The sequence below is a fragment of the Lathyrus oleraceus genome, chromosome 7 (assembly GCF_024323335.1).
Source record: "Lathyrus oleraceus cultivar Zhongwan6 chromosome 7, CAAS_Psat_ZW6_1.0, whole genome shotgun sequence".
NCBI classification, from domain to species: domain Eukaryota; kingdom Viridiplantae; phylum Streptophyta; class Magnoliopsida; order Fabales; family Fabaceae; genus Lathyrus; species Lathyrus oleraceus.
In genome coordinates this window covers 181,533,488-181,605,576 of record NC_066585.1, presented here as the reverse complement: position 1 = coordinate 181,605,576, position 72,089 = coordinate 181,533,488, and the positions used below count along the sequence as shown (strand labels likewise).

The 72,089-nt window shown below is 37.1% G+C and overlaps 1 protein-coding gene across 2 annotated transcripts; it reads left to right on the top strand.

Annotated features, from left to right (window-relative positions):
* Positions 1-31,692: 31,692 nt before the first annotated feature.
* LOC127100670 ((3S,6E)-nerolidol synthase 1) lies at positions 31,693-55,654 on the top strand. Of its 2 annotated transcripts, none has more exons than XM_051037922.1 (7): positions 31,693-32,167; positions 32,250-32,300; positions 53,994-54,318; positions 54,422-54,640; positions 54,726-54,867; positions 54,960-55,208; positions 55,296-55,654. In XM_051037922.1, exons 1-7 carry the CDS (start codon positions 31,810-31,812, stop codon positions 55,584-55,586), a joined length of 1,635 nt encoding a protein of 544 aa, XP_050893879.1. In that variant the 5' UTR covers positions 31,693-31,809; the 3' UTR covers positions 55,587-55,654. The 2 variants fall into 2 exon arrangements, with proteins under 2 accessions (XP_050893879.1, XP_050893877.1); XM_051037920.1 differs by lacking the exon at positions 32,250-32,300 and adding an exon at positions 53,671-53,860 and having other exon boundaries at positions 31,696-31,980; positions 53,943-54,318.
* The last annotated feature ends 16,435 nt before the right edge of the window (positions 55,655-72,089 follow it).

Here is a 72,089-nt window from a genome sequence, read left to right as displayed (position 1 = left end):
CTGAGGAATATGAACTTGCAAATGGAACCGATCATCAGCTCAACTTTACTGGGGATGAAAAGTTACTCGGGGAGAAACTTATCAACAAGTTAGGGATGAATGATGAACCATTGGTGAAAAGTTACCAAACCAAACTGCTTGGGGAAGACCAATAACGCTTCGCACTTCAAGACTTACCTGTTCTCATACTGATGTTGATATTCCTTGCTGAAATCGATTATTCTTAAAGTGATTGTTTTTATTATTTTTTAAGAAAAATAAATTTTATTCATTAATTTATTTCAAAATTATCATCATAAAAATTCAATTTTATTTAGCATAAGTAAATAAGAGTAGAAATAATTGGATAAAAAACTCGACTTTATTTAATAGAATGATAGTCTGTAAATGACAAGACTCCATAGATCTTTACAAAAGTTGGAAATGGTAATTTATATGGAAAAGGGCTACATTGAATACAATGATCACTATTCTCCCTACCAATTTTGATATCCACTGTGCTTTCGTCTTCAGTTGAGAATGATGAATCAAACTCAAACGACTTGCTTAAAACTGCCTTCATGATTAGGACCAACCGAATGCAGTTACTTGCCATAATACATAATTTTTGCCTAGATTTCCCTAAGGTGGGGTACTCAATCTACCGGGATAAATTTTCTGTTTCATTTCTCTAATTTTTGCCTAGATCTCTCTTTCGGGTTTTCAATCCACCGAGACACTCATTTTTTGCCTAAGTTTCACTTTTAGGTTTTCAACTTAGTGAGTTGTTATTTTCTTTTTTAGACGAATTATTTTTCGACTGCTGTAGCGGTAAATTCATGATCATTAAGCCATGGATAAACTTAACATTAATAAAACCAGAGTCGCCACCGCGCTTTTATTGTTTCCAAAGGAAAATGGAAAAGTACGAACAAAACCCAAAGATAAGAAGTTTTCAAATCAAAACTAATAAAATGCCTGAGATTACAAGTAAGGGGGTTGGTTACACAGAGGGAAAGTGTTAGCACCCAAGGTGTCCTAGGTACTCCTAGGGAGCCCTTTTTTATGTGTGTATGTGTTTTTGGTATAAAATGATATTTGATATAAATAGAGTATGGGGATGAGAAAAGAATTCATTAATTATATTTTTTTTACAAGACCTTTGGACTTGTGCCTACGTACCAACATAAAACTAAGGGATCAAAACCTCGTACTTCGTGGTATCAATTTCAATGTGGGTGAGTTGATTTTAACAAAAGTTTAAATTTAAAAGAGGCACAAAAGGCCTAAAAGGGTTTGAATGAGTGTTAGTTCTTTTTATCTTTTGAAATTTTAAGTCAATATGGTTAGATTCACTTACAAGTTTGATTTACGAAAAGAGTTTGAAAATGCAATGTCATAAGGTCAAAGTTTCTATTTTGCAATAAAAGTCTAAGTTCAGAAATCACAAGAAAAGAAGATTTTAAAAAGTGGGATAGATTTGAAATTTAAGAAATGGGAGGAGATGAAGAGACTAATCCTAAGAAAAAATTTAAAAGTTGAGAGTTGAAAAGATCTGACCGATGGGATGTAATCCAATAGACAAAAATGTCATATAGAAACCCACTTTTCCCTTTGGAATTTAAATCAAGCAATATCAATAAACAAGTAGCAAGATGAAAGAGCAAGGCATCAAATAAAGATAGCCACATCCAAGCTAGCAACTTCATAGTCTTAAATCTTCCCATGTATCAGATGACATACTCCTTGAATGACTCAAAATAAGGCATCAGACACAGGTTCAAAGTAACACTTGCATCAAGACCATGTAGCAGATGAACTCATGTGGATCTCAATACTTGCATCAGATGAAAGATCAATTCATAATGACTTGATTTCAGAAATGTTGGCATTGGCCAAGTCCTTTTGCATAGGGAATGTTGCCTAATTCTAAATCCAAAGCTCGTATCAAATCCAACAGTCCACACAAACATATTTAGGGTTTTTTTTGTTGTTTATTAAGTATTTTAAGGTCCTAAGACCATAAACACAAATACAAACAAGGTACATAAGCAAATATATACAATCACAATATATGGCTCAAGTGAGCAAAGTGAAAATGACATAAACATAAACAAGTTAAATGATATGTAAAATGGCAAATGAAATGGTAAATGACTTGAATTTAAAGTGCATAAGGTAAATGGCTTGAAATTAAAAACTTAGTCAAATTGTTAGTTGATTAGAGGTTAGTGAAGTTTTGCTTTTTAATTGTTTAAGAAATTCTTTGGAGAACACTTAACCCTCTATTCACAAACATGGATCTTTGAACCAAGACATCTTCCAAAGGAAGGAAAAAAGGCCAAGTTTCCATATAATACAATGAAAGGGGGGAGACTTACAATCTCACTTACTAGAATGCTATGCTTTTGGGTCAAAATTTAGCGCCATGTTAAGCAATTGTAATTGTACTTATGTAGAAGTCACAACTATCTGAGGCCGGGAAATAACAACTTTAGTGTTAATGTATGTTAGAGATATGGTATATTGAGCCATACTCCAAAAACATACCACACACACAAAAAGAAAATGATCAAAAGATGGATCTAATCTCATCCATACTTATATTGGTTCATCTAACATAAAGTTATTGATGAACCAATTAGCCTTAGAATATTGAGACTTCATTGGTCAATGAGGGGGATGGGATAGAATGGGATTGAAGATGAAGAGGGAGGGGAAATGAGACAAACACAAATTGGTCATGGGAGGAATTTTATCAAATTAAAATCATTCATTTATTTTGGGAGATGAAATGTATATTTCATCAATACCCTAAATCCAATGATTTTAATTCAACAAAAGTCAAATCAACCTTGACCAAGACCCAAACACATAGTCAAACTTCACAAGTCAATAAAAATGGCTCAACATAATTTCTACACAATTAAACAATTGAAAATCAAATTAAAATGCATCTAAATTATGTTTGATCAAAAACCTAAAACCTCTTCAAAACACCAAATAAATGGCCAAGAGATTTATCATAGGTCAAAAATGGTCAAAGGACCTTGGACAAATTTTTTCATAATTTTTAAAAAGTCAGAAGTATTTTTAAACAATTAAAAATACACACAAAAAGAATTAAATCATTAAAAATATCAAAACTAATCCAAAAAATAATTTTAATTCAGAAAATGAAAGAGGAAAATATTTGAAAATATTTGGTGAAAGTCCCATATTTTTTGGATTAATAATGAAATTACTATGAATTAATTAAAAATAAGCAAGTAAATGAAATAATCAGAAATTCAAAAAAAGGGGAGTCATCTGATCTCCCTCATTAATTGATGTGGCAGATTAGATGGATGGAAACGCGCATTCTACATGCGCTTCAGCCAACTGTCTCACACACGTGGTAATCAAAAGCAACGCCTAAGATTAAAACAATTCAAATGGATCCTATGGATGAGATGCATGACAACACATCATCGGAGCCATGGCTCCGGTCTTCTTCTTCGGTGGACCTCACCGGACTGGTCAACCATCAACCATCACCAAAATAAAAAAGCAAGACATGAATTTAGAGAAAAAATGCATAGGAGCTCAAATCTGGCCTCAATTTCGTCCAATTCCAAGTATATGAAAAGATACAGGGATTTGAATTTTGAGGATCATGAACTGAGTTGCTTCGATTTGACCTCAAAGCAACTCAATATTCTTTCCCACATTGATAGAACTTCAGACAACAAAAAATCAACAAGAATGATGAAGAATTAAGAGAGTATCTAAGAGATGAAATTTATGAAAAATCACCTTCAAGTTGATCTAATTCCATTTGATCTTGATTTGGATTTGATTGCTTCCTCTGCCTCTTGCTTGCAAAAGCCAATTGAGATGAAAAGGGAAGTGAACTTCTGGAGTTTGAACTTCCAAACAGAAGATGAAGTTCAAGCTCGATTTCAAGAGAAACCTTCAGAAATTCTATGGCAGTGGGGGTTTGAATCAGTCTAGCAAAGCTTGGGCATTTCTGATTCTGAAGCCTTGAGCTTGTTTAAATAGGCAATGCATTTGATATTTGCACCACTTGAAATTTAGCCAAATTTAGAAACTTCTTTGAATGGGTGCATGAGCAATGATTTGGGCCTTAGGAATGATACAATCCAATTCCAATTCGTGTGCAAAGTGTACTGAATTCATCATTTGGAAGCATGCAAAAGAGTTTGATCATTTGAATTCCAATGTTGCCAAAATACTTACCATAATGAAGCCATGCGCAAGTCCCTCAATTTTGATCCAAACGAGATAGTCTTGGACTTTTTGGAAAATTAAGATCAAGGGGAACAACTTTAATATTGAACACTTTTGTATTTGAAGCTTGGATCATGATGAATTTTGAGGTGGAAGTTTGGGAAATCAAACATATTTGAAAATTTTCTAAGTCCCAACTCAAATGTTCACTTCTTCCACCTTGAATAACTTTTTCTATGGACTTCAACTGAGAAAATTTCCTTCATAAAACTTGTATCTATTTAAAACCTCTTAAATTTGGTCACAAATTTGACCTCATTTGGATTTGGCATGAAGGAGTTATGAATTTTAAAAGTTGAGGAAAATCACTTGTTCAATGGTATTGGTCCAAAATGACCTATAATGTTTCCTCTTGGCATAAGAACTTGTAAGTTGAATTTGCACTTCCTACAAACATAAAAGTTGAAGTATACATCTTGAATTTGATCATGCAATTTTAATGGCTTTCATATCATGAAAATGGAGCAAGTTATGGCCTTGGGAAGTTGGCCTCCAAACTAGGGTTCAGACAAAATGACCTATAATCTTTCACCATAAAACATGACTTTACAAGAAAAACTAGCTCTTGACCTCAACATTAAAGTTGTTTGTAATGTAATTTGGAGTAAATTTTATCTTGGAATCAATTTAATATGACACAAAATCGTAGGAGACAGGGTCTAGGGAACCCCAGTTTTGACCAGTTGACTTTCCCTGGTCAACCACCATGAACCAACTTGCTAGCTTGACATTATCTTGACTTTTGGGACTCATGGAGGATCATATATGCATAAGATGATGTAATATGAGCTATCCCTTGAAATATTTGATCACTTGTTGAAGAAACTTGTTGAAGAAGTCACACAAGATACCCAAATGAATTAGGGTTTCCATGGCAAACCAACTCCAAACTCTTGATGATTTATTGATAAAAATAACATGTGGAGATCATGGGGATCCATATATGATACTTAGAGCCAATGTAAACCATTTTTTGATTTAGATCCTTGCATTTAGGGTCTCAAACCCTAGATATAAGTTTGATAAAGCATAAGTCAGCATACACACTACCTACAAAAGAGTTAAACTATACATTGACATATTTTTGGTATTTTGGTTAGTAAAATAAAGGAAAACAAAGTATGATACAATCAAAAGTTCTTGGTGATCTCTCCCAATGCAAACCCAATGAATTAGGGGTAAAGAGGATGCCAAGTTACGATCCCAATGCTAATGCATATGTTGAGATAACATGAGGCATCTTAGGGTCAAAATTGGGGTCTTACAGAGATTTGAACAAAGCTAGTCCGAAAGATGATTTCCCTCTGCCACACATTGATATATTGGTAGACAATACAACCAAATTCAAAGTCTTTTCGTTTATCGACGCATTTTCCGGTTATAATCAGATTAAAATGGCACCCGGAGATATGGAGAAGATCATATTCATTACACCCTGGGGAACATTCTGTTATAGAGTGATGCCTTTCGGTTTAAAGAATGTTGGTGCAACATACTAGAGAGCCATGACCACTCTTTTTCATGATATGATGCATAAAGAGATTGAAGTCTATGTTGATGATATGATTGCCAAATCAAGAGATGAAGAAGAGCATGTTGAGCATTTCTTGAAGTTATTCCAGCGTTTGAGGAAGTACAAACTCTGCTTGAATCCCAATAAGTGTACTTTTGGTGTTCGTTCGGGTATGTTGTTGGGCTTTATTGTCAACGAGAAGGGTATTGAAGTTGATCCTGCCAAGGTAAAAGAAATACAAGAGATGCCTGCGCCAAAAACTGAGAAGTAAGTCAGAGGTTTTCTTGGCCGCTTGAATTATATCTCAAGATTTATATCGCATATGACTGCCACATGTGCGCCTATATTCAAGATTTTTCTGAAAGATCAGTCTTGTGATTGGACCAGGATTGCCAGAAAGCTTTTGACAGTATCAAAGAGTATCTGCTTGAGCCTCTGATTCTATCTCCGCCTGTTGAAAGAAGACCTCTGATCATGTATTTGATTGTGCTTGATGAAAGTATGGGTTGTGTTCTAGGACACCAAGACGAAACTGGAAAGAAAGAATATGATATTTACTACCTCAGTAAGAAGTTCACCGACTGCGAGACTCGTTATTCTATGTTAGAAAAGACTTGTTGCGCATTGGCTTGGGCTGCTAAGCATCTGCGCCAATATATGTTGAATCATACTACTTGGTTGATATCCAAAATGGATCCAATTAAGTATATTTATGAGAATCCTGCTTTAACTGGGAGGATTGCTCGTTGACAGATGTTGTTATCCGAGTATGATATTGAATACCGATCTCAAAAATAAATTAAAGGTAGTGTCTTGGCTGACCACTTGGCTCACCAACCGATTGAAGATTATCAGTCAGTGCAGTATGATTTTGCTGATGAAAAGATCTTGTACTTGAAAATGAAAGATTGTGATGAACCATTGCTTGAAGAAGGGCCAGAACCTGGTTCCCGTTGGGGCATGGTATTTAATAGAGTTGTTAATTAATATGGTAATGGCATTGGGGCAGTGATTATTACTCCTCAAGGCACACATTTTCCGTTTACAGCTAGATTAACTTTAAAGTGTACAAACAACATGGCCGAGTATGAAGCTTGCATTATGGGTCTTGAAGACGCCATTGATCTCAGAATCAAGTATCTTGACGTCTATGGAGATTCAACTTTGGTTGTGAATCAGATCAAAGGTGAACGGGAGACGAATTAACCCGGTTTGATACCATATAGAGATTATGCGAGGAGGATTTCAACTTTATTTACAAAGGTTGAATTTCATCATATCCCTCAAGATGAAAACCGGATGGTAGATGCTCTTGCAACGTTGACTTCAATGATTATGGTAACATTTTGGAATTAAGTTCCTAATTTGATTGTGATGTATCTTGATAGGCCAACTCACGTATTTGTTGTTGAAGAGATCAAGGATGAAAAGCCATGGTATTTTGACATCAAGAGTTTCCTCCAAAGTTAGGTTTACCCACCTGGGGCATCTTTGAAAGATAAGAAGACTTTGAGAAGATTAGCTGGAAACTTCTACCTGAATGGTGATGTGCTTCATAAGAGAAATTTTGATATGGTTTTGCTTAGATGCATGGATAGACACGAAGCAAACATGTTGATGATTGAAGTCCATGAAGGTTCCTTTGGTACTCATTCTAATGGACATGTTATGGCTAAGAAGATGTTGAGAGCATGTTACTATTGGCTGACAATGGAATTTTACTGTTGCAAGTTTGTGAAGAAATGCCACAAATTTATGCAAATAAGATTCATGTTCCTCCGACACTGTTGAATGTCATTTCCTCTCCATGGCCCTTCTCCATGTGGGGAATTGATATGATTGGCATGATTGAGCCCAAAGCTTCGAATGGACACCGTTTCATTATGGTGGCTATTTATTACTTCACAAAGTGGGTTGAGGCGGCATCGTATGCGAATGTAACTAAGCAAGTTGATGTAAGGTTTATCAAGAATAAGATTATATGCCAGTATGGTGTGCCAAGTAAGATCATTACTGATAATGGATCTAACTTGAACAATAATATGGTTGAAGCTCTTTGTAAAGATTTCAAGTTTGCACATCATAACTCTTCTCTCTACAGACCTAAGATGAATGGGGTTGTTGAAGCTGCAAACAAGAAAATTAAGAAGATCATTCAGAAGATGGTTGTGACGTATAAGGATTGGCATGAGATGCTCCCATTTTCTTTGCACGTGTATCATACATCCATCAGCACTTCAATAAGGGGAACCCCTTTCTAACTTGTTTATGGCATGGAAGTTGTGCTCCTTGTAGAGGTTGAGATCCCATCATTGCGTGTCTTGATGGAAGCCAAGTTGACTGAAGCTAAATGGTGTCAGACCAGGTATGATCAACTTAATTTAATTGAAGAGAAAAGGTTGACTGCCATGTGTCGTGGTCAGTTATATCAGCAGAGAATGAAGAAATATTTTGATAAGAAGGTTAGGCCTCGTGTGTTTAGATAAGGTGACCTTGTGCTCAAGAAGATTTTATCTTCCAAACTAGATTCTAGGGGCAAATGGACTCCTAATTATGAAGGCACATATGTTGTTAAGAGATCCTTTTTGGGAGGAACTTTGATTCTTACAACTATGGATGGTGAAGAGTTCACTCGTCCTGTGAATGCCGATGCAGTCAAGAAATACTTCGCCTAAAAAAGAAAAAAAACGTCTTGCTAAGTTGAAAACCCGAAAGGGCGGCTTAGGCAAAAATGAGCGTCTCTATGGATTGAAAACCCGAAAGGGCTATCCATGCAAAAGTTAGAGACATAAAACAAAAAAAAATTATCCCGATAGATTGAGTACCCCAACTTGGGGAAATTTATTCAAAAGTTAGGGATTATGGCAAGTAACTACATTCAGTTGATCTTTAGTATTGAAGACATTCTTGAGCAAGTCATTTGGTTCTGATTCGTCATTCTCAACCGAAGCCAAGAGCACAGTGGATATCAAAGATGGTAGAAGGATTAGTGATCATTGTCTTCAACGTAGCCCTTTTCCATGTAAATTACCATTTTTCAACTTTTGTAAAGATCTATGGAGTCTTGTCATTTATAGACTACCATTCTATTAAATAAAGTTGAGCTTTTTATCCAATTGTTTCTACTCTTATTTATCTTTAAGCTAAATAGAATTAAATTTTTATGATGATAATTTTAAAATCAATAGAAATCAAAATCATTTTTCTTAAAATAAATAAAGGCAATTACTTTAAAAGAGCAATCGATTTCAATAAGGAACATCAACAGCAGTCTGAGAACATTTAAGTCTTAGAAGTGAAAAACATTGTTGGTTTTTTCCAAGCATTTGGTCCAGCAATTTAGTTTTCCCAACTGAGTTTTATGATCACCTCCCCAGCTGAGTTGTAAGCACGTATTCTCAACGGTTTGCATAGATCTCAGCGCAAGGTTTTGTTTCCCCTTAAGTCGCCATCAGAGTTCATTTCTGATCCCTGTCATCACTGATTCTTGAGCAATATTTTTGGTCTTTTACAAGGTTGTCCCCCATTTTGATATGGTGTTGACCTAAAATTCCCGGCAGAGTTGATGATGCAGATCCTCAGCAGATCTTCTCTCATTCCCTAGTCAGGGTCGAGCTATATTGAGGCAGATGATTTATGTTTATCCCTAGTTTTTCTCTAGTTGGTGCCTCCATCCTATCGAGATTAGCCGAGTGTTGTAGCGATGATTCAGATCTATGACATTTGTATCCTTTGTGATTGTTTTGTCAGCATAATCATCAATTATATACATATACATATACATATACATTCATATAACGTTTCATTATGCATTGTTATTTCATTTTATTCCTTATTTTCTGATCCTCTACTATGGTGATATCATTTCCCCGTGCAGATTTGGTGCATCTGTCCTCCCTCAATAGTAGAGTGTCAACCCCTTAAGTAGAAAGAATTTAACCTTTCTCATTTCCCCACTAAGTTATTTCCTTGTGGATGCTTATTATTTCAGCTTCCTCCCTAGTTGATTATCTGGATGGAACCACTCCCTTTGAGTTATATCTTCATCGGGTCGAGTCTTTGATTGACCATTTCTTTCTATCTCTTACCTAAATAGATATTTTTGGTCCCCTGAGAGTCTATTACCCAATAACTGGTAATATTCTTCTCGATTTACGAGTACCTTTCTCTTACCCAATATCGGGTAATAGTAATCTACTTCCTCTTGTTTTTCCCCAGCGGATTTGTTTTGCGTTTTCCCAGGTAGTTTATCCTTGATATGTTCATCTTAACCGATGACATATATTCTCCCCTTTTTGGTTTTCTACCCAGTAAAAGGTAGTCGTAATCCTTATTTCATTTCCCAGAGGGTTAATCCTTGATATGTTCATCCTAATCGATGACGAGTTTCCTCCTCTTTGCGGACTTCTACCCAGTAACCGGTAGTTGTAAATCCTGTTTTCTCCTGTTGAGTCTATCCTTGATATGTTCATCCTAACCGGTGATGGATATTCTATTTTTGGTATTCTATCCAGTAATTGATAGATATAATTCATATTTCTCCCCTTTGAGTCTATCCTTGATATGTTCATCTTAACCGATGACAAATATTGTCTTTTCGGTATTCTATCCAGTAAATGATAGATCTAATTCCTACTTTTCCTCGGCAATCTATCCTTGATATGTTCATATTAGCCGATGACGAATATTCTTCCCTTTGAGTTTATCCTTGCTATGTTCACTTTAACCAGTGATGGATATTCTCTTTCTTTGCGGTCTTCTGCCCAGTAACCGGTAGTTGTAAATCCTATTTGACTTTTCCACAGCAGGTTGTTCCCTACCCAGTGACCGGTAACGAACACACCTTATTTTTCTTCAGCGAGTCATCCTTGATATGTTTACCCTAACCGGTAACGGATGCCTCTCTGTCAAAATACATTATCTTCCTACCCAGTAACCGGTAATAGATGATGTAATTCTGATACTCCTGTGTTGAAGTTCATTCTTCCTCAATTGAGTTTGGTTCGAGTATTTCAGTTTTGTTCTTAGTTATCCGTTTCCCCTGCAGATTTTCTCCTTTATCCCCAACCGAGTCCTTCCATTGATTTATTTTCATGGAATTCTCTTGTGTCTCCAGCAGTTTTTAAGTTGTAGCCTGGCCTACGGACAACTTTTTATCCCCAGAGTCTCCGTCTTCCCAGTGAGTTTTCCTTATGGAATGCATTATGCTCCTGTGGACTTTCAGAGTCTCTAGATTCTTTTCCTTTGTGGCAACATCTTTCCCACAAAGATTATTTTTAACATTTCATATCATATGCATCATGAGGTCTCTTAGGGACCAAAATTTGTTTCTATATGTTGTTATTTAAGTCCATTCTACTGAGTCGATACGAAGATTTTAACCTTCATCTCCTCAGCTAGAACATCCTTAAATAGGGGCAGCTATAAGACCCCAATTTTGACCCAAAGATCCCTCATGCTATCTCATCATATGCATTAGCATTAGGATCACACCTTGGCATCTTCTGTAACACCCTTCTAAAATACCCCAAATATTTAATTAAAACATCAAAACAATTATCAGAGTAGATATGCAATTAAGGGTGTCACACAATCACTTCACACCGTTTTCCAAAATATCCTGTCATGCTCAATTATTTAATTAAAATAAATCATTTGCATAATTTGCAGCGGATAAAGTCTAACAACAATGCAAAACATGTAACACATTACATGTAAACTTGTTCAACAATCATTAATGAAAAACAAGTAAAACATCCCGTCCCGATGTTACATCTACCAGAGCATGACCCACTAAGGAACTACACTAGACTCCAAGGACTAGCTTCTACTCAATCACTGCTCGTTACCTGAAAAATAGTTGTAAGGGTGAGTTCCTCAATCGATATAATAAGCATTATAAAACATCATGTAATGCTAAGTAATTTAACACATATCATCACCCTAATCAGATCACACATTCAGCAACGGCAATCATCAACTCATAATTATAATAATACCCAACACCAACACAAAACAACACGTATAATATTGGAATACATCCATTCATATTATACGCCATACATACATGCATTATGCAATGAGACTCCATGCATGCGGTACCGACTATTCGTGAACATATAGTTCACCTCACCGATCAAATCCAGATACGGCTACCAAGTCCTACTAGTCCCATTCATTTGAGACCTAGTGACTCACTCACTAATTCCTCACCACGGGAATTAGCTACCACCCCAAGGGCCATGATATGCACGCTAATCACCTAGTATGCAAACATCAACAACAATCCACAAAGACATCACTCACTAATTCCTCACCATGGGAATTAGCTACCACCATGAAGGCCATAATATACATGCTAAATCACCTAGCATGCAAACATCAACAACAATTCAAAATAGACATATGCTCACACTCTAAGCCATAAACAGTCCATTTACAATTGCATACATAACAGATACATTCACAGCATTATACATACAATCATACATCATCAGCATGTTTATCACATAATCATATCATGTCATACCACACAATCAATCACAGTATTAGCACACTCTACTAACACCTATACTGCTCAAAACAACGGGAAATGATCCCCACCATATCCTACATCAGCTAAACTACATCACTCATCTGAAACGACCAAAACTGCACAACAACAGCTCAGGAAAAACCAAAATTCTGCCCATACGCGTATGCCCCATGTCCATACGCGTATGGCCCATTTCCTGGCCAAGCCCATACGCGTATTGCCCATCTCATACGCGTATGCTACGCGTACTACTTCCTCATACGCGTACCAACAGAGACAAATTTACGTTAAAAACATCATCTTCTTCATCCATACGCGTGTGGCCTCACCCCATACGCGTACCAACCACAGAATACGCGTAATGACGGCGTATGGCGCGTATCAACGCAAATCCCCTCCCTTCCAAGCCATCTCATACGCGTATTGCCTAGTGCCATACGCGTATGACCAGAACCAAAATTTCAGATCTGCAATGGGTTTTCTCTGCTACGAGATTCTCAGATCTAACCTTCCACAGTCCAATTTTTACACAGAAATCGTTCATATCATCTAACACGAATCATATCCTATTCAATTTCACAAATTCTAACATTTTTCCATCTAATTCTTACGAATTTCCTCAATCATATTCATATCTCATTCATCCAAACTTTCACAATTTCATCCTGCATCATCCTAATCAGAGTCAAATCCATGGTTTATCACTACCCATTACATGTTATCCCATAATACCCATTAAACGACGATAAACCCCCCTTACCTGAGTTAATCCGACGAATCTTAAGCTTCGAGCTTTTCCCCTTCTTCAACCTTCTTTCTCTTGCTCTGCCTTTTTGCCCTTTCTGTCTCTTTTTCCTTTTCACGTGAAAAATAACCCTTTTTACTAAATGGGACCTTTTTACTGATTCCAACACTTATATTCCAATAATAAAATAATAGTCCAATAATATTATTTCAAATTATTAAATTAAATTAATAAACATATTATTAACTTAATTTAAATAATTATCTTATTTTTATCGGGGTGTTACATCTCTCCCCCACTAAAAGAGTTTTCGTCCTCGAAAACATACCTCAAGCAAATAGCTCCGGACAAGACTCCTTCATCTGACTCTCAAGTTCCCAAGTCACATTGCCACCTGCTGGTCCTCCCCAAGCTACCTTTACCAATGCAATCTCTTTACCCCGCAACTGCTTCAACTCTCGATCCTCGATCCTCATAGGTGATGTTTCAACAGTCAGGTTATCTCTCACCTGTACATCATCTACTTGGACTACATGCGACGGATCAGGAATGTACCTCCTCAACTGAGACACATGAAAAACCTCATGCAAATTCGCAATTGACGGCGGTAAAGCGATACGATAGGCTACCTCCCTTATCCTCTCCAAAATCTGATAAGGACCAATAAATCGAGGTGTCAACTTCTTCGACTTCAAAGCTCGACCAACCCCAGTTATCGGAGTAGCACGAAGAAACACATGATCTCCCTCTTGAAACTCAAGTGACTTCCCCCTCTTATCATGATAACTCTTCTGACGACTCTGAGCAATTCTCATTTTCTCTTGAATCATCTTAATCTTTTCCGTAGTTTGTTGAACAATCTCAGGTCCAACCACAACACTCTCACCGGACTCATACCAACATAAAGGTGTCCGACATCTCCTACCATACAAAGCTTCAAACGGTGCCATACCAATGCTCGAATGAAAACTATTGTTGTAGGTAAACTCAATCAAAGGTAAATAACAATCCCAAGCACCTCCCTTTTTCCAAAACACAAGCCCTCAAAAGATCCTCCAGTGACTGAATCGTCCTCTCAGTCTGACCATCAGTCTGCGGATGATATGCAGAACTCAATCTCAGCTTAGTTCCCAAAGCCCTCTGCAAACCTTCCCAGAACTTCGATGTAAATCTAGGATCTCTGTCCGAAACAATACTCGACGGAATACCATGCAAACTTACAATTTTCTCAATATACAACTCGGCTAATCTCTCTAACGGATAATCCATTCTGATCGGAATGAAATGAGCCGATTTTGGTCAATTTTCCGACAATCACCCAATTAGCTTCAAAATTCTTAATTGTCCTCAGTAAACCAGAAACAAAATCCATACTGATACTATCCCACTTCCACTCTGGAATAGCCAACGGTTGCATTAGCCCAGATGGCTTCTGATGCTCAATCTTTGACTTCTGACAAGTCAAACAAGAATAAACAAAACTTGCAATTTCTCTTTTCATTCTCGGCCACCAAAATAAATTTTTCAAATCATGATACATCTTCGTAGCCCCAGGATGAATACTCAGGCCACTACGATGTCCTTCCTCAAGAATACTCTTCTTAAGTTCGGTAACATCCGGAATACACACCCGATTACCAAATTTCAAAACACCATTCTCATCAACTCTGAATTCACCACCTTGATCTTGATTCACTAGAGTCAACTTATCAACCAAAAGCACATCGGATTTCTGACCCTTTCTAATCTCATCCAGAACACCACTCGTTAACTTCAACATTCCCAATTTAACACTATTGTGAGTACTCTCACACACCAAACTCAAGTCTCTAAACTGCTCAATTAAATCCAATTCCTTAACCATTAACATAGACATATGCAATGATTTCCGACTCAATGCATCAGCCACTACGTTTGCTTTACCCGGATGGTAATTCAAACCAAAGTCATAATCCTTCAGAAACTCTAACCATCTCCTCTGTCTCATATTCGGCTCTTTCCGATCAAACAAATACTTTAAACTTTTATGGTCACTGAAAACTTCAAATCTTGACCCGTACAAGTAATGCCTCCATAACTTCAGAACAAATACCACAGCTGCCAACTCTAAATCGTGTGTCGGATAGTTCCTCTCATGAACCCTCAGTTATCTCGAAGCATAAGCTATAACCTGCTTATTCTGCATCAACACACCACCCAAACCCAACAATGAAGCATCACTGTAACCTCAAATGATTCCGACGAACTCGGTAATATCAGAATAGGAGCAGTAGTTGACCATCTCTTTAACTCTTGGAAACCTTCTTCACATTTTGAGTCCCAAACGAACGCTTGCCCCTTTCTAGCCAACATCGTCAACGGTAACGCCAACTTAGCAAATCCCTCAATGAACTTCCTAGAATAACCAGCCAAACCAAGGAAACTAACTTTTTCTAACCAACAACACCGGTGCATCCCTCGGTGACACACTCGGACGAATAAATTTCTGATCCAACAGATCTTCCAACTGACTCGTCAATTCAGTTAACTCAACAGCAGACATACGGTACGGAGCCATCGACACCGGCCTAGTACCAGGTACTAAATCAATCGAGAATTCAACTTCACACTCTGGCGGTAATTCATTCACTTCTTCAGGAAACACATCAGGAAAATCACACACCACGGCTAGATCGCAAATCACCAGTTTATCTTTAGCCTCCAAAGTTGCTAACAGCATAAACAACTCTGCCCCATCTGCTACTGCCTCATTCACTTGCCTTGCTGATAGAACAAACTCTTTCCTTCCTCAATCTCAGGAAGATCACAGTTTTATCAAAACAATTGATATAGACTCGGTTAAACACCAACCAGTTCATACCCAGAATAACCTCAATCTGCACAAGTGGAAGACACACTAGGTCCATCCCAAAGTCTCTACCAAAAATACTCAAAGGACAATTTAAACAAACAGAAGTAGTTACTGAACCCTTCGCAGGAGTATCAATCACCATACTTCCATGCATCTCAGATATCTCTAACTTAAGTTCACAGCACAATCCAAAGATATAAAGGAATGAGTCGCACCTGTGTCAATAATAGCTACAAGAGGAAAGCCATTAATATAACACGTACCTCGGATCAAACGATCATATGCAGAAGTCTCAGAACCCGATAGAGCGAAGACCTTGCCTCCCGACTGGTTCTCTTTCTTCGGTTCAGGACACTGTGGACTGATATGACCCACCTCTCCACAGTTGAAACAAGTCATAGTCTTCAACCGGCACTCCGCAGCCAAGTGACCACCTTTTCTACACTTGAAACACTTCTTCTCATTACTGGTACACTCATAGAAACGATGTCCAGCCTGACCACATCTGTAACACTTAGCAGGGGCATTAGAGTCTCCCCCACTAGGCCTCTTTATCCCACTCTGTCTCTGGAAACCTTTGCCAGCTGCATACGGTTTCCCACGATCATTCTGATTCTTGCCTTTCCTATCAATCCTCTGCTGATAGCTTTCTGTTCTGGCCTTGGTATCCTGTTCAAACATTCTGCAACAGTCGACCAAATTAGAAAACACTCTAATCCGCTGACACCCAATAGCCTGTTTGATCTCAGGACGTAACCCATTCTCAAACCTCACGCATTTTGAAAGTTCTCCAGTAGCCTCATCATAGGGAGTGTAATACTTCGACAGCTCTGTGAACTTAGCAGCATACTCAGTGACAGACTGGTTGCCTTGCTTCAATTCTAAGAATTCTATCTCTCTCCTTCCTCTGACCTCCTCTGGAAGGTACTTCCTCAGAAATCTCTCTCTGAACACCGCCCAAGTGACCTCAGCACTCCCGGCAGCTTCCAACTCAGTGCGGTTAGCAACCCACCAATCATCTGCTTCCTCAGACAGCATATGCGTACCGAACCTGACCTTCTGGTTATCGGCACACTCAGTCACTCGGAAGATCCTCTCGATCTCCTTCAACCACTTCTGAGCACCATCTGGATCGTACGCTCCCTTGAACATTGGAGGATTGTTTTTCTGGAACTCACTCAGTTGACGAGCAGCTCCCATTCCCACAACATTCGGGTTCCCTCCAAGTACTCCAGCTAGCATACCCAGAGCCTCAACAATCACAGCATCGTCTCTACCTCTTCCAGCCATCTCTATTCTGAAAGCCCAACAAGCTAAAACAATAAGTACTGATAGGGTTACACAACACCTATCCCGTACAGGGGAAACAGAATAATTACGACTTGACTTGACCGACTATGCTCTGATACCACTAATGTAACACCCTTCTAAAATACCCCAAATATTTAATTAAAACATCAAAACAATTATCAGAGTAGATATGCAATTAAGGGTGTCACACAATCACTTCACACCGTTTTCCAAAATATCCTGTCATGCTCAATTATTTAATTAAAATAAATCATTTGCATAATTTGCAGCGGATAAAGTCTAACAACAATGCAAAACATGTAACACATTACATGTAAACTTGTTCAACAATCATTAATGAAAAACAAGTAAAACATCCCGTCCCGATGTTACATCTACCAGAGCATGACCCACTAAGGAACTACACTAGACTCCAAGGACTAGCTTCTACTCAATCACTGCTCGTTACCTGAAAAATAGTTGTAAGGGTGAGTTCCTCAATCGATATAATAAGCATTATAAAACATCATGTAATGCTAAGTAATTTAACACATATCATCACCCTAATCAGATCACACATTCAGCAACGGCAATCATCAACTCATAATTATAATAATACTCAACACCAACACAAAACAACACGTATAATATTGGAATACATCCATTCATATTATACGCCATACATACATGCATTATGCAATGAGACTCCATGCATGCGGTACCGACTATTCGTGAACATATAGTTCACCTCACCGATCAAATCCAGATACGGCTACCAAGTCCTACTAGTCCCATTCATTTGAGACCTAGTGACTCACTCACTAATTCCTCACCACGGGAATTAGCTACCACCCCAAGGGCCATGATATGCACGCTAATCACCTAGTATGCAAACATCAACAACAATCCACAAAGACATCACTCACTAATTCCTCACCATGGGAATTAGCTACCACCATGAAGGCCATAATATACATGCTAAATCACCTAGCATGCAAACATCAACAACAATTCAAAATAGACATATGCTCACACTCTAAGCCATAAACAGTCCATTTACAATTGCATACATAACAGATACATTCACAGCATTATACATACAATCATACATCATCAGCATGTTTATCACATAATCATATCATGTCATACCACACAATCAATCACAGTATTAGCACACTCTACTAACACCTATACTGCTCAAAACAACGGGAAATGATCCCCACCATATCCTACATCAGCTAAACTACATCACTCATCTGAAACGACCAAAACTGCACAACAACAGCTCAGGAAAAACCAAAATTCTGCCCATACGCGTATGCCCCATGTCCATACGCGTATGGCCCATTTCCTGGCCAAGCCCATACGCGTATTGCCCATCTCATACGCGTATGCTACGCGTACTACTTCCTCATACGCGTACCAACAGAGACAAATTTACGTTAAAAACATCATCTTCTTCATCCATACGCGTGTGGCCTCACCCCATACGCGTACCAACCACAGAATACGCGTAATGACGGCGTATGGCGCGTATCAACGCAAATCCCCTCCCTTCCAAGCCATCTCATACGCGTATTGCCTAGTGCCATACGTGTATGACCAGAACCAAAATTTCAGATCTGCAATGGGTTTTCTCTGCTACGAGATTCTCAGATCTAACCTTCCACAGTCCAATTTTTACACAGAAATCGTTCATATCATCTAACACGAATCATATCCTATTCAATTTCACAAATTCTAACATTTTTCCATCTAATTCTTACGAATTTCCTCAATCATATTCATATCTCATTCATCCAAACTTTCACAATTTCATCCTGCATCATCCTAATCAGAGTCAAATCCATGGTTTATCACTACCCATTACATGTTATCCCATAATACCCATTAAACGACGATAAACCCCCCTTACCTGAGTTAATCCGACGAATCTTAAGCTTCGAGCTTTTCCCTTTCTTCAACCTTCTTTCTCTTGCTCTGCCTTTTTGCCCTTTCTGTCTCTTTTTCCTTTTCACGTGAAAAATAACCCTTTTTACTAAATGGGACCTTTTTAGTGATTCCAACACTTATATTCCAATAATAAAATAATAGTCCAATAATATTATTTCAAATTATTAAATTAAATTAATAAACATATTATTAACTTAATTTAAATAATTATCTTATTTTTATCGGGGTGTTACATCTTCCTTACCCCTCATTCATTGGGTTTGCATTAGGAGAGATCACCAAGCACATTTTGATTGTATCATACTTTGTTTTTCATTATCTACTAACCAAAATGCCAAAAATATGTCAATGTATAGTTTGTTGCTTTTGTAGGTAGTGTACATGCTCAACATTCTAGTAAGTGAGATGACTAGTTTGTTGCTTTTTTATCCAAATGCATAACATTCTAGTAAGTGAGATGACTAGTTTGTTGCTTTTTTATCCAAATGCATAACATTCTAGTAAGTGAGATTTTAAGTCTCCCCCCTTTCATGGTATTGTGTGGAAACTTGGCATTTTTTCCCTTCCTTTGAAAGATGCCTGGTTCAAGGATCCATGCTTGTGAATAAAGGGGTGAGTGTTCTCCAAAGAATGACTTAAACAATTGAAAAGCAAAACACCACTAACATCTAATCAACTAACATTTGACTAACTTTTATTCTTATTGCTTTTATTTTTTTAGTCATTTACTTTATGCCATTTAAATTCAAGCCGTTTACCATTTCATTTGTCATTTTACATATCATTTAACTTGTTTATGTTTATGTCATTTTCACTTTGCTCACTTGAGCCATATATTGTGATTGTATATATTTGTTTGTGTTTGTGGTCTTAGGACCTTAAAATACTTAATAAACAACAAAAACCCTAAAAAATATTTGTGCGGACTGTTGGATTTGATCTGGGATTTGGACTTAGAATTAGGCAACATTCCCTATGCAAAAGGACTTGGCCAATGACAACATTTCTGAGACCAAGTTATTGTGATTTGAGCCTCCATCTGATGCAAGTATTAAGATCCACTTGAGTTCATCTGCTACATGGTCTTGATATAACTCTTACTTTGAACCTGTGTCTAATGCCTTATTTTGAGCTAAATCAAGGAGTATGTCATCTGATACATGGGAAGACAAAGAAGACTTTTGGCTGTGAAGTTTCCTGCTTGGATGTGGCTATCTTTATTTGATGCCTTGCTCTTCATATTGCTACTTGCTTATTGATGTTGCTTAATTTAAAGTCCAAAGGGAAAATGGGTTTCTATATGACATTCTTGTCTATTGGATTGCATCCTTGGTCAGATCTTTTCAACTCTTAACTTTTAAATATTTTCTTAGGATTAGTCTCTTCATCTCCTCCCACTTCTTAAATTTCAAATCTCTCCCCCCTTTTCAAAAACTTCTTTGCTTGTGATTGCTAAACTTAGACTCTATTACAAAATTAGAAACTTTGGCCTTATGCCATTGAAATTTCAAACTCTTTTCTTAATCAAACTTGTAAATGAATTTAATCATATTGACTTAAAATTTCAACAGACAAAAAGAACTAACACCCATTCAAGCTTTTAGGCCCTTTGTGCCTCTCTTAAACTTAAATTTTGTTAAAAGCAATTCACTCATTTTGAAATTGATACCACGAACTATGAGGTTTTGATCCCTCATTTTTATGTTGGTACGTAGGCAGAAGTCCGAAGGTCTTTTCAAATACAAAAATATAATTAATGAATTCTTTTCTCATTCTCACACTCTATTTTATTGCAAACATCTTTTATACCAAAAACACATACACACATAAACAAGGGATCCCTATGAGTACCTAAGACACTTTGAGTGCTAACACCTTCCCTCTTTGTAACCAACCCCCTTACCTGTAATCTCTGACATTTTATTAGTTTTGATTTGAAAACTTCTTATCTTTGGGTTTTGTTCGTACTTTTCCCTTTTCCTTTGGAAACAATAAAAACGCGGTGGTGACTCTGGTTTTATTGACATCAAACTTACCCATAGCTTGATGGTCATGAATTTACCGTTACAACTCTGTTGTACCTTCAAGCATGCGATGCGTTCGGGTATATTTCCATTAGCTTCAAATTTAACTCTCCCTTCTTGTGTTTTTCTTACCTTCAATTTTCTCCAATAGGCATAAGATTTGATCACATCCAGATTTGTAGAGATTTTTTTTTAATTTGTATTTAAAAAAACCTCCAATAAAAAGATTTAATTTATTTTGATTCAAATTTATATCTCCAAATAATTGTATTTAGTCTTATTTAATATGCCTAAAAAATCTAAATGACACTTTTCTAAAAGATAACAACAAAACTTAAAAGGAAAATATATACTTCAATATATCTTGCTCTTCAAGTAACCAACCCGAGACAGATGTCTCACAGATCGTTGGAACATTTGGCCAGACATTTGTCCCTGTAACAAAATTTTGAATCTTGAATAAATCAAATAAAATATTTACTTTATATAAATCACAATTCCAACTTCTCAAGTAAAGGATTCAGAATATTTCTCTTGTCAAAAGTTGAACCACACTTTAAATCATCTTTAATAGATATTGAAGATTTTCTCATTAAGTACAAATCCAAATCTTGTAATTAAAAACAAATCCAATAAGATTTCTTCACGGAATATAAATATTCAATCAATATCTTTGCATATCAATTTCTGCACAATCTTGGACAAAATAAATTTGAAGCAAATCTCCCTTCAAATCATATTCAAATAGATCTTTTCTTCAATGCAAATCCAATCCAATCAAATCTTCTTATTTAAACCAAATCCAAATATTTCAATTAAACTATATTTAATTAAATCTTCTTCAACCTATATGGATTATGATTTAACAAAATCTTTTTCCAAACTAATTTGGATTAACAACCTTCTTGGAATCAAACAAAATCACGCTCAAATTTACTCACGATCATTGGCTACAAACTGAGGCAAGATGCTGGAACATATTGTCCCACAAGAGGCCTTTTCACAATTTTATATCTCGTATATCAAATATTGTTTTTCCTAAAACAACCAATCAAAAGAACAACATGTGAATTTGAAGCATCAATCCAGCCTTGGGTTATAGAAACCCTATCAAGCTTCCTTTCCACCAAGGCCTTACCTTCCCTCCCATTACACAATATGTAGAAAGATCCTTTTAATGGCTTGTCAATAAGAGTGTTTTGGTTGAACCAGTTTTGAAAACCATAAATAAGTTACCTAGAGGGGAGAAGGTTGCATATATGCTCATGAGCCCCAAGGATGGAATTGATATCTTCTATGATCCACCAAGGAATGATATGGGTATTCAAAATACTTTTTAAGTCATACCATAATCTTCTTATAGTTTGATAGCATATGAAAGCAAAAACAACAACAATACATGTGTTAACCTGTCCCTAGTTGAAAGATAAAGCAATTGTTTGGTTTGTTATGGCTAAAATATGAAGGTTAAGGTTTTTTAGAGATAACTCACCAAAGGTTGGGTAGGTTGTTCAATACTTGATTTGTAGCAAACACTTTAAGGTTAAGAGAGTCCATAAACTTAGGAGGGAAAACTGAAGATTCATCCATGGCTTTGCTATGAAACAAATATCAAGTTTATAAGTCTTAAGGACATTTTTAAGGACCAACCATGGTTGGGGAATTGGCCAAGCCTCGTGCATTCCTAAAAATGCACTTCATTGAGTATTTTTGGGGAACGAGATTGAGATCTGGTGAGGTAAATGGTTTTATTCTTTTTATTTTTAACAGGCCTTCTTTTTTTGAGATTTTGATAGGGCTCGTTGGTATTTAAGAGATTCGGGGTCAAATTCATCATCATCATTATCAAAGATACAATCATCGTCTATCTTTTCTGACATGTTAGCTCAGGAGTCTTTGAGTAAACCAACAATCATCGTCTAATTCTTAAGAGCTGGAGTGGTCAATACTAATGTTAGAAAATTGTTTACTATTATCAACAAGGCTTAACTGGTTATTCAGGATTGGATTATTCCTAGGATTGGTCATGGGCTCTTCCATGTTCATGTTTATGTCTTAAGGTGAGGTAGGTTAAAAGATTAGTGTTTTGCTTACTCCACTAGTTTGTCTAGTAGGTTATGCTTTAGTCTTGGTTAAATTAATATGTGTCGAGTTAGGAAGTTTGGGGTTTTGAGGAAGGATCTCATGTTCCTTGAAAGGGGTATCATCCTTTGGGGTCATGGTTTGTTTGCCCAGATCAATCCTAGAGGCTTTTTTATGTATGTCTTTGTATCCACGTTACTATAAAATATATCTTTGGTAACACTAAATTATAACGGTTTGACAGTTAATTGTGGTAATACCTCATTTTTGGACGCATTTTGTTTTTCTTATATTTACGAAAAAGACATTGCATTATTATTAAAAAAAATTAATCGTGACTATACATTCATGGAGTAATAAGGTTCAAATCTCAGCTCCAACAATTTTCTATTTTTTTTGTTACAATGAGTGTTGTCCTTATCAGCGTCGACCCAATTATATCGGAGGCCCCGTTCTAATTATAAAAATGGGCCCAATTTTGTTTTAAAACACAATTATAATAATTACAAAATATATATCAAAAATACAATTATATATTAATTAAAAATAAATTTAATTATAACTATTTTGAATTTTGATCAATCTTAATTTTTGTACGTATTGAGTTTTTATCATAACATTTTTTTCGATTATTGAATTTTTTTAATAACATTTTATTTATTTTTATTAATATTTATGAAAAAAATTGAAAATTTCAAAAGTTTGGGCCCTCAAATATTTGGGACCCTGTGCTGCAGTACATGCTGCACATGCACAGGGCCGACCCTGGTCCTTATATATATATATATATATATATATATATATATATATATATATATATATATATATATATATATATATATATCACCACGGTTGATAATGTCAACCGTTGTGAAAGATATTACATTTCATCACAGTTTTTTAATACGACCGTGGCGAAATTATTTACCCATATATAAGTGAATTAACTCTCGCTTCTTGACAGTATTGTCGTATCTCTCACAGAAAAACCTTAGCACACATTTTCTCTCTTCTTCTTCGTCATTAGCTTTCGTATTCTACAGTATAACCTCAATATTATTCTTCATACGTAAAGATATTCTTCTTCTTCCTTACTCTCTCGTTTTCGTGTATGTTGTTGTTATGTTTTACATAATTTTCTTCTTAGAGAGTTTAGGTTTTTTTTTTTGTTGTATGTTTCACATGATTTTCATATTGTTTACTTCGGTTTCACATATTTTGTTGTTGGTTTGGATATGCTTTACTCAGATTTCACACCCTTCTCACAACATGAATCAAGATCAAGCTAGTCGGGGAAAACTCATATATGACATTGAGGCTTCAAAGAAGGTTATTGGTATGCTGGAGTTATGACTGAACAACGCCAATGAAGTTGAAGTTGTTAGGGATCAAATTACTATTGTTGAATCGTCCGGTGGAACAAGCTATAAGAAGATTTTTATCAACAATCTTAACCCTGAAAAGATAAGGAAGGTAGAGGCTATTATGAAGAACCTAGTGAATCTGGATGCAACTGATTCTGAATCAAATGAAGACCTTGAGAACTACACAAATTCAACTAGGCATAAAGATTAAAGACTTCCCTTCATGTATCCAATAGATTATACGAACTATGCATGAAGATTGAAAACTTCCCTTCATGTATCCAATAGATTTTAGGATAAGTTAGATATCAATTTCTCCCAATCTATGTTAACTAATTGATATTTTTGTTGATAAATATTGTTAATGAGTTTATTATATCATATGGGATTGATTGTTTCACTAACCCTTCATTGAACTTGCATTCATTTAAATAGATTTTTGAGACAATAATAAGAAAAATTTAATTATTATTAAAAATCAACTTAGATGATCCAATGTTTATCGAATTGCATGCATCTTATAATCGTGAAAGACAATGATGATAAATGAATGTCAGACTGAGTCTTTCACATAAAATTTGATGTTTGCAAAATAAACTAGAAAAAAAAAAGAGGAAATCAAATTTTGTGTGAAAGACTTAGAAGACATTCATTCATCATCATTACTTTTAAAACTTTGAGATTGAATCAAATTATATGGGTTAATGAGGAAATCATGAATTACAAGATGCATGTAATTCGAAAAACATTGGACCGTTTAAGTTGTTTTCAATAATAATTTAATTTTTCTGATTATTATCTGAAAAATCTATTTGGATGGTTGTATATGGTTAATGATGGGAAAGGAAAAACAAGAAATTCCATGTTTTATAATAAACTCTTACACATACAACAACGGTTGTTTAATATAATTGTTGTGATAGGTAGCGCGCTACCTAGCTTATAACCACAGTCACACGCCCGTTGTGGTAACCAACATACATACAATCACACACTATCTAACAACAGATGTGAAAACGTTATTATATGTGTTTCACAACCGTCATTATATGTGTTTTTTGTAGCAATGTCAATTTCCTCTTACAATTGTCCAAATTATGCTCAATACAATTATTGAAACTATAAAAATCTGAAAGTCTCGCATGTTTTATTTCAATGAAGAATGAAAAACCCACTTTTTCAACTAAGATTTTATAACTAAGGTGTTTTTTTAAATCAATATCCACCCACACTCTAACAAAGTGCCCAAAAGCCCTATCAAAATATGACTTATCGGAAGAAGAATCAATACATAGAGGATTACCTACGCTACTTGCAATTGCAAAGAGGATTTTTGGTCTCTAGTATTCCTGAGGGAGACCGTGTATACAAATCCATACTAAGGTTGAGAATTGATTAATGTTTGAAGGAATAAAATCCCTTGTCCATGGAAATAACTTCAGCACCTCTGGGTCCAAGTTCTAGGCGATGATAGATCTCACTCTTCGAACATCTTCTTTATTTGAGAATGAAAAATCGAAATATCATTTCCCATGGGACGAGATTCCCCACTTAGCTATCAGTTTCCATAATATTGAGAGCTTGTTGCGTAATCCAACCACTGGGAACGGAGATGATCCCTTGGACCAGATAATCTTCCCATGAAGGTTGTACTTACATGCTTCCACTGCTAGTTGATATACATGCTTGCAATTGGAACGAAGGAAACAAATACCATAAGCTAACATTTTAATTGTAAATTTAATTAAATGATTTTCGTTGAGTACAACAGATACGAGGGATGCTAATACCTTTCTAAACCTAACTAATTAAAATAATATTAGTTTATTTTTAAATATAATAAATATATTAATAATTTATTTTAATATGTTTTATATACATTTAAAAATATCAACAAAAAAAATTGAAAAAAATTGTGGCATTTATATTTTAATTTGAAAGCTTGAAGTTGAGCAAGAGATGCATACATGGACATGAACGTGATGTGATGGCAAGTAATATAAATTGTTGAAGAGTGTGTTAAATACAATTAAATTTCTATTATTATTTCCAAAAATAATAGAATTTAATTGTTGGGTCAATTTAGTTGTATTTTGAGTTGTATTTTTTGTTATTTTCTCAATGTATAAATACTCTTGTAATATTCCCAATTCCAATTAATGCTAAAATTTCTATTCATCCAATATCATTTTGTTCTCTCTAATTCTCTCTCAACTTCATCTTCCCCAATTTCTTATCTTCCCCATTGCCAAACCTTTAATTTGAGTCTTTATGTTCTAACATTTGGCATCAAGAGCTTTGGTTGTTGATCCTAATCCGCTGCAACAATGGCAACCGTTTCCAATGATCGAATTCCCACCAATCTCCCGATTCTTGATTCGAAGAACTATGATAAATGGGCGAAACAAATGAAGGTCTTGTTTGGTTATCAAGAGGTGCTTGAGATCGTCGGCAATGGAGTTACACAATTAGGGGCAGAGGCCACCGACATTCAAAGAGCTACACACAAAGAAGAGAAGAAGAAGGATTACAAAGCCCTATTATTGATTCATTCGTGTGTTGATAACGACAATTTTGAGAAGGTTGGCGATTGTGAATCGGCGAAGCAAGCATGGGAAATCTTGGAGAAAGCATATGCATGTGCCGTCAAAGCGAAGGTTGTAAGGTTACAAACTTACAAGCGACAGTTCGAGTTAACACAAATGGAAGACAAAGAAATGATCAACGACTACATTACGCGCATTACCCGGTTAGTTAATCAAATCAAATCTTGTGGGGAAACGATTCTTGAGCAGAATGTTGTATCGAAAGTATTGCGTTCGTTAACGTCGCGTTTCGACAACATAGTTGTGGCTATTGAAGAATCAAAGGATCTAACAACTTTGAGCAAGGATGAATTGCAAAGTTCGTTAGAGGCACATGAACAAAGGATGGATGAGAGAGGCACGAACCAAGCCAAAGCGGAGATTGCTTTGCAAGCGCGTTTCAACGAAAAGAATAAGAGGTCGAAAGGAAAATTTGCGGCGAGAGGTAAATCAAATTTTCAGAATTTTGGTTCAAACGATTCGCAAAATTCAAAGCATTCAACGAGTGAAAAGGGTGAAATTAGCTCCAAGGATAGTGGTCATAGCAATGATTTTAAGAAGCGTGATATGAGTAAGGTGCAATGCTACAAGTGTAGAAAGTTTGGACACTTTGCAAATTTGTGTCGTGGTAAATCGAATGAGAATCACAATAATGAAGCCAAGGTTGCTAAGGAAGAGGTAGATTATGAGGACACACTTCTAGTAATGATCACGGAGGAGAGTTATGGCATTACGGATGTTCCGGGCAGCAACTACAGTAGTGACAGTTTGCAGGACAGCAGCTGTACCGTTCCGGAAAATAGCGAGAAAACGCATTCGGATTGAAGTGCATTGGTTACCGTTTGTGATGGAGTCCAAGGGAGAGATGAGTGGTACTTGGATTCCGGTTGTTTAACACATATGACGGGTCGAAAAGATTGGTTTGTGCAAATCAATCAAGCGGCAAAAAGTAAAGTCAAATTTGCCGACGACACCACTTTAAGCGCCGAAGGGGTAGGAGATGTTTTGATCGGAAAAAGGAATGGTGGACATTCAAGGATCAAAGATGTCTTGTATATACCGGGAATTAAGTGTAATCTTTTAAACATTGGCCAATTACTTGAAGAGGATACAAAATTCGTTTGGAGGACAAGATTTTACACGTTTTGGATTCAAATGGTGTGTTGATTCTAAAAGCGTCGATGGCTGCCAATAGAACCTTTAAGGTTGAGTTAAAGGTTATAGAGCATCGTTGTCTAGCTACCGCGGCAAGTAGAGATGAGTGGTTATGGCATTACCGTCTTGGTCACCTTAATTTTAGGGATCTAAGAATGTTGCAACATAGTGAAATGGTAATGGGGCTGCCACACATTAGTATTCCAATTGAATTGTGTGAGGAATGTGTGAAGGCTAAATAACACAAGAATGTGTTTAGCAAAGATGTGGGTCGAAGAACCAAAGTCTTACTTGAGGTGGTATGTTCCGACGTTTGCGGACCGATGCAAGTAGAGACTTATGGTGGCAATTGATATTTTGTTACGTTCATTGACGATTTTAGTAGGAAGCTTTGGACATATCTTATCAAGAGAAAAGATGAGGTATTTGGAGTTTTAAAGAATTTCAAATCCATGGTTGAGCGCCAAAGCGGTCGGAAGCTCAAAATTCTCAAAACGGATGGTGGAGGTGAGTATACCTCTAGTGAGTTTGGGAAGTTTTGTGATCTTGAGGGAATTGTACGTGAGGTGGTGCCTCCGTATACACCTCAACAAAACGGGGCTGCCGAGAGGAAAAATCGTACAATAATGAACATGGTGCGTAATATGCTTTGTGGGAAAAATTTGCCTAAGGAATTGTGGGGTGAGGTCGTGTCTACAGCCACCTACTTGTTGAATAGGTTTCCCACTAAGAAGCTGGAGAAACTCACACCGGAAGAGGCTTGGAGTGGCTTCAAACCGAATTTGAATCATTTGCGTGTTTTTGGATCGATTACATATCGTCATGTACCGAACCAACTTCGGAAGAAATTGGATGATAAGGGTGAGAAGATGATATTTGTAGGATGTCACTCTACTGGAGGGTACAAGTTGTTCGATGGAAAAAATCAGAAGATCGTCATAACCCGGGATGTGACTTTTGATGAAGTCAAAAGTGAAAAAAATACAGCAGTAACCAATTACCCTACTAGCAGTAACCGGTTACTCACAGAAAAATAGCAGCATCAGCTTTTTGAAATTACTGATCCGGAGGCTCCCGACACCGCTGTACCAGCACCTACAGTAGCGCAAAATGATGTTGTTAATAATGGTAGACCAGTGAGGCAAAGAGACTTGCCTCATAGACTCCGAGATTATGAAAGATTCCAAGATAACGAAGTGAATAACGATGGTGATTTTGTTCATTTCGCGCTTATGGTCGAATCCGAACCGGTAAATGAGGAAGAAGCCTTAAGTGATCCTAAGTGGATATGTGAAATGAAAGAGGAGTTGGAATCTATTGAGAAAAATGGTACTTGGGAGTTGGTCGATTTACCACTTGGAAAGAAACCGATATGTGTGCAATGGGCCTATAAGGTTAAAGCAAATCCCAAAGGTGAAGTAATCAAGCACAAAGCTCGATTAGTGGTGAAGGTATTCTTGCAACGAGAAGGTATAGACTATGAGGAGGTATTCGCACCTGTGGCTAGATTAGAGACTATTCGTTTGGTTGTTGGTATTGTGCATAGCAACAATTGGATGGTTTACCAAATGAATATCAAATCTGCGTTTTTGAATGGTCCTCTTGTTGAGGAAGTCTATGTGGGGCAGCCACCCGGTTTCGTGATAAAAAATCAAGAGATGAAGTATTACAAGTTACACAAAGCGTTGTATGGTTTGAAACAAGCTCCAAGAGCTTGGAACAAACGTATTGACGGCTTTCTTATTGACATTGGTTTCAAACGATGTGTATCCGAACATGGAGTTTATGTGAGATCGGATACGAATGATGGTGTTATTATACTTTGCTTGTATGTTGATGATCTCTTGATTACGGGCAGCCATGACAAAAGTATTTCAAGGTTCAAAAGTGAGCTCATTAGAGAGTTTGAGATGACGGACCTTGGTGTCATGAATTACTTCCTTGACATAGAGTTTCACAAGTCAAAAGTGGGACTGCTTATGCACCAAAGGAGGTATGCTATAGATATTTTGAAAAAGTGTGATATGGAGCATTGTAATGCTTCTATTACACCTTGTGAGGCTAGAGTGCAGCTATCCAAAAGTGATGAGGAGGATGATGTTGATCCAACGCTTTACCGAAGCTTGATTGGATCGTTACGGTATTTGTGCAATACGCGGCCGGATTTGGATTTTAGTGTCGGTATTGCGAGTAGAATCATGGAGAGACCTAAGGTGTCTCACTTGACGGCGGTCAAGAGGATCCTTAGATATGTGAAAGGTACTCTTGGCTGTGGAATTCTCTTTCCCGCATCGGACACGGGGCGTAAGTGCAATTTACTTGGCTACACCGATTCTAATTGGTGCGGAGATAAAGATGACCGAAAATCGACGGCGGGGTACATCTTTATGTTTGGTAGTACACCAATCTCTTGGTGTTCGAAAAAGGAACCAATTGTAGCACTCTCTTCTTGTGAGGCCGAGTACATTGCGGCGTCGTTAGGTGCGTGCCAAGCTATGTGACTTATGAATCTATTGAAGGAATTGGAATGTGGTGATGATGTTGCCACCACACTGTTTGTAGACAATGTTTCCGCAATAAATCTTGCGAAGAATCCGATTGCACACGGAAGGAGCAAGCATATTGAGATGCGGTTTCATTATTTGAGAGAATTGGTCGGTGATGGAAAGCTTAGATTGAGCTATTGCTGAAGCGAAGACCAAGTCGCGGATTTGTTGACAAAGGGTGTGACAAATGATGTGTTCAAGAGGCTGAAGAAGTGCTTGAACATGGTGGACTTAGAGCAACTAAAGTGAGGTGGTGCGTTAAATGCAATTAAATTTCTGTTATTATTTCCAAAAGTAATAGAATTTAATTGTTGGGTCACTTTAGTTGTATTTTGAGTTGTATTTTTTTTGTTATTTTCTCAATGTATAAATACTCTTGTAATATTCCCAATTTCAATTAATACCAAAATTACTATTCATCCAATATCATTCTGTTCTCTCTAATTCTCTCTCAACTTCATCTTCCCCAATTTCTTATCTTCCACCATTGTCAAACCTTCAATTTGAGTCTTTATGTTCTAAATGAGTGAACATTCAACTACATTGGAAATAATAATCTACATTTAATAAATTTGAGATAAACTTATCATTATAAAATAGTAGCATTCATTATTAATAATATAATAAGTTGAAGACTTGGCCTTTTCGATACTTGACAACTTTACCCAACTTTTTTAAATGGATAGATAAAAATTGGGCTATATTAGATATTTCAACATAAACATGTGAAATTTGGTATCTTTGTTATTTTGATAGTGATTAGTGATAGAGTATGACGAGCCATTATTAGTATACATGTAGCTAAATTGTCATGATGGATATATCTTCATTCGTGAATCCTATATATAGATATTGCTAAATTGTTGTAACCACTTGACTTAACTATATTTATTTACAATGTCAATGCATTTTAAGTCTTGTCTATCTTCTTTGAAACTACAAATCATCCCAACAAATTCACAACTTCCCAAGTGGAACATTGACACTGTTAAACTAAAAAGACGCAACACACTCATAGGTATCAGCAGTTCTGACAAACTTGAGGTGGTTAAGCATGAATTTAAGAATGTTGGTGAAAGCTCATTGAAAGGATTGCACATGATTGATGTCATGCAACGCCTAAATATTGATTACCACTTTCAAGAAGAAATTGAAGCATTCCTGACAAGAGAATATGTGTGTCATCATCATGATCTTCACGAAATTGCACTTCGCTTCAGACTATTAAGACAACGAGGTCACTTTGTTCCTTCAGGTTAGTTTTTACACAATTAGTCACTTTTTTATAATGAACAGTGAGAGAATAATAGATCTGTTATTGGAAATTAACATTACAGAGGTGTTTAACAAGTTCAAAAATAAGGAGGAAAAGTTCGACCCAAAGTTAGGTGAAAATATCAAAGGAATGATAGATTTGTTTGAAGCCTCACATTTGAGCATGGCAGAGGAAGATATACTTGATGGAGCTAAAGAATTTAGTATGAAGATTCTAAAAGAAAAAGTGGCACAACTTGATAATCGTGAAGCTATGTTTGTAAGGAAAACCTTAGAATATCCTTTTCACAAAACTTTGCCAATGTTCACTTCAAGAAATTTCTACTATGGTCATTTATATGGCACAAATAAATGGTTTGATTCTCTGAAAGAATTGGCAAAATTGGATTTCAGTTTTTTGCAACATTTACGACATCAGGAGATTATTGAAATTTCTAAGTATGTATTCTAATTAATTTTTAATTTCTAATTTGTAATTTTAATTTATATAAATATTTATTTAAAAATTCATTCTCAAAATATTTCATGTGATTAATTAATTTGATTGCCCATGCATAAGGGTGACCTTGTTATTATGGACTCAGATTCTAATTTATAGTTGCAGCTAGCATGTGCTCTGGCTAATTTATACTAAGATGTTGCTTTGATTAAAAATAACATACTAAACATTTTGTTAAAATAAATAAATTAAGACTTTTTTTTCTTCGAAAGAAGAAGTTAATTTTGGATATTTTGAAAAATTATTATGCAAGGAGACTTATAGTTAGAAGAAGTAATAAGCATCTACTTAAATACAACTCGTTTACTTTTTCAACTGTAGCAGCACTATAGGGTTGTTTCAAATCCAAATTCATTTTTGGGTGGTGTAGAATAAATGGGTAACGAATTTAATCAAAGCGCATAAGTCGCTATCTTCCCAAACAGGACAAAGTGTGGTTTCTTGAAGTAATGAGCTTATTTATGACCAGACGTTTTCTATCAACTATTGTTTACAGATAAATATTTGGCCAATTAAAGCGACCCAAGAGATTGAACATTATTTTTTTAATAAGAAACTTATTTATTTTTTCTTTTTTTAGAATAAACAAATTATATTGATAGAATCCAAAACAAAACAAGCACAGGCAATTCTCAAGATTCGGTCTACTAACAAACAAAAGCCAAAACTTCTAGGCTAAGACAATAATAAATTCACTATGTGATGTCTTAACTTAGATTTGGTTGCATTGATATTCAGAACTTTATCTCTTATTGGATTGATGTTACACCTATTCAAACTCTCATACACCGTATTTGAGAAAGAAAATTTTTACCTTATACCCCTATATTTATTCTTATACTCCTATATTTTATAAAAAATATCAATTTTATCCTTATATATTTTTAAATAATTTATTATTTTATTATTTAAATATTTTTAAAATTTTATTTAAATATTTTTAAAATTATGATATATTATCTCGGTTTTGTTGAAAACTTAGATATAAAATATTTAGAGGACACGTCTTTAAATCCCAACAACTACATTTTATCACGTTTTAATTTTTTTTTTAAGTATGACTTATCACATCGGTTTTGCTGAAAACCGAAAGGTAAAGCATTTAGAGGGCATGTCTTCGAATCCCAGCAACTATATTTTATCACCTTTTAATTTTTCTAAAATATTTTTATGACCTATTATCTCGGTTTTGCTTAAAACCGGTGGGTAAAGTAGCGTATTTTTAAAAACAAAATTTAATTTATGACCAATTTAATGAAAAAATTAAGTAGCGAATCTTTGTCGTTCATTTATAAAGTAACAATGGTCAACACATTGTCAAATTCATCACTCCACATGAAACATTAGTGATCGATATGAAACTCTCACTAACCAATCAAAACGTGAATGTCACAACTATCCATCTTGGATGCAAAGTGCTTAAATTTAAACTTAACATATTGAAAACAATGATAATGAAAGCAAGAGCAAGAAAATATCTTATGGTTAGTTTCTTAACATAATATTTTCTCTAGTAATTCTTGTTAAAAATATTTAATGTTAGTTAGGAAAACATGAAAGTAACTTATTAATGTTAGTTGAAGTTGTATCAAGTAAAATGTTTAATATTGTTGTTGTTGTTGTTGAAATTTAGTATTTAACAATTCAATTGATTTTTTTTATTTGTTGTTGTTGTTGTTGTTGAGATTTAATGTTTAAAGATTTCATGGATTTTGTTGTTGTTATTGATGTTGTTGATGATGATGATGATGAAGATTTAAAATTTGTCAACAAATTTGATGCTTTGCATATTAAAACGAGAAAAAAATAGGTTAAAAATAAAATTTTATAAACAAGACTTTACCCCTTGGTTATTTTTAAAAACCAAGGAAAAAAATTCATGTCACCCTTCGATACGTCGCGTGTGTAACCGAGGTTATATTCCCTTCGCGTTTGAGGTGAAATGAGGTTATTCGTAGTAGTAGAAGGTGAGCTATCCACCCTTTGCCGTTAGATCTTCTCACAATCCATTGAAGCGTCTCGTGCCAGCCACCTGGAGAGTGTTGGATGTGTATCCAATTGAGAACATGTCTCTAAATTGCCTTTGTCTCATCACATTCGAACATTAGATGTTGCAAGGTTTCCTTTTTTTCACAAAAACAACAAGTGTCATGTTGGATCATGTTAAATCTCTTCAATCTTTCCTTGGTGGCCAATTTATCTTGGCAGGCCACCCACAACACAAATACTTCTCTTGGCCTAGTACTAACGTTATACATCAATTTCCTCAAATGGACTACTTTCTTAGTGTTGGTGTAAGCCCTAGAGACCAATACTTATGGTACTTGTATCGAATTATTTATTAATAATAAAAGGCTTTTTCTTTAATATGTTTGTTTAATAAAGTCCCTAGAATAGCTAGTCCATTTAATGTATCAAGTGTGACTTGATCATGAGATCACATTAAACATAAGGACATTATTCTTAAAGTATCCGTAGTCGAGCTTTATTGTGAAGTGGGATAACATTAAAGCATTAAGACTATTATGTATATAGACTGATGATCACATCTCATGGATCATGGATAAGGAGTTATCAAGTCTTAAACATAGGTATGAATGTTAAGAGTAATATTTATACTGGATTGACCCGCTATGAGAGTACTATATAGAATGTTATGCAAAGTGTCTTAAGTTATTCTCATGGTGATAATGGTGTATACCACCCTTCGACCTGAAACCACTATGGACCCTAGATGTAGAGTCGAGTGCTTTATTGTTGATCAAACATTGTCCGTAACTGGATAACCATAAAGACAGTTGATGGGTACTCCACGAAGCATGCTGAGGGACATGAGTGACCTAGATGGAATTTGTCCATCCTGCATTACAGGATAAATGTCTATGGGCCCAATATTGAATTGAACAAGGATGACACGGTCTATGCCTTGTGTTCAATATAGACATAAGGACAAAAGGGTAATTATACACATAAGTATTATCACAGAAGGATTTGTCAAATCACATGACATTTTCGTGTCTTGGGTAGCAGTGATGTGTTGCTAGATGCCGCTCACTGTTTATTATGTTAAATACGTGATTTAATATAATTGCCAATGTCGCGAAAACCTACAGGGTCACACACAAAGGATGGATTAATGAGAGATATAGTAACTAAGGAACACCGTAAGGTACGGTGCACTTAAGTGAATTGTAGAACATCGTAAGGTACGGTGTACTTAAGTAGAATATGAAATATGGTAAGGTACCACATGCTTAAGTGATTTTGGGCATATTATAAGATATGGGCCAAATACACTTAAGTGGGCTTTTTAGCTTGAAGCCCACACAAGTGGTTCTATAAATAGAACCCTTGTGCATAAGCATTCATTGCGGTTGCATTTTCGTTTTCTCTTTCTCTCACTCAAAGCCTTCATTCATAGCAGCTAGCACTGAGATTGAAGGAATCCGTTCGTGTGGACTGAGTAGAGGCGTTGTCGTCGTTCAACCTTCGTGATCGCTCCGTAGATCTGCATCAAAGGTTTCAATCGTCATAAGAGGTAACCTTTCTATCACTGATCATGACCATTCGTAAGGATCACTAAAGGAGAAAATTTTAATTTCCATTGCGTTTTGGATCGTCGTTCTCCTTCAGTGGTATCAGAGCCACTTACGAAACCATGCATCGTATAGCTGTTTATTTTCTGTATTAATATGATTACAAGACAGAATGAATCAAAGAATAAACGAGTAATTAAATTTGGCATCATGTGTGTACGATTTGGATGATTGATGTTGACTATGCTTCGGAACCGACATTAGTATGGTGAAGCAGCGATTGTCCATAGGTTACACAATTGAGACCGGCCAACTTATATATGATATAAGTAATCCTAATGCAAACTACGGTATATATGATATACTGTTTCTGTTTCGTTCATTCAAACACTAAATGGTTGTTTTCCTTTGAGCGATCAATGGTCATTTGCTTCGGAATCCGACATTAGTATGGTGAAGCAATGACCTGTTGATCAATCATACTGAATCAACAATCGAGGTGTGTTTGACGGTGTGAAATTGGTGCATTAGGGTTAGTGACGACACAAGGGTTGTGCCGTCAAGGAGTTGTGAATTGAGGGCTTGTTGGAACACGTCTGTTGACTGTTTCAAAGCGTTGGTTTTTTGCCGCGTGACGATTGTCATGGACTTGTGACGATCGTAACAAGCTGGACGTGACAGTCGTCACATGCTTTGTGACGGTCGTCACATTCACAGATCCATAATTCTAGGCGCTTCTGTTATTTTGGCCGCGTGATGTTCGTCATGGGCCTGTGACGGTCGTAACATTCTTGTGACGGTCGTCACATTCACAGAGTCAGAATTCTCGGGGTTTTCTGTTTTTGTGACTGCGCAAGAGTTATGTTGATGCAAAACAACGTCAATTTCAAATTAATTGTTCATTAAAATTTCGGACAGGGGCGCTGCCCCTACAACCCCGCAAGGGGCGCTGCCCCCTTGACCACCGTCCGCTGACCGGGCAGCGAAACCCCCGGCTAACTCTACATAGTGTGATCGGTCGTCGAAATTTAATTTGGTTTTAAGTAATTAAAGGAATTAAAATTAATAATAATAATCTGTTTATTATTATTATTGCCTTGTGGTGATCAGTTATGGCCTTAATTTTCCTTTATTTTGTTTTGGGTTTTTAAAATACGACCTGCGTGTCGTGCCTCTCCTTTTAATCTCTTAATGTAACTTCTTTTCTCATCTCACTCCCTCGTATGTAAAACGAGATTTTTCTTTTATATAATGCAATGTTATGAAGAAAGAGAAGAATTCAATATCAAAGGAGGACAATGTTATGAAGAAAGAGAAGAATTCAATATCAAAGGAGGACAATGTTATGAAGAAAGAGAAGAATTCAAGGAAAGAGAAGAATTCAATATCAAAGGAGGACAACCTTGAAGATCTTGCTTGGAGAAGCTTAGATCGTTATTAGGTTAGCTTAGGTTCTCTCATTGGCTTGGGAGAACAATTGCGCTAGGGGCTATAACTGTTTCAGTATGTATGTTGATGTATGTGAATGTATGTTGATGCATGTGAATATATGTTGCTGCATGTGAGAGAAGATTTATATGATAAATAAGCCGGTGAGATCAGAATAATTGCAATTCCCTAAAAAATTAAATATTAAGTTTATGCTTTCCAAGTTTTAGCACTCATCAAGACTAGTATCGGATAATGTAGGTTTCGCCTACGCGAGGTGCATGTTCTATATTAGTAAGGTGCGATGGGATAATTGTAATATTCAACTGCTAAAACAATGGGTCAAACTTAACTAAACAAATTATAATAAGATTATATATGTTTAAAAGCAAGAGTTGGAAATGATCCATATGATGGATTGGAATAAGGAGTTATTCATCCAACTGAAATTTTCGAGAGTTGTATGAGATACAATTGGAAGGAGTTCCTACCTAAATAACCTAGTTTTGTGTAATCCGCCTACGCGGACTTAGAACAAAGTGAAATATGGATCTCGACCCACTAGAAAATCTTCCAACGGGATTTTCCGAACCAAATGATGAGGGTCATTTGTTTTGAGTAAAATAGTGGGAGCATATTTAATTAAAGGCCTAATTAAATATGTTATTGATACTTATATTTTCATTAATCTCAACAAACACCTCTAACAACATTTTCCGATTAATCCTTGACAAGGAAAAATTGTCTGGGATAAATTTTCTGGATTGGCACCGAAACCTGAGGATTGTCCTCAAACATGATAGAAAGCTGTATGTCTTGGAGAAACCTGTTCCTGAAGAGGAACCTCCTAGTTCTGCACCTAAGTCAGAAAGAGATACTTATAAGAAGCATGTCAATGATGCCAATGAAATTGCTTGTCTCATGCTGGCTACCATGAACTCAGAGTTGCAAAAGCAACATGAGAACATGGCAGCGTTCGATATGATCGAACACCTGAAGATGCTCTATCAAGAGCAAGCAAGGCATGAAAGGTTTGAAGTTTCAAAAGCCCTTTTTCAAGGCAAGTTAGCTGAGGGAACCCCTGTAGGTCCCCATGTGCTCAAGATGATTGGGTACGTGGAAAACCTTGAAAGGTTGGGTTTTCCCCTCGGAAAGGAACTTGCGACTGATTTGATCTTGCAATCGTTTCCAGATAGATTCAGTCAAATTGTCCTAAATTTCAATATGAATGATATGGACAAATCTCTTTCTGAACTGCTAGCCATGTTGAGAACTGCTGAGCAGAATCTGAAGTCAAAAGGGAATTCCATTCTAATGATCGGAAATGGAAAGAGACAGAACAAAAGGCCCACCAAGCAGGGTGATAAAGGGAAAAGCAAGGAAGTTGCCAAACCCAGACCCACTAATGCTGCTTTGAAGCCTAGTGGAGGCATAGCAAAGGCAGACACCTGCTTCCATTGTGGTAAGACCGGACACTGGAAGAGAAACTGCCTAAAGTACCTAGAAGAAAGAAAAGGATTAAACCTAATGAGTTAAATACAACTTACTTTTGGCATTGTCGATTAGGCCACATAAATGAGAAACGCATTTCCAAACTCCATAAAGATGGACTCTTAGACTCTTTTGATTATGAATCATATGAGACATGCAGATCTTGTTTAATTGGAAAGATGACAAAGTCTCCATTCACAGGAAAAGGTGAAAGAGCTAATGATCTTTTGTCCCTCATACACACTGATGTATGTGGACCACTGAACATACCAGCCAGAGGAGGTTTTCAGTACTTCATCACATTCACTGATGATTTCAGTAGATATGGTTATGTGTATTTAATGAAACACAAATCAGAGTCCTTGAAAAGTTCAAGGAATTCAAGAATGAAGTACAAAACCAACTGGGTAAGAATAATAAAACTCTTCAATCAGATTGAGGTGGTGAGTATTTAAGCCTAGAGTTTGATGACCATCTGAAAGAGTGTGGGATCCTATCCCAACTTACTCCTCCTGGAACACCCCAATGGAATGGTGTATCTGAGAGAAGAAATCGAACCCTGTTAGACATGGTCCGATCCATGATGAGTCACGCTGATCTTCCAAACTCCTTTTAGAGACATGCACTATTGATAGCAGCTTACACACTTAACCGCGTTCCATCCAAAAGGTTGAGAAGACACCATATGAAATATGGAATGGTAAGAAACCACATATATCTTACATGAAGATTTGGGGTTGTGAAGTTTATGTGAAACGACAAATTTCAACTAAGCTTGAGCCCAAATATGACAAATGCTTATTTGTGGGGTATCCTAAAGAAACAAGAGGGTATTACTTCTACAATCCTTCTGAGGGAAAAGTGTTTGTCGCTCAAACTGGAGTTTTCCTAGAAAAGGATTTTATTTCCAAAGAAATCAGTGGGAGGAAAGTAGAGCTTGAAGAAATTCAAGAATCACAAAGCATTGATACACCTATGGAGGAATTAGAGCAGAAAACACAAGTAGTTGTGGAAGAGCAACCTGCTCAAGTAGAACAAGACCAGCGTAGGTCAGGCAGGATACGTCACCTACCTGAGAGATATGGATATCTCATAACTGATCAAGGTGATGTATTACTCATGGATCAAGATGAGTCTGTGACCTACCAAGAGGTCATAACTGGTCCCGAGTCTAAGAAGTGGCTAGAAGCCATGAAATCTGAAATGGATTCCATGTACACAAACCAAGTTTGGACCTGGGTAGAGCCTCCTGTAGGAGTTAACCCTATAGGATGCAAGTGGGTCTTCAAAAAGAAGACTGACATGGATGGTAAGGTACAAACCTATAAGGCAAGACTGGTTGCAAACGGATATAAACAAATTCATGGGGTTGACTATGATGAAACCTTTTCACCAGTTGCAATGCTTAAATCTGTTCGGATGTTACTTGCTATCGCTGCATATCATGATTATGAAATATGGTAGATGGATGTCAAAACTGCATTCCTTAATGGGAATCTTCTTGAGGATGTATACATGACACAGCCTGAAGGATTTGACATACCAGAAGAAGCCCAAAAGATATGTAAGTTACAAAGATCAATCTATGGATTGAACCAAACTTCCAGAAGCTGGAATCTTAGTTTTGATGAAACAGTAAAATAATATGGATTCATCAAGAACGAAGATGAGCCTTGTGTCTACAAGAAGGTTAGTGAGAGCATGATCGTTTTCCTGGTATTATATGTAGATGACATCTTACTCATTGGAAACGATATCCCTACGCTATAACAAGTAAAGTCTTGGTTGGGGAAATGCTTTTCTATGAAGGACCTAGGTGAAGCAGCCTATATATTAGGAATCAGAATACCCTTAAGTATTTGAGAAGGACTAAGGACTCATTCTTGATATATGGAGGTCAGGAAAAGCTGGCTGTAATTGGATACACCGATGCTAGCTTCCAAACAGATAAGGATGACTTTAGATCGCAATCTGGTTATGTGTTTTGCTTAAACGGTGGCGCTGTGAGCTGGAAAAGTTCAAAGCAAGATACAGTTGTTGATTCTACAATCGAGGCCGAGTATATTGTTGCCTCAAGCGTAGCAAAGAAAGTTGTTTGGATCAAAAAGTTCATTAGTGAACTTGGTATGGTTCCTAGCATTGTGGATCCCATTGGTCTCTATTATGATAACAATGGTGCTATCGCACAAGCTAAGGAACCTAGATCTCACCAAAGATCTAAACACATACTTAGGCGTTATCATCTAATTCGAGAGATAATGGATAGAGGAGATGTGAAAATATGTAGAGTACCTACACTTGACAATATTGCTGACCCACTGACAAAGCCTCTTATGCAGCAGAAGCATGACGGCCATACTCGATCTATGGGTATTAAGGGAATGCCTGATTGTCTCTAGTGCAAGTGGGAGATTGTTGGTGTAACCCCTAGAGGCCAATACTTATGGTACTTGTATCGAATTATTTATTAATAATAAAAGGCTTTTTCTTTATTATGTTTGTTTAATAAAGTCCCTAGAATAGCTAGTCCGTTTAATGTATCAAGTGTGACTTGATCATGAGATCACATTAAACATAAGGACACTATTCTTAAAGTATTCGTAGTCGAGCTTTATTGTGAAGTGGGATAACATTAAAGCATTAAGACTATTATGTATATAGACTGATGATCACATCTCATGGATCATGGATAAGGAGTTATCAAGTCTTAAACATAGGTATGAATGTTAAGAGTAATATTTATACTGGATTGACCCTCTATGAGAGTACTATATAGAATGTTATGCAAAGTGTCATAAGTTATTCTCATGGTGATAATGGTGTATACCACCCTTCGACCTGAAACCACTATGGACCCTAGATGTAGAGTCGAGTGCTTTATTGCTGATCAAACATTGTCCGTAACTGGATAACCATAAAGACAGTTGATGGGTACTCCACGAAGCATGCTGAGGGACATGAGTGACCTAGATGGAATTTGCCCATCCTACATAACAGGATAAATGTCTATGGGCCAAATATTGAACTGGACAAGGATGACACAGTCTATGCCTTGTGTTCAATATAGACATAACGGAAAAAGGGTAATTATACACATAAGTATTATCACAGAAGGATTTGTCAGATCACATGACATTTTCGTGTCTTGGGTAGCAGTGATGTGTTGCTAGATACCGCTCACTGTTTATTATGTTAAATACGTGATTTAATATAATTGCCAATGCCGCGAAAACCTACAGGGTCACACACAAAGGACGGATTGATGAGAGATAGAGTAACTAAGGAACACCGTAAGGTACAGTGCACTTAAGTGAATTGTAAAACATCGTAAGGTACGATGTACGTAAGTAGAATACGAAATATGGTAAGGTACCACGTGCTTAAGTGATTTTAGGCATATTATAAATGGGCCTAATACACTTAAGTGGGCTTTTTAGCTTGAAGCCCACACAAGTGGTTCTATAAATAGAACCCTTGTGCAGAAGCATTCATTGCGGTTTCATTTTCGTTTTCTCTTTCTCTCACTCAAAGCCTTCATTCATAGCAGCTAGCACTGAGATTGAAGGAATTCGTTTATGTGGACTGAGTAGAGGCGTTGTCATCGTTCAACGTTCGTGATCTCTCCGTAGATCTGCATCAAAGGTTTCAATCGTCACAAGAGGTAACCTTTCTATCACTGATCATGACCATTCGTAAGGATCACTAAAGGAGAAAATTTCAATTTCCGCTGCATTTTGGATCGCCGTTCTCCTTCACTTAGGACCTTTTATGACATGATACACCATACTTGTCTTGTAGTAGTTCGTATGCTGCAACTTGTTCCAAAGGTTGTGATGCTGTATAAATTGCCTCTATTTCAGAATGGATTTCACCAGCCAAGAACAAGAATTCCTAGTTGGAACATTCCAAATATCATCATTTTTTACATAGTAACTGTGAATCCATTTATTCCAAAGGCTATCTCTTTTGCCACTAAGATTCCATAAAAGCTTGATCCTGCAGGCTTGATTCCATTCCTTAATGGATATGATGTTTCGACCACCTTGGTTCCTAGGGGTACAAATATTATACCAAGAAATAGGGAATTTTCTACAAATGGTCTCCCCTCCCGTCCAAAGGAAGGACCTACAAACAACCTCAATGTTGTGAATTACTTTCTTTGGCAATGGAATACACTGCATCCAGAAGTTGGTTAGAGCAAAGAGGGCACTCTTAATCAATTGAATCCCACCAGCAAAACTGAGGAATCTCGCACTCCAGTGTCTAATCCTAGCAACTAATTTATCAATAAGAATAAGCATTGATGAATAGAAAGATTCTTACTAGTAAGAGGGACTCCAATATATCTGAAAGAGAGAAGCCCTTCAGAGAAATTGGTCAGCTCTTGAATACTCTGCTTTGTCTGCACATCAACATTACCAAAGTAGACCTTGCACTTAGCAGGGTTCACAGATAAACCAATGGACTTTGAGAATTCTTCAAAGACATCCATGAGGAGTTTAATGGATATAGTGTCATCCCTAGCAAAAAGTAACAGGTCGTACGCAAAGCTCTAATTAATGATATTTAAATTTCCACATTTGGGGTGAAAATTGAAGTTAGGAACATGCTTCAACCTCTGCATAATTTTATTGAGGTACTCCATAACAATGACAAAAAGTAAAGGGGGGGATCCCTTTGCTTGAGGCCCCTCTTAGCCTTGAGGATGTTGGTGTACAACCCATTGACTTTGAATCTATATGAGATTGTAGAAACAATAAGCATGATCCTCTTCATTAACTTGGTTGGGAAAGTTAAGCTCCTTCAAAATGGACTCTAAAGCAGACCACTCAACAATGTTATAAGCTTTCTAGATATCTATTTGTAACATATTGTCATACCCTATGTTTTTCACTCGCATCATCATAGAATAATCGTTCCATTTTAGCATGCATTCTTTCAGTCAAAAGCATCATCAGGGTTTAGATGAAAAGTCAGGAGTTCTGGAATTTTATCTGGTCTTGATGACGTTTATTCAGTTATTTGTTGATTAAGAAGTCAAAAGACTTGATTTCTCAATCTCAATGCATCGTTCATTCCATTACATCATATTTTAGGAGGTTCAGGGGGTGATATGTTCAACTTAACCGATGACGGATATTCTCCCCTTTTTGGTTTTCTGCCCAGTAAAAGGTAGTCGTAATCCCTATTTCATTTCCCAGAGGGTTAATCCTTGATATGTTCATCCTAACCGATGAGAGGTTTCCTCCTCTTTGGGGTCTTCTACCCAGTAACCGGTAGTTGTAAATCCTGTTTTCCCCTGTTGAGTCTATCCTTGATATGTTCATCCTAACCGGTGACGGATATTCTATTTTTGGTATTCTATCCAGTAACTGATAGATATAATTCCTATTTCTCCCCTCTGAGTCTATCCTTGATATGTTCATCTTAACCGATGATGGATATTCTCTTTTCGGTATTTTATCCAGTAACTAATAGATGTAATTCCTACTTTTCCTCGATAGTCTATCCTTGATATGTTCATCTTAGCCAATGACGGAATTCTTCCCTTTGAGTCTATCCTTGATATGTTCACTTTAAGCAGTGATAAATACTCTCTTTCTTTGCGGTCTTCTGCCCAGTAACCGGTAGTTGTAAATCCTATTTGGCTTTTCCCCAGCAGGTTGTTCCCTACCCAGTGACCGGTAACGAACACACCTTCTTTTAACTCAGTGAGTCATCCTTGATATATTTACCCTAACCGGTAACGGATGTCTCTCTGTCAAAATACATTATCTTCCTACACAGTAACCGGTAATAGATAATGTAATTTTGATACTCATGTGTTAAAGTTCATTCTTCCTCAATTGAGTTTGGTTCGAGTAATTCAGTTTTGTTCTTATTTACCTGTTTCCCCTGTAGATTTTCTCCTTTATCCCCGGCCGAGTCCTTCCATTGATTTATTTTCATGGAATTCTCTTGTGTCTCCAACAATTTTTAAGTCGTAGCCTGGCCTACGCATAACTTTTTATCCCCAGAGTCTCCGTCTCCCTAGTGAGTTTTCCTTATGGAATGCATTATGCTCCTGTGTACTTTCAGTCTCTCCGGATTCTTTTCCTTTGTGGCAACATCTTCCCCACAAAGATTATTTTTAACATTTCATATCATATGCATCATGAGGTCTCTTAGGGACCAAAATTTGTTTCTATGTGTTGTTATTTAAGTCCATTCTACTGAGTCGATATGAAGATTTTAACCTTCATCCCCTCAGCTAGAACGTCCTTAAATAGGGGCAGCTATAAGACCCCAATTTTGACCCTAAGATCCCTCATGCCATCTCATCATATGCATTAGCATTGGGATCACACCGTGGCATCTTCCTTACCCCTCATTCATTGGGTTTGCATTAGGAGAGATCACCAAGCATATTTTCATTGTATCATAGTTTGTTTTTCATTATCTACTAACCAAAATGCCAAAAATATGTCAATGTATAGTTTGTTGCTTTTGTAGGTAGTGTACATGCTCACCTATGCTCTATCAAGCTCATATCTAGGGTTTGAGACCCTCAATGCAAGGATCACAATAAAGATATGGTTTAAATTGACTCTAAGTATCATATATGGGTCCCCATGATCTTCACATGTTATTTTGATCAAGAAATCATCAAGAGTTTGGAGTTTGTTTGCCTTGGAAACCCTAATTCATCTAGGTATCTTGTGTAACTTCTTCAATAAGTTTCTTCAACAATTGATCAAATATTTCAAGGGATACTTCATATTAAATCATCCTATGCATATATTATCCTCCATGAGTCCCAAAAATCAAGAGAATGTCAAGCTAGCAAGATGGTTCATGGTGGTTGACTAGACAAAGGCAACTGGTCAAAACTAGGGTTCCCTAGACCCTATCTCCTACAATTTTTGGTATATGAAAATGATTCCAAGAGAAATGTTACTAAAAATTACATTCCAAACAACTTTAATGTTAAAGTCAAGAGCTAGTTTTTCTTGGAAGGTCATCTTTTATGGTGAACGATTATTGGTCATTTTGTCTGAACCCTAGTTTGGAGGTCAACTTCCCAAGAACATAACCTGCTCACTTTTTATGAGATGAAATACATTAAAATTCCATGATCAAATTCAAGATGTCTAATTCAACTTTTATGTTTGGTGTAAGTGCAAATTCAACTTGAAAACTCATGTGCCAAGAGGAAACATTATAGGTCATTTTGGCCAATACCATTAAATAAGTGATTTTCCTCAACTTCTAAAATGCATAACTCCTTCACGACAAATCCAAATGAGGTCAAATTTGTGACCAAATTGAATATGTTTGAAATAGATACAACTTTTATGAAGGAACGTTTCTCATTTGACGTCCATAGAAAAAGTTATTCAAGGTGGAAGAAGTGAACATTTGACTTGAGACTTAGAAAATTTTCAAATATGTTTGATTTCCCAAACTTCCACCTCAAAATTCATCATGATCCAAGATTCAAATGAAAAGTGTTCAACATGAAAGTTGTTCCCCTTGATCTCACCTTTCTAAAAAGTCCAAGATCATCTTATTTGGCCAAAGGATGAAAAACTTGCGCATGGGTGCAAATTGAAGAACCATTTGGATGTTTTCCACTTCCACTTTTCATACACGATTGCATGGCTTTGTAACATGGTTTCAGCATGATTCATACCTAATTTTGGATCATATTACATCACTTGATGGGTCTATCACACGCCCATGCAAGCATGCAAGAGAATTACTCAAAATTTTCCAAAATTGGAAGTGTCTAGAAATCAATCTAATGGCCTATAAATATGACCATCATTGCTCAGAATTAAGGACCTCATGCCCAAGCTTTGAACCTGCAATCCCAAACCCTCACTATTGAAGGATAAGCTTGAAGATTTTCTTTGAAAATCGAGTTTCAATTCTCCATATTTTTTGAGATTGAAACTCCAAGAGTCCATACCTTTCATTGATCCTAATCACTTCCGACAAGCATTTGAAGCAAGGCCAAGCATAATCGAAAGCAAGATCGTGCCAATCTGAAGCTCCATTGAAGGTGAAATTTCAGAATTTTCATCTCTTCGATTCTCCCTCAATTCTTCACCATTCTTGTTGATTTTTGGTTGTCTGAAGTCCTATCAATGTAGGCAAGAAGATTGGGTTGCTTTGAGGTCAAATCGAAGCAACTCGGTTCATGATCCTCAAAATTCAAATCCTTGTATCTTTTTATATACTTGGAATTGGAGAAAATTGAGGCCAAATTCGTGCTCCTGAGCATTTTTCCTTCAAATTAGTGTATTCACTTTTCATTTTCCATAAGGTTTTGGTTGGACTAGTCCGGTGGTCCTCACCGTAGAAGATGACCGAAGCTAGGACGTCGGTGGTGCGTTGGATCAATCCAGGCCATCTAATCCATTTGAAATGTTTTAATCTCACGCGTCCAATCTGATTACCATGCCTGTAACGCGTTTGACTAAGGACCTTGTGGAATGCGCGCTCTTGGCCATCTGATCTGCCACCTCAATTAATGAGGGAGATCAGATGACCCTTGTTTTTTTGTTTTTTTGATTTTTTTCATTTAATCCTTTTATTTTAATTAATTCATATCAATTTCATTTTTAATCCAAAAATATGGGACCTTCACCAAAAAAATTCAATATTTTCCTCTTTCACTTTCTGAATTAAAATTATTTTTTGGATTAACTACGATATTCTTCATGATTTAATTGTTTTTATGCATATTTGTAATTGTTTAAAAATACTTCTGACTTTTCAAAAATAATGAAATTTTTTGTCTAAGGTCCTTTGACCTTGTTTGACCTATGATAAATCTCTTGGCCATTTATTTGGTGTTTTAAGAGGTGTTAGGTTTTTGACCAAACATAATTCAATTTAAATGCATTTTAATTTGATTTTTAATTGATTAATTGTGTAGAAATTATGTTGAGCCATTTTTATTGACTTGTGAAGTTTGACTATGTGTTTGGGCCTTGGTCAAGGATGATTTGACTTTGGTTGGATTAAAATCATTGGATTTAGGGGATTGATGAAATGTACATTTCATCTCCCAAAATGAATGAATGATTTTAATTTTTTAAAAGTCCTCCCATGACCAATTTGTGTTTGTCTCATCTCCCCTTCCTCTTCATCTTCAATCCCATCCCTTTTATTGATCAATAAAGTCTCAATATCCTAAGGCTAATTGGTTCATCAATAACTTTGTGTTAGATGAACCAATACAAGTATGGATGAGATAGGTCCCTCCTTTGATCATTTTCTTTTTGTGTGTAGTATGTTTTAGGAGTATGGTCCATTATACCATATCTCTAACATGCATTAACACCAATTTTTTTTTTGCCCTGCCTTAGATAGTTGTGACTTCTACATAAGTCCAATTATGATTGCTTAACATGGCGCTAAATTTTTATCCAAAGGCATAGCATTCCAGTAAGTGAGGTTGTAAGTCTCCCCCCTTTCATGGTATTGTGTGGAAACTTGGCCTTTTTCCTTCCTTTGGAAGATGTCTTGGTTCAAGGATCCATGCTTGTGAATAGAGGGTTGAGTGTTCTCCAAAGAATGACTTAAACAATTGAAAAGCAAAACAAAACTAACATCTAATCAACTAACATTTGACAAACTTTTATTCTTATTGCTTTTATTTTTTTAGTCATTTACTTTATGCCATTTAAATTCAAGCCATTTACCATTTCATTTGTCATTTTACATATCATTTAACTTGTTTATGTTTACATCATTTTCACTTTGCACACTTGAGCAATATCGTGATTGTATATATTTGTTTGTGTTTGTTGTCTTAAGACCTTAAAATACTTAATAAACAACAAAAACCCTAAAAAATGTTTGTGGGGAGTGTTGGATTTGATCTGAGCTTTGGACTTAGAATTAGGCAACATTCCCTATGCAAAAAGACTTAGGCAATGCCAACATTTCTAAGACCAAGTTATTGTGATTTGAGCCTTCATCTGATGTAAGTATTGGGATCCACTTGAGTTCATCTTCCACATGGTCTTGATACAACTCTTACTTTGAACCTGTGTCTAATGCCTTATTCTGAGCTAAATCAAGGAGTATGTCATCTGATACATGGGAAGACAAAGAAGAGTTTTGACTGTGAAGTTGCTTGCTTGGATGTGGATATCTTTATTTTATGCCTTTCTCTTCATATTTCTACTTGCTTATTGATTTTGCTTGATTTAAAGTCCAAAGGGAAAGTGGGTTTCTACATGACATTCTTATCTATTCGATTGCATCCTTGGTCAGATCCTTTCAACTCTTAACTTTTAAATTTTTGCTTAGGGTTAGTCTCTTCATCTCCTCCCACTTCTTAAATTTCAAATCTCTTCCCCCTTTTTAAAAACTTCTTTTCTTGTGATTTCTAAACTTAGACTCTATTGCAAAATTAGAAACTTTGGCCTTATGCCATTGAAATTTTAAACTTTTTTCTTAATCAAACTTGTAAATGAATTTAATCATATTGACTTAAAATTTCAACAGACAAAAATAACTAACACCCATTCAAGCTTTTAGGCCCTTTGTGCCTCTCTAAAACTTAAATTTTGTTAAAAGCAATTCACTCATTTTGAAATTGATACCACGAACTACGAAGTTTTGATCCCTCATTTTTATGTTGGTATGTAGACACAAGTCCGAAGATCTTTTCAAACACAAAAATATAATTAATGAATTCTTTTCTCATCCCCACACTCTATCATTGGGTTTTGTTCGTACTTTTCCCTTTTTCATTTGGAAACAATAAAAGCGCGGTGGCGACTCTGGTTTTATTGACGTCAAACTTACCCATAGTTTGATGGTCATGAGTTTACCGCTACAACTCAGTTGTACCTTCAAGCATGCGATGCGTTCAGGTATATTTCTGTTAGCTTCAAATTCAACTCTCCCTTCTCGTGTTTTTCTTACCTTCAATTTTCTCCAATAGGCATAAGATTTGATCACATCCAGATTTGTAGAGATTTTTTTTAATTTGTATTTTAAAAACCCTCCAATAAGAAGATTTAATTTATTTTGATTCAAATTTAAATCTCCAAATAATTAGATTTAGTCTTATTTAATATGCCTAAAAAATCTAAATTAACACTTTTCTAAAAGATAACAACAAAACTTAAAAGGAAAATATATACTTCAATATATCTTGCTCTTCAAGTAACCAACCCGAGACAGATGTCTCACAGATCGTTGGAACATTTGGCCAAACATTTGTCCCTGTAACAAAATTTTGAATCTTGAATAAATCAAATAAAATATTTACTTTATATAAATTACAATTCCAACTTCTCAAGTAAATGATTCGGAATAATTCTCTTGTCAAAAGTTGAACCACACTTTAAATCAACTTTAATCAATATTGGAGATTTTCTCATTAAGTACAAATCCAAATCTTGTAATTAAAAACAAATCCAATAAGATTTCTCCACGGAACATAAATATTCAATCAATATCTTTGCATATCAATTTCTGCACAATCTTGGACAAAATAAATTTGAACCAAATCTCCCTTCAAATCATATTCAAATAGATCTTTTCTTCGATGCAAATGCAATCAAATCAAATCTTCTTATTTAAACCAAATCCAAATATTTCAATTAAACAATATTTAATTAAATCTTCTTCAACCTTTATGGATTTTGATTTAACAAAATCATTTTCCAAACTAATTTGGATTAACAACCTTCTTGGAATCAAACAAAATCACGCTCAAATTTACTCACGATCATTGGCTACAAACTGAGGCAAGATGCTGGAATATATTGTCCCACAAGATGCCTTTTCACAATTTTATATCTCGTATATTAAATGTTGTTTTGCCTAAAACAACCAATCAAAAGAACAACATGTGAATTTGAAGCATCAATCCAACCTTGGGTTATAAAAAACCCTATGAAGCTTCCTTTCCACTAAGGCCTTACCTTCCCTCCCATTACACAATATGTAGAAAGATCATTTTAATGGCTTGTCAATAAGAGATTTTTGGTTAAACCAGTTTTGAAAACCAGAAATAAGTTGCCTAGAAGGAAGGAGGTTGCATATATTCTCATGGGCCCCAAGGATGGAACTGATATCTTCTATGATCCACCAAGGAATGATATGGGTATTCAAAAGATTTTTTAAGTCATACCACAATCTTCTTCTAGTTTGATAGCATATGAAAGCAAAAACTACAACAATACATGTGCTAACCTGGCCCTAGTTGAAAGAGAAAGTAATTGTTTGGTCTGTTATTGCTAAAATATGAAGGTTAAGGTTTTTTGGAGAAAACTCACCAAAGGTTGGGTAGGTTGTTCAATATTTGATTTGTAGAAAACACTTTAAGGTTAAGAGAGTCCATAAACTTAGGAGGGAAAACTGAAGATTCATCCATGGCTTTGCTAGGAAACAAATATCAGGTTTATAAGTCTTAAGAACATTTTTAAGGACCAACAGTGGTTGGGGAATTGGCCCAGCCTCGTGCATTCCCAAAAATGCACTTCATTGAGTATTTTTGGGGAACGAGATTGAGATCTGGTGAGGTAAATGGTTTTATTCTTTTTATTTTTGTCAGACCTTCTTTTTTTGAGATTTTGATAGGGCTCGTTGGTATTTAAGAGATTCGGGGTCAAATTCATCATCATCATTATGAGAGATACAATCATCATCTATCTTTTCTGACATGTTAGCTCAAAAGTCTTTGAGTAAACCAACATCATTTTTTGGGATTTTTGGGCTTTAGGGGTATTATGTTGGGCAACATCAACAAACTCTGATTCTTAAGAGCTGGAGTGGTCAATACTAATGTTAGCAAATTGTTTACTATTATCAACAAGGCTTAACTAGTTATTCAGGATTGGATTATTCCTAGGATTGGTCATGGGCTCTTCCATGTTCATGTCTATGTCTTAAGGTGAGGTAGGTTGAAAGATTAGTGTTTTGCTTACTCCACTAGTTTGTCTAGTAGGTTATGCTTTAGTCTTGGTTAAATTAATATGTGTCGAGTTAGGAAGTTTGGGGTTTTGAGGAAGGATCTCATGTTCCTTGCAAGGGGTATCATCCTCTGGGGTCATGGGTCGTTTGCCCAAATCAATCCTAGAGGCTTTTTTATATATGTCTTTGTATCCACACTACTATAAAATATATCTTTGGTAACACTAAATTATAACGGTTTGACAGTTAACTGTGGTAATACCTCATTTTTGGACGCATTTTATTTTTTTAGATTTACGGAAAAGACATTGCATTATTGTCAAAACAATTAACCGTGATTATACATTTATGGAGTAATAAGGTTCGAATCTCAGCTCCAATAATTTTCTGTTTTTTTGTTACAATGAGGGTTGTCCTTATAATATGATATATATATATATATATATATATATATATATATATATATATATATATATATATATATATATATATATATATATATATCACCACGGTTGGCGATGTCAACCGTTGTAAAAGACATTACATTTCATCACAGTTTTTTAATACGACCGTGGCGAAATTATTTACCCATATATAAGCGAATTAACTCTCGCTTCTTGACAGTATCATCGTATCTCTCACATAAAAACCTTAGCACACATTTTCTCTCTTCTTCTTCGTCATTAGTTTTCCTATTCTACAGTATAATCTCAATATTATTCTTCATACTTAAAGATATTTTTCTTCTTCCGTATTCTCTCGTTTTCGTGTATGTTGTTGTTATGTTTTACATGATTTTCTTCTTGTTAGAGAGTTTATGTTTTTTTGTTGTTGTATGTTTCACATGATATTCATATTGTTTATTTCGGTTTCACATATTTTGTTGTTGGTTTGGATATGCTTTACTCAGATTTCACATCCTTCTCACAACATGAATCAAGATCAAGCTATTGGGGGCAAACTTATATATGACATTGAGGCTTCAAAGAAGGTTATTGGTATGCTGGAGTTATGATTGAACAACGCCAATGAAGTTGAAGCTGTTAGGGATCAAATTACTATTGTTGAATCGTCTGGTGGAACAGGCTATAAGAAGATTCTTATCAAGAATCTTAACCCTGAAAAAATAAGGAACGTGGAGGCTATCATGAAGAACCTAGTGAATCTGGATGCAACTGATTCTGAATCACAAACGGAGAGAGAATAATAGATTGAACACGTGGCCTTTTCGATATTTGTCAATTTTACCCAACTTTTTTAAATGGATAGATAAAAATTGGCCTATATTAAATATTTCACCATAAACATGTGAAATTTGGTATCTTTGTTATTTTGATAGTGATAGATTATGACGAGTCATTATTAGTATACATGTAGCTAAATTGTTGTAACCACTTGACTTAACTATATTTATTTGCAATGTCAATGCATTTTATATCTTGTCTATCTTCTTTGGAACTACAAATCGTCCCAACAAATTCACAACTTTCCAAATTTGAATCTCTTTCCAAATGAAACATTGACACCGTTAAACTAAAAAGACCCAACACACTCATAGGTATCAGCAGTTCTGACAAACTTGAGGTGGTTAAGCATATATTTAAGAATGTTGGTGAAAGCTCATTGAAAGGATTGCACATGATTGATGCCATGCATCGCCTAAATATTGATTACCACTTTCAAGAAGAAATTGAAGCATTCCTGACAAGAGAATATGTGTGTCATCATCATGATCTTCACGAAATTGCACTTCGCTTCAGACTATTAAGACAACAAGGTCACTTTGTTCCTTCAGGTTAGTTTTTACACAATTAGTAACTTTTTTATAATGAACAGTGAGAGAATAATAGATCTGTTATTGGAAATTAACATTACAGAGGTGTTTCACAAGTTCAAAAACAAGGAGGAAAAGTTCGACCCAAAGTTAGGTGAAAATATCAAAGGAATGATAGATTTGTTTGAAGCCTCACATTTGAGCATGGCAGAGGAAGACATACTTGATGGAGCTAAAGAATTTAGTATGAAGATTCTAAAAGAAAAAGTGGCACAACTTGATAATCGTGAAGCTATGTTTGTAAGGAAAACCTTAGAATATCCTTTTCACAAAACTTTGCCAATGTTCACTTCAAGAAATTTCTACTATGGTCATTTATATGGCACAAATAAATGGTTTGATTCTCTGAAAGAATTAGCAAAAGTGGATTTCAGTTTTTTGCAACACTTACGACATCAGGAGATTATTGAAATTTCTAAGTATGTATTCTAATTAGTTTTTGAGATAAATTATTTTCTCAAAAATAAAAATAAAAGATAAAAACTAGTCCTCATATATATATCTGTACTTTTTTATGAACAGATGGTGGAAAGAACTTGGTTTAGCCAATGAATTACCATTCGCTAGAAATCAACCACTTAAATGGTATATGTGGTCATTGGCATGCCTCGTGGATCCTACTTTATCCGAAGAAAGAATTGAGCTCACGAAACCGATATCACTAATCCATATAATTGATGACATTTTCGATATTTACGGGACTCTGGATGAGTTAACTCTGTTCACTGAAGCTGTTTCAAGGTAAATTACATGTCAATCACTTATTACATTTCTAAGATGAAAATAAAAATAAAATAAATGATTGATTAGTAATAGTTGAATGCAGTTGGAATATTGACACAGCTATGGAGAAACTGCCGAATTATATGAAACCATGTTTCAGGGCTCTTTATGATCAAACAAATGAAATAAGCTCCAAGATTTATGAAAAGCACGCGTTGGACCCCAAAGATTCTCTTCAAAATACAGTAACTAAAAATAAGTTTATATACATATATATTAGTAGTTTATATAGAATTTTCTTAATTAATGTGCAAAATCTTTATCATTATTTTTGCAGTGGAAGACTTTATGCAAAGCCTTTCTAGTTGAAGCAAAGTGGTTTGCTTCAGGGAAGATGCCAAGTGCTGAAGAATACTTAAAGAATGGGATAGTAAGTTGTGGAGTGCATGTAGTGTTGGTTCACCTTTTCTTTATTTTGGGTAAAGGAATAACCAAACAAAATATTGATAAATTAGATACAATCCCACCCATTATTTCTTCTCCTGCTACAATTCTTCGTCTTTGGGATGACTTGGGAAATGCAGAGGTAAACACATTTTATGATAAAAATAAAATTGTATACATTTATTGTATATATTGAGTACTAATTAATATTATGATAAAATATATAAAGGATGAGAATCAACAAGGAAATGATGGATCCTATGTGAGTTGTCTAATGATGGACCAACCAGAGTACTATTGTAGGAGAAAAGCAACAGACGAGGCTATGACTAAAATATGTAATGCATGGAGAAGTCTCAACCAAGAGTGTCTATTTGATAGCCATTTCAATAAAGAATTCAGAAATGCCTCACTCAATCTTGCAAGGATGGTACCATTGATGTATAGTTATGATGATCAGCACTCCCTTATTGAGTTAGAGGATCAAGTTCATTCATTGCTTTACGATAAACTTTTATAATACTACATAAAAATATGTTGAAAAGGGACTTATTTATTCTGCAATGGAAGAAGTTAGAAACGGAAGAAGTAATAAGCATCTTCTTTATTTACATCATATACTTTTTCATCCGTAGCACTACATTTTTGGTTCAAATCCAAATTTATTTTTGGGTGGTGTAGAATAAATGGGTAACGAATTTAATCAAAGAGCAACATAAATGAGTATAAGCATAAAAACAACAAACTGTGTTTGCCGAAGTAATGAACTTATTTATGACCAGACGTTTTCTATCACTATTGTTTACAGATAAATATTTGACTAATTAAAGCGACCCAAGAGATTGAACATTATCTTTTTAATAGGAAACTTAATTATTTTTTCTTTTTTCTGAATCAAGAGAATATATGGATAGAATCCAAAAGAATACAAGCAAGGTGATCCTCAAAATTCTAAACTAAAGCTAGACCTTCTAAACTAAGGCAATAATAAATTGACTATGTGATGCTTTAACTTAGCTTTGGTCTACGATCTATTTACAATGATATCTACAACTTCATCTCTTATAATATTGCCCCTATACACATTACCAAACCGTTTTTATGTTTCCAACTCTCATGTATAGAATCCGAAAAAGCACACTCGAGAACACTATTATAAATAATATATTTTATTATGAAACTTTTATCTCACGTAACAAAAATTGTGTAAACCATAGGCGTTCAATTTTTTTTAAAATACCATATATTCGTTTGGTTTAATTGGAAATCAAGGGGTAAAATATTTAAAGGATATGCATATGAATCCCAAAAACTACATTTTAATTTTTTTAAAATTTTTTTGTGACATATTATCTCAATTTTGCTGAAAAACTAAGGGATAAAATATTTAGAGGACACGTCTTCGAATCCCAACAACTACATTTTATCACGTTTTCATTTTTTAAAATTTTTTTGATGACTTATCACATCGGTTTGCTGAAAATCGAGGGGTAAAGTATTTAAAGGACATGTCTTTGAATCCCAACAACTATATTTTATCACCTTTTAATTTTTAAATTTTTGTATGACCCGTTACCTAAGTTTTGCTTAAAATCGAGGGGTAAAGTAGCGTATTTTTTATTTTAATTATTTATTTATGATCAATTTGATGAAAAAATTAAGTTGTGAATCTTTGTCGTTCATTTATAAAATAACAATGGTTAAGACATTGTCAAATCATCAATCCACATGAAACATTAGTGATTTGTGTGAAACTCTCACTAGCCAATTAAAACGTGAATGCCACAACTATCCATCTTGAATGCAAAGTGCTGAGATTTATACTTAACATATTGAAAACAGTGATAATGAAAGCAAGAGCAGAAAAATATTTCATAGTTAGTTCTTAACGTAATCTTTTCTCTAGTAATTCTTGTTAAAAATGTTTAATGCTAGTTAGAAAAACATGAAAGTAACTTATTAATGTTAGTTGTAGTTGTATCAAGTAAAATGTTTAATATTGTTTTTGTTGTTTTTGAAATTTAGTATTTAACGATCCTATTGATTTTGTTTATTTGTTGTTGTTGTTAAGATTTAATGTTTAAAGATTCCATGGATTTTGTTGTTATTATTATTGTTGCTGTTGTTTTTGTTGTTGAGATTTAATGTAAGGATTCTATTGATTTTGCTTTTGTTGTTGATGAAGATTTAAAATTTGTCAATAAAAATTTGATGCTTTGCAGATTAAAATGAAAAAAAAAACAGATTAAAAAAATTGTAAATAGGACGTTACCCCTCAGTTATTGTTAAAAATCGAGGTAAAAAATTTCATATTGTCCTCTGTTACCTCGCATGTGTAACCGAGGTTATATCTCCTTCGTGTCTGAGTTGAAATGGGATTATTTGTAGTAGTAGAAGGTGAGCTCTCCACCCTTTTCCATTACATCTCCTCACAATCCATTGAAACACCATGTGCCAGCCTCCTGGAGAGTGTTGGATGTGCATCCAATTGAAAACATGTCTCCAAATTGCCATTGTCTCATCACATGCGAACATCAAATGCTGTAAGGTTTCCTGTTTATCACAAAAATAACAAGTGTCATGCTGGATCATGTTAAATCTCTTCAATCTTTCCTTGGTGTCGCAACCTGAAAAATACAGTGTGCGGAAAAACAACCGGCGAAAGAAAATGACAGAAGAGTCGCCACCGTGCGTTATTCATCCCAAAGGAGGGAAAGGAAACGCTCGAAGTAAACCTGAAAAAGGAAAGGACAAGACGGGGTCTCGCAACCAAATCTTGGGTTCGGGAGTCGGTTATGCGAAGGGAAGGTATTAGCACCCCTACGTATCCGTAGTACTCTATGGGATCCACTTTTGTAGTTCTTGTCTAAAGGGTGTGAGTTTATCTTGTGCTGTTTACCAAAAAAAAGGGTTAAATGAAAATGACTCGCGCGGATGTCGCATCCACTGCATACGTATCTCATCTGAATATGAGAATCAGAGTCTTCGTAGCTCGGCTGACCTATGGGTTGGGGGGATGTATGCTCTCTAAGACATCGCGTCTTATGCCTACGTATCTCATCTGGAATGAGAATCAGAGCAAGCCGTAGTTCGGCTAACTACGGGGTTATGGAGTGGGTTTTGGACGAACGACGTTACTACGCAATCTACCGGATGCTCGACCTTTGGAGACTTACTCACCTGTAGTAGAAGGAGTAAACATGTGTTTAGGAGAAGAAAAATCAATGAAGGGTTAGGGTTTGGTGAACTCATGCAAAAAGGCAGTCCTTGACGAAGGAACCTGTAAAAGAAAAAAACACACAAAAACATTGCCTCCTATCGAGGTCTTCCAGCTAGGAAAGCAGTAAAATGCGGGAAAAATGTAAAAGTACCACGCGGATAAAGATCCGAAATAACTGCAGTTAGAGGAATGGGAAACCCATGGATCCTTCCAAGCTAAACACCATCAAAGAAAGTGAGTCAGTACAGGTAATCGGAATGAAACCTCCAGGGGGTATCCCACAAATAAAGTGGAAAACCACGCAAGTTATCCCTGCAAAAGTCATGTGAGCCCTCACAACAACTCAACAAACAGGGTTAGTGAAACACGATAAGCATTTTTTTCATGGATAACAGTATGGTTTCTGAAACCTCAAACCCTGTGGCATACACTTCAAAAATTAAACGATTAAGCATTCAAGACATTATTTATACATTCATACATAATTATAAACCTGTGGGCAAAAACCTAATGAAATTCATCCATCATACCTCAAACATTCAGAGTATTCAACTTCAAAGCAAAAAGGTAATGGGAATAAGGGCAAACCTGATTGGAGAGCTTGATTGAAATTGAGTTGCACCCGTGAGATTTACAAAACAATCTTTAGGGTTTATGTGAGGCAGAGGTGATTCTGTGTAGTTGAGTTCCCTTCAGGGTTTGGAGGCTGCTCTGAACTCCGTAGGTTTTCTCTCACTATCTTTTTCCTCAGGGTTTTGTTCCAAGGAAACCTCAGAGTGTTTTGCTTCTCTTCCTTTTTCTGTCTGTTTTGTTTCAAAGAAACCTCTAGTATTTATAGGCTAATATTGGTAGCTTAGTGGGCTTTTGAGAGAGGTCCAAGTCTGAGATTTTTTTTTTCTTTTATTTATTTATTTATTTATTATTATTTTTATTTATTTTTTTATTTTATTTTATTTTTTCGTTTTTTTTTTCGTTTTATTTTTATTTATTTTTTTCAGGAAAAATGAAGGGTAAATTTTGGGGTATTACAGCTGCCCCTATTCAATCAACTGGAGACCTGGAAAGAAGATAGCAGCGGCTTTCGTGCTTTCGAGGTATGAAGGGATTGAATACAATAAAAGCCCAAAAATTTGCACTGAAGTGAAGTGAAGTAACAATGCCTGTCAGAATCGGCAAATAGGTGGTCTTGAAAGAAGAATCTGTCTGGTACGGTGAGAGTCAGTCTGAATACCGAAAAAGAATGTTAGCTTGGATACCAAAATAAATGGTAACACAGAAATAACCATGGCCTGAATGCCGCTCATCAGTCTGAATACTGGAAATGACTTCGATCTGAACATCGGGAGATATGAGATTATTAATATCGGTCTGAACACCGAGAGGCTGGCCTGAATGCCACAAGTTGCATCGACCTGAACGTCGGAAACTTCTTCGATCTGAACGTCGGAAAATTGGCCTGAATGCCACAAGTTGCGTCGACCTGAACGTCGGGAACTTCTTCGATCTGAACATCGGAAAATTGGCCTGAATGCCACAAGTTGCATCGACCTGAATGTCGGAAACTTCTTCGATCTGAACATCGGAAAACTGGCCTGAACGCCACAAGTTGCATCGACCTGAATGTCAGAAACTTCTTCGATCTGAACATCGGAAAATTGGCCTGAATGCCACAAGTTGCATCGACCTGAACGTCGGAAACTTCTTCGATCTGAACATCGGAAAACTGGCCTGAATGCCACAAGTTGCATCTACCTGAACGTCGGAAACTTCTTCGATCTGAACATCGGAAAACTGGCCTGAACGCCATAAGTTGCATCGACCTGAACGTCGGAAACTTCTTCGATCTGAACATCGAAAAACTGGCCTGAACGCCACAAGTTGCATCGACCTGAACGTCGGAAACTTCTTCGATCTGAACATCGGAAAACTGGCCTGAACGCCACTTCGGTCTGAATACCGGAAACTTCATGCCTGTCAGCATCGGCAGAAATAGGGAACGATAATAGAGGCGGCGCATGGGCCAATGACACTTGCTGGGGATAACAAAGGTAAGTCATGAACAATCTTCAGTCTGAGTACTGGAAACAACTTCTAGCTTATCACTTGGGATACCGAGAATGTTTTATGCTTACATGCGTATGTTTGAATTTTTCAATGGCGTAATGCTCCATGAAAATGGAAATGCTACGCGATTTGGAAGGATGCAATGCAATATGATTCTACATGCAGGGATGCGAAATGCTGGGTAGAATGCCAAGCTGAGGCAAGGGGATCTGCTGGGGAAATGATCACCATCTTCTGGACCCTGGCAAGGCTGCTGGAGATGCACAGTGCAAAGAATTATGTGGGGAAATCACCCGCCACACGGTGTTCTAGCAATGACGAAATGCCGAGATTCAGACTGGGGAGAGAACAACACTGAAAACCTGCTTGTGGGGAAAGCGATAGTGGTTCTGGCAACCACGATCTGCGAGAGATGACTCAGCAGGGGAAGCAAATACTGATACGGTATCGAGGTTCTGCTTCAAGGAAAGAAACCATGGATCTGGCATTGGGATTATCGATCTGGCCTCGAACTCTAAGGAGCAGCCACTTCTGCTAGGAAGATACAGTCTGGCACTGTCAACTCCGCTGGGGATATATAGTCTGGCACTGTCAACTCTACTGGGGAGTGTATGTCCTGAAACAAACGCTTGGGGAAGTACAGTGGTGAGAACCTGTTGGGGATTGAAGAATCCAACACTCTGATCAGCTCTGCAGGGATAAGACACCGAATTCTTCTATTGGCGACTTCATTGGGGAAGATATTCACGATCATCTGCAGGGGATTTTAAGGAAATGCCCCGAGGGTATCTGTTCTGAATAGACGATCCAAAGCACTTAAAATTTACAGCAATTTTAAATGTTTATTAAGCATGTACCTGTAAAGCCCTTATGTGTCATGATGCAATGTTTATCAAAAATTCGGACGTCATTTTTGCAAACAAAACAGTAAAATGAAAATGAAAACAGAGATATACTGAATAACATGATTTTATTGATTGAATGGCCTCTGAATAGGCATTTACATCAGGAAGCAATCCCTGGAAAGAGGTAATCGCACAAAAGATAAAAACAGAAATTAATATAATGGCAATGTGAAATGGATTTCTATTGGGTTCCAATTCTGCTATGACTTGCCCGTCTTCAAGATCCTCCAGATGATCAGCCTTCTGAAAAGGTGGTTGGACTGTTTCCTACCTTTCGAAAATTTCCAGTCATCGACATGGGATGAGATTCAGAACTAACTCAAAATGCAGTCATTCGCTTAATCCCTAACTTTTGCCTGGATCGCCCTTTTCGGGTTTTCAATCCACCGGGATACCCATTTTTGCCTAAGTTGCCTTTTCAGGTTTTCAACTTACCGGGTGTACGATCTTTTCATTTTTAATCCCTAATTTTTGCCCGAACCTTTTCATTTTCTTGGTTCGCCGGGATGCCCATTTTTGCCTGGACTATTCTTTTTACTGTCCAGCGGGTCTATTTTATGCGAAGTATTTTTTAACTGCGTCTGAGTTCACAGGGGAAGTGAAGTTTTCACCATCCATAGTTGCAAGCATTAAGGCCCCACCATCAAAAACCTTGGTGACAATATACGGTCCATCATAGTTAGGAGTCCACTTGCCCCTGTGATCTGTCTGAGGAGGAAGGATCCTTTTCAACACTAAATCTCCGACTTGGAAACAACGAGGACGCACTTTCTGATCAAAGGCTCTCTTCACCCGACTCTGATACAACTGCCCATGACAAATGGCTGTCATTCGCTTCTCTTTGATAAGACTCAACTCATTGAACCTTGTCTGAATCCATTCGGCTTCGTCTAACTTGACATCCAACAGGACTCTTAGAGAAGGAATCTCTACTTCAACAGGTAGGACTGCTTCCATACCATACACCAGGGAGTAAGGGGTTGCCCCGGTCGACGTACGTACTGAAGTACGGTACCCATGCAAGGCGAAGGGTAGCATCTCATGCCAATCTCTGTACGTGACGACCATCTTCTGCACAATCTTCTTTATGTTCTTATTTGCCGCCTCAACAACGTCGTTCATCTTAGGGCGGTAAGGGGAAGAATTGTGATGCTGAATGTTGAAGTTCTGACACAACTCCTTCATCATTTTGTTGTTGAGATTAGAACCATTATCAGTAATGATTCTTTCGGGAATCCCATAGCGACAAATGATTTCTTTCTTGATGAAACGGGAAACCACATGTCTGGTGACATTCGCGAACGACGCTGCTTCGACCCACTTGGTGAAATAGTCGATGGCAACAAGGATGAAGCGATGCCCATTGGAAGCAGTCGGCTCAATCTTTCCAATCATGTCAATACCCCACATAGCAAACGGCCACGGCGAAGACATCATATTCAGAGGATTCAGCGGTACATGCACCTTATCAGCATAAATCTGGCATTTATGACACTTCTGAGCATACTTGAAACAATCTGATTCCATGGTCATCCAATAATAACCCGCTCTCAACAATTTCTTAGCCATTGCATGTCCGCCGGCATGAGTACCGAAGGAACCTTCATGAACTTCCTGCATTAACATGTCCGCCTCGTGTCTGTCCACGCATCTGAGCAAAACCATGTCGAAGTTCCTCTTATACAGCACATCGTCTTTGTTCAAGAAGAAACTGCCTGCCAATCTTCTCAAAGTCTTTCTGTCATTGTTGGATGCCCCTGCAGGGTACTCTTGATTCTTCAGAAAGCACTTGATATCGTGATACCAGGGCTTGTCATCGACTACCAGTTCAGCAACAAACACATACGCGGCCCTGTCAAGGCGCATCACATCGATCCTGGGAGCATGGTTCCAACGAATTACCTTGATCATGGAGGATAGAGTAGCAAGTGCGTCTGCCATCTGGTTCTCATCACGAGGTATATGATACAATTTTACTGTTGTGAAGAAAGTCAACAGTCTTCTCGTGTAATCTCTGTAGGGGACCAGAGTGGGCTGGAGAGTATTCCAATCACCATTCACTTGATTGATCACCAGAGCTGAATCTCCGAAGATGTCCAGAGTCTTGATTCTCAGATCAATGGCTTGCTCAATACCCAAGATACAGGCCTCGTACTCAGCTTCATTATTTGTGCACTCAAAAGTCAAACGAGCGGTGAAAGGCATGTGGGCACCTTTCGGAGTAGTAATGACAGCGCCAATTCCACTTCCTCTAGCATTGAGAGCCCCATCAAACAACAAAGTCCACTTTTCGTTTGGATCAGGTTCCTCCTCAACAACTGGCTCTTCACAGTCTTTCATCTTGAGGAACATGATGTCTTCATCTGGAAAATCAAACTTCATCGGCTCATAATCATCAATCGGCTGCTGAGCAAGATAGTCTGACAAAATACTCCCTTTGATGGCTTTCTGGGATGTATACTGGATATCGTACTTTGTCAGTACCATTTGCCAACGAGCCACCCTTCTGGTAAGAGCTGGCTTCTCGAATATGTATTTGACTGGATCCATCTTGGAGATCAGTAGGGTTGTGTGAGACAGCATGTATTGTCTCAATCGCTTAGCAGCCCATGCAGGTGCACAACATGTCTTCTCAAGCATTGAGTATCTCGACTCGCAATCTGTGAACTTCTTACTCAAGTAGTAGATGGCATGTTCTTTCCTACCTGTCTCGTCGTGTTGACCGAGAACACAACCCATAGAATTGTCAAATACTGTCAAGTACATAATCAGCGGTCTCCCTGGGACTGGAGGCATAAGGATAGGAGGATTCTGCAAATACTCTTTTATCTTCTCGAAAGCCCTTTGACAATCTTCATTCCACCTGATAGCCTGATCTTTCCTCAGCAATTTGAGAATTGGCTCACACGTGGTTGTTAGGTGATAGATGAACCTTGCAATGTAGTTCAACCTCCCTAAGAAACTACGGACTTGCTTCTCTGTTCTTGGCTCAGGCATTTCCTGTATTGCTTTCACTTTGTCAGGATCCACCTCAATCCCTTTTCCGCTAACAATAAAACCCAACAATTTTCCCGATCTCACCCCGAAAGTGCACTTGTTCGGATTAGGTCTCAGTTTGAATTTCCTTAACCGTTCAAACAATTTCTGCAGATTCACCAAATGTTCTTCTTCTGTCTGAGATTTGGCAATCATATCTTCCACATAAACCTCGATTTCATGATGAATCATATCATGGAACAGAGTCACCATAGCTCGTTGATATGTTGCTCCGGCATTTTTCAGACCAAACGGAATCACCTTGTAGCAGAAGGTGCCCCATGGGGTTATGAAAGTTGTCTTTTCCATGTCCTCTGGTGCCATCTTGATTTGGTTATAGCCAGAAAAGCCATCCATGAAGGAGAATACCGAGAACTGAGCTGTATTATCCACCAAAACGTCGATGTGAGGTAATGGGAAGTCATCTTTAGGGCTAGCTCTGTTCAGATCCCGGTAGTCGACACACATCTGTACCTTTCCATCCTTCTTAGGTACTGGGACGATGTTTGCAACCCATGGCGGATAATTGGTGACTGCTAGAAACCCTGCATCCAACTGCTTTTGCACTTCTTCCTTTATCTTGACAGCCATCTCTGGTCTTGTTCTTCTGAGCTTCTACTTGACCGGAGGACAACCTTCTTTGAGAGGCAAGCGGTGTACCACGATGTTTGTGTCCAGCCCAGGCATGTCTTGATAAGACCAGGCGAAGATGTCAACGTATTCTTGCAGCAATTCAATCAGCCCTTTCTTCACATCATCTCCCAAAGCAGCCCCTATCTTGATTTCTCTCTTGGCGTCCTCGGTGCCGAGATTAATCACTTCAGTAGGCTCTTGATACGGTTGAATGACCCTTTCTTCCTGTTTTAAGAACCTGACAAGTTCTTCAGGGAGTTCACAGTCTTCATCACCCTCTTTTTCAGCTTGAAAGATTGGATTTTCAAAGTCGAAGCGAGCCATAGCAGAACCGTTATCAATAGGATCCGGTGACGTGCATCTGCATGAGTGATGGTATGTGCTTATGAGTGTGAAAGAAAAAAGTGGAAACTAAACAAAACATTGCCATTTTTTTTATTTTGAAAAACTGCAAAAATAGAAAGACAGGGAACGAAATATTTGAATGCAAAAAGACGTCCTTTATTTATGATAAAAAATGCAAGTGTCACATAGATGAGCCCTACAATGAGTCATTACGCCCTGGGCGGAACGTAAGACTTGGACATGCATGAATATACAAAGAAAATTACTCCTTCCGAAAAGTGACTTGGACAATCTCCTCAGAAGACCAATTGTTGATGACTTCACCCGGGATCCTCGGACGCACCCAGTTGTTGATGTCGCAATCACTGTCCCCATCTTCTTCGTTGACCGTAGAGACCTGGCCAGCATTCTCAAACCCCTCTTCAACAACCTCTTCCACAGACACTTGGACAGACAAATCTTCAACCTGGAGGATACCTTTGTCGAGCAAGGCCTGGATACCCTACTGTAGCTTCAAACAACCTCCACTCTGAGTGGCACAATCCAAACAATCCTTCCCACAACCTAGGAAAACATCGGCCTTCAGCAAGCATCCTTTGATATCCAACAATGGAGTCTTCAACTTTAACACATCCTTAATGGACTTGGTTTTTCCTTCCATCATATTAATGTTTGCACCACCATGCTGCGGCATGGGATTGTTGACGACATTAGGAGCCGGTGCAAGGTTGATGGCTTTTGAATCTATGAGGTCCTGAACTACGTGCTTAAAAGCTTTGCAGTTCTCAATGTTATGGCCAGGTGCCCCAGAGTGGAAGCTACACCAAGCGTTGGCGTCGTAACCCACCGGAAGTCTACCAACAGGAGGAGCCAGAGTGCGCAATTGCACAAGTTGTAGTTGTTGAAGACTAGAAAGCAACGGAGCGTACGACATTGGAAGGGTGTCGAAATGCCGGTCCATCATCCTTTGCCTCTGTTGATAGGCGGGTCTGTTACCCGGTTGTTGCTGCTGTTGGTACTGAGCTGGTTGAAGTTGTGGTTGTTGTTGTTGCAGTGGTGCTGCAGCTGGAATGGTCACAGCCGCAACATACGGTTGTTGATGATAATTCTGGAAACTGTTCCTTCTAACACCTCTGTTCTGATAGGAAGTCAAAGAATTCACTCCCCCCTCTCTCTGCTTATGCCCTCCAATGAACGACTTTTTTACCCCTGATGAAGATCCAACTCCATTTTGGATCTTGTAGGTCTTCAGGTAATTCTCCACCCTCTCTCCGGTAGAGACCACATCAGTAAAGTTGGAGGCATTGCACCCCACCAGACGCTCCAGATAAAGTCCAGGCAGCGTATTCATGAACATGTTGGCCATTTCCTTTTCCAACATAAGAGGCTGAACACGGGAAGCTATCTCCCTCCAGCGTTGAGCGTATTCCCTGAAGCACTCATTGCTTTTAAGAGACAGATTCTGAAGTTGAGTTCTGTCCGGAGCCATGTCTGCATTATACTGATACTGCTTCACGAAAGCCTCCGCCAAATCCCTCCAGCAACGGATGTGGGCTCTATCCAGCCTCATGTACCATTCCAAGGATGCCCCAGCCAGGCTGTCCTGGAAGAAGTACATAAGTAGCTTCTCGTCATCAGAGTATGCAACCATTTTACGGAAATACGCTTGCACGTGAGTTTTGGGGCAAGAGCTGCCATTGTATTTGTCAAAGACCGGGACTTTGAATTTCGGTGGCACTCTCACACCTGGGACCAACCCAAGTCAGCAACATCCACTCCCAGAGGATTCTGTCCTTCCACAGCTTTCAGCCTCTCCTCTAATCTTCTAAACATGGGGTCCATGCCATGGCCCATGCCAAAGTCTTCCTGAAGTAGGGGGAATTGATCGGCCTGATTATCATGGACGAGTTGTTGATCAAGGTTGACATGTGGGATCGGGATAGGCCCCGGCCCATTGGGACCATTAGCCTCTCCAGCTGGAGGATCATCCAATGTCTCTGGTTGAATAGCGGCGGGATTCCTCTGCATCATCTGTCTGAGCTCTTGCTGTCCCTGAGCCACCCCTTGAACCACATCCATGAATTGGGTCATGCGGATCCTCATCTCAGCGAGCTCTGCTTGTACACCTTCCATTGCTCTCTGTTGATTCCTTCGGGTATCGTATCGGTGAATGCCTGAGTCAGCTATCCTGCTGATGGAACACCAAACAACTGAGAACACTGCGGCGGTACCTGTTATGCAAGACATGCTATGCATATGCAAATGCAAAGACATGTTTATCAATTCCAAAAGGTATTCATCCCCCTTGATTCCAGTCTCACATTTGATAAACAGTGTAAGAAGAAAACTCCGACTAGAATCAAGAAGAAGATATGAACCCCCGGGAATGGATAAACATGTGTTAAATAATATGAATGCAGAATGATGTGATGCAATGATGTGAATGCAATGCAGTGACATGGGAATCAGGATTGCTGGATCCGCTTGAACATCTGTCGGGTTGCACTGTCTGAAGAGAAACCCACTGAGGGATATAATACAAGACCAAAACTCTGCTCTAGAAAACCGGGTTGGTTGGAGGTTAAGGTTTCCTGAATTTAGCCCGCCCCTCACTGGTAGGTTCTAAGAACAGAAGTTTGTCAACTTCGGCCCTTCAGTCGCGAATAATACGTTTACCACTAGAGGTTTGGCATTATTATGGGACAAAAGACCTCCGCTGACTCCCCTCAACAGGACATCCTAAAGCAAGTTCCCAGTCTCGGGGTCCTCGGATTGAGCAGCGAGAATGCGCCCACCAGAGCTAACATAATCACGTCTCGGAGGAGAGGCCTCGACTGAGTTCTCGGGAAATGGTCACCAGAGTCGACGATTTCTAGAGGAACATCCTGCCATTACGGAACACCCGTAGGACATAATATATCCAAAAGAAACCTCGTCTGGGTGTGGTTCTTCATGAACGACTTAACGTAGCAACACACCATGCAAGCCTCATGACTATCCACTCTAAAACCTGTATGTACACTCAAGCCTGGGTAATGGGTTTATCTCTCATAGAACACCCCATCCCAACAAACAAACAACAGATCCAACAGATACAGCAGATGAATGCAAGCAGGTAAGTAAATAAATGTACAAAAGCACGAACACCTAATAAACAAGAAATCACACAAGTTAGGAGGGACTCGCTCAGGGAAGATGGACCAGCAAGAGGTCAACTTCTTTGGTCCCCAGCAGAGTCGCCAGCTGTTGCAACCTGAAAAATACAGTGTGCGGAAAAACAACCGGCGAAAGAAAATGACAGAAGAGTCGCCACCGTGCGTTATTCATCCCAAAGGAGGGAAAGGAAACGCTTGAAGTAAACCTGAAAAAGGAAAGGACAAGACGGGGTCTCGCAACCAAATCTTGGGTTCGGGAGTCGGTTATGCGAAGGGAAGGTATTAGCACCCCTACGTATCCGTAGTACTCTACGGGATCCACTTTTGTAGTTCTTGTCTAAAGGGTGTGAGTTTATCTTGTGTTGTTTACCAAAAAAAAAGGGTTAAATGAAAATGACTCGCGCGGATGTCGCATCCACTACATACGTATCTCATCTGAATATGAGAATCAGAGTCTTCATAGCTCGGCTGACCTATGGGTTGGGGGATGTGTGCTCGCTAAGACATCGCGTCTTATGCCTACGTATCTCATCTGGAATGAGAATCAGAGCAAACCGTAGTTCAGCTAACTACGGGGTTATGGAGTGGGTTTTGGACGAACGACGTTACTACGCAATCTACCGGATGCTCGACCTTTGGAGACTTACTCACCTGTAGTAGAAGGAGTAAATGTGTGTTTAGGAGAAGAAAAAACAATGAAGGGTTAGGGTTTGGTGAACTCATGCAAAAAGGCAGTCCTTGACGAAGGAACCTGTAAAAGAAAAAAACACACAAAAACATTGCCTCCTATCGAGGTCTTCCAGCTAGGAAAGCAGTAAAATGCGGGAAAAATGTAAAAGTACCACGCGGATAAAGATCCGAAGTAACAGCAGTTAGAGGAATGGGAAACCCAGAGATCCTTCCAAGCTAAACACCATCAAAGAAAGTGAGTCAGTACAGGTAATCGGAATGAAACCTCCAGGGGGTATCCCACAAATAAAGTGGAAAACCACGCAAGTTATCCCTACAAAAGTCATGTGAGCCCTCACAAAAACTCAACAAACAGGGTTAGTGAAACACGATAAGCATTTTTTTCATGGATAACAGTATGGTTTCAGAAACCTCAAACCCTGTGGCATACACTTCAAAAATTAAACGATTAAGCATTCAAGACATTATTTATACATTCATACATAATTATAAACCCGTGGGCAAAAACCTAATGAAATTCATCCATCATACCTCAAATATTCAGAGTATTCAACTTCAAAGCAAAAAGGTAATGGGAATAAGGGCAAACCTGATTGGAGAGCTTGATTGAAATTGAGTTGCACCCGTGAGGTTTAAAAAACAATCTTTAGGGTTTATGTGAGGCAGAGGTGATTCTGTGTAGTTGAGTTCCCTTCAGGATTTGGAGGCTGCTCTGAACTCCGTTAGGTTTTCTCTCACTATCTTTTTCCTCAGGGTTTTGTTACAAGGAAACCTCAGAGTGTTTTGCTTCTTTTCCTTTTTCTGTCTATTTTGTTTCAAAGAAACCTCTAGTATTTATAGGCTAATATTGGTAGCTTAGTGGGCTTTTGAGAGAGGTCCAAGTCTGAGATTTTTTTTCTTTTATTTATTTATTATTATTTTTATTTATTTATTTATTTATTTTTTTATTTTATTTTTTTCGTTTTTTTTTCAGGAAAAATGAAGGGTAAATTTTGGGGTATTACACTTGGTAGCCAATCTATCTTGGTAAGTTATCCATAACACAAAAATTGCTCTTGATCTAGCACTATTGTTATACATCAGTATCCTCCAAGGGATTGCTTGCTTAAGCCCTTTTATTACATGATACACCATACTTGTCTTATAGTAGTTTGGATTCTACAACTTGTTCCAAAGGTTGTGATGTTACAGAATTTTCCTCTATTTTAGAATGGATTTTAGCAGCTATGAACAAGAATTCCTAATTAGCAGCTACAACTTGACCTATGAGATCTCAAAATCCTAAGGCTAGTTGTTTGCAAAATCAACATAAGTATGGATGAGATTAGGCCACCTCTTTTGCATATTCTTTTTGTGTGTGGTATGTTTCATGAGCATAGTCCATTATAATATGTCTCTAACATGCATTAACACCAAAATTCTATTGCCCGGTCTCAAATAGTTATGACCTCTACATAAGTCCAATTACGATTGCTTAACATATTGCTAAAATTTTGACACAAAAGGCATAACATTCTAGTTAGTGAGATTGTAAGTCTCCCCTCTTTCATGGTTTTGTGTGGAAACTTAGCCTTTTTTCCTTCCTTTGGAAGATGTCTTGGCTCAAGTATCCATGCTTGTGATAAGCGGGTTGAGTGTTCTCCAAAGAATGACTTAAAACAAAAAGCAAAAGCAAAACAATACTAACTTCTAACTCATTAACAACTAACATTTAATTTCAAACCATTTACTTTAATGCCATTTAATTTCAAGTCTATATTCATTTGCCATTATTCATATCATTCTAATTGTTTATGTTAATGTCATTTTCACTTTGTCCATTTCGACCATATTGTGTGATATGTCTTACTTGTGTATATTTTGTGTGTTTGTATGGTCTTTGACTATTAATGTACATAATAACAACAAAAACCCTAAAAAACTTTTGTGTGGACTGTTAACTTGATCTTGGACAATTGGACTTAGAATTTAGGCAACATTCCTATGCTAAAGGACTTGGCCAATGCCAACTTTTGTGAAACCAAGTGCTTGCAATTTGAAATTTCATCTAATGCATCTTTGAAGATCCCTTTGAGTTCATCTACAACATGATCATTATGAAGCTGTTATTTTGAACTTGTGACTTATGGAATTCATCTGCTACATGGGTTAATTTAAAGAAGATCATGGAGTGGCTAAGCTTGGATGTGGCTATCTTTATTAGATGCCTTGCTCTTCAAGATTAATATTTTATGCATTTTTTGTGGCTTGATTCTAATATCCAAGGGAATTTGGGGTTTCTATAAGACATTCTTGTTTATTGGATTGCTACCCATTGGTCAGATCTTTTCAACTCTTAACTTTTAATTTTGTGCATAGGATTAGTCTCTTCATCTCTTCCCCACTTCTTTAATTTCAAAGTTTCTCCCTCCTTTTAAGATTTCTTCTTTGCTTGAACTAGTTTTGTTCTAAACTTTGACCACTTTGTAAACTAGAAACTTTGGCCTTACGTCATTGCATTTTCAAACTACTTTTCTTGATCAAACTTGTAAATAGACTTAATTATACTTGACTTAAACTTTCAAAAATCTAAAAAGAACTAACTCATTCAAACCATTTTTAGGCCTTTATGCCTTTCAAACTTAATTTTTGTTAAAAACAATGCATCCATTTTGAAATTTATATCACGAACTACGAGGTTTTGATCCTTCATTTTTATGTTGGTACGTAGGTACAAGTCCGAAGGTCTTGTCAAACACAAAAATATAATTAATGAATTCTTTTCTCATCCTCCCATTCTATTTGTTTGTAAACATCACTTTTGTACAAAATACATATGCACACAAAAAAGAGCTCCCTAGGAGTACCTAGGACACTTTGGGTGCTAACACCTTCCCTATGTGTAACCAACCCCCTTACCTGTAATCTCTGACATTTTATTAGTTTTGATTTGAAAACTTCTTACTTTTGGGTTTTGTTTCTACTTTTTCCTTTTC

Bases quoted from the DNA above. Each gene is read 5' to 3' on its own strand.
- LOC127100670 (XM_051037920.1), top strand. From the start codon at position 31,810: ATGTCAATGCATTTTAAGTCTTGTCTATCTTCTTTGAAACTACAAATC. The intron at 31,981-53,670 runs GTTGGTGAAAGC...CATATATTTAAG, and splicing joins TTAAGCATGAATTTAAGAAT to AATGTTGGTGAAAGCTCATT. The intron at 55,209-55,295 runs GTAAACACATTT...AAATATATAAAG, and splicing joins ATGACTTGGGAAATGCAGAG to GATGAGAATCAACAAGGAAA.